Source organism: Rhinolophus sinicus, chromosome 1 (assembly GCF_057876585.1).
Source record: "Rhinolophus sinicus isolate RSI-liver-muscle chromosome 1, RSI-T2T, whole genome shotgun sequence".
NCBI classification, from domain to species: domain Eukaryota; kingdom Metazoa; phylum Chordata; class Mammalia; order Chiroptera; family Rhinolophidae; genus Rhinolophus; species Rhinolophus sinicus.
The window spans coordinates 82563720-82635808 of NC_142501.1; the positions used below are offsets into that span (position 1 = coordinate 82563720).

At 36.3% G+C, this 72089-nt stretch overlaps 1 long non-coding RNA gene across 1 annotated transcript; it reads right to left on the reverse strand.

The window, feature by feature from the left end:
* Positions 1–17400: 17400 nt before the first annotated feature.
* On the reverse strand, positions 17401–58447 carry LOC141568526 (uncharacterized). The gene is made up of 3 exons (XR_012491679.2): positions 58202–58447; positions 57967–58075; positions 17401–17646 (listed from the first exon to the last, which is right to left on the reverse strand). It is a non-coding gene; the product is annotated as an uncharacterized LOC141568526 (long non-coding RNA).
* Positions 58448–72089: the final 13642 nt, after the last annotated feature.

The following is a 72089-nucleotide window of genomic DNA, read 5'->3' on the forward strand; positions in this document are numbered from 1 at the left end:
TGGCTTTCATTAATTTACTGAATGTTACCCCAACAGAATATTTCCAATAAAAATATTGACTTTATAGTTTAAACTATTGATTGTCTACACTAAATCCGACAACTCTATACATGTGATAAGAGAACAGGTTAGAAAGATTTGGTTCAGTTTTCTTTTGCTCAGAAAGACTAGCATTTAATGTATGAAATTTTGAATAACACATTTGGCAAGAGCTTATTTTTCATTGTGAAAGTGACTCACTGCCACATGTGTTAACAAAGCTTATAAAAATCAGCAGACTAGTCCTAAAACTATCTTAATAAACAACAGAAGATCAAACAGTTTGGCATGTTTCCATTAGATTTTTCCATAAATATTTTCTTGATATAAATCATCGAGTAGTCATTACTATTTCAGACTATGAAGCTTATCAAAAACTTTGATCACATCTGTGGGCCCTCTCCTCCGGAAAAAGACATATGTCCATAAAACATTTTCATGTTTTTGGGCACCATCCACAGAAACTGCGGTTTTGGATGACAAATTAAGAATCTTTATTGCAGAGTAATATCTGAAGTATTATCATTTTGTGCTCATAAAGGAACTAAACTTCACCATTAATTCTCCCTTCCTATCCTTACCCACTCCTCTTCTCTCCCCTCCCCAGCAACAGATCTATTTGTTTATTGATTTTATTTATTTTTTAATTGAGGTATAATTCACATACAACATAATATTAGTTTCAAGTATATGGATGGATGTTAACTCGACTTATTGTAATGATCATTTTGTTTATTGAATTGTAAAACACTAAGTAAATGTGTTCAGACATCTGAGCGATTTTAACATTTATGAATCCTTAAATAATTGCATAGATCTTAGTTCTACCTTAAATGTCACTCAGTTGAACTTCCTTCTGAGTTTTCTCAGGGTCATCAGCAGCAGCTTCAATTCTTTAGAATGTAATCCATGGTTAACATCTGGTAACATGATCCTTGAGGTTAAAAATTTTAGATATGTATCCAAATTCCAGATACAAGATAAACTAGCACATTTCCTATTTATTGTAACATGAATTTTAGCTCTTGGAACATGAAAAGCCAAAAACTTAAAGAATTTGATTTAAAATACTTTTATTGAGATATAACTGACCAACAATAACTATATATTTAAGTGTACAATTTTAGGTTTTCTCATGTATATACACCCATTAAGCCATAACCACAATCAAGATAATAAATATATCCATTTCCTCCAAAGTGTTCTCACACCCCTTTGAAATACTCATATCTCCCTCTAGACGCTTCCCCTTCTCCCAACCCCACCCATAACTATCCTTAGGTCGTCACTGATTTGGTTTCTATCCTTATAGATTAGTTGGTAATTTCTAGAATTTTTAGTAAGTGAAATCAAAGGGCATGCATTTGTTTGTTTTTTGTCACTTAGTAAAATTATTTTAGGATTCACCCATGTTTTTATGTGTATTAGTGGTTTCTTTTTTATTGTTGTGTAGTGTTTCTCTGTATGGATACACCACAATGTATTTCTCCATTTACCATGACCCAATGGATACAGGCAGCCTCTAGAAGTTGGAAAAGAAAAGAAAACAGATTCTTCCCTGGAACCTCCAGAAGAAACATAGCCCTGACAACTTATTTTAAACTTCTGACCTCCGGAACTTTAAGATAATATATTTTTATTGTTTTGAGCCATTAAATTTGTGGCATTTGTTATAGTAGCAATAGGAAACAAACACAATGCCTTTTATCAAGTTCAGGAAGTTCCCTTGTATGTCTAGTTTTCTGACAGCTTTTATAAGAATTGATGTGAGATTTTGTCAAATGCTTTGTCTACACCTATTGAGATGATTATATGGCTGCAATTCTTTGTTAATATGGTGAAGTATGTTAATTAATTTCTAATGTTATAGCAACCGTGAAGTTATAGGATTAAACCCATTTTGGTCATGGTATGTTATCCTTTATTTATTGTCTGATTAGATTTGATAAAAGTTTGTTAAAATCCTGAGGATATTGGTTCTTTGTTTTCTTTTATGCTAATGTATTTTGTTGTAATATCAGATTTCCCTATATTCAATATTCTGGATGAGTTTGTGTAGAGTCAGTATTATTTATTCCTAAACAATTGGTAGAATTCACTAGTAAAACTATCTTGGTCCTAAAGTTTTCTATGTGGGAAGTTTGTAAAGTATAATTTCAATTCCTTTAGTAGATACATGGCTATTCAGATTACTAAACTTTTCAAGTGAGCTTTGATAGAATTCTCAAGGACAAATTCTCAAGGAATTCGTCCATTTTATTTAACTTATCAAATTAATTGACACAAAAGTTGCCTATATTCTTTTCTTACTATCTTTTTCACATCATGGAATTTCTAGTGATGTCATTTCCCTCATTCTTGATATTGGTAATCTGCTTTTCTGTTTTTCCTTTCTTTCCCCCCTAGTAAGTCTGGTTATAGTTTTATCAATTTTATTGATCTACTCAAAGAAGCAGTTTTGGGTTTCATTGATTTTTATATACTGTTTTTCTGTTTCTATTTCATTGAGTCATTGATATATATTTCCCTTTTTCTTCTCACATAGGGTTTTATTTGCTCTTTTTCTGCATCTATTGAGATGATTATATAGTTTTAATTAATTTTTTAATATCATGATGTCAGTTCTTTATAGATGTTTCATAAGGTAGAAGATGCAGCACTTCATTTAAGATCTGTTTTCACCTTCAATATAGGCATTTACTACTATCAATTTCTAAGTACTGTGTTAGCTGTATTCTACAAATTTTGACAGATTGTGTTTTCATTTGCATTCAGTTCAAAATACTTTCTCATTTCTCACTTGATTTCTTTAACTCATGGTTATTTAGAATGATATTGTTTTGTTTCCAAATATTTGGAAAATTTTCAGATATCTTTCTGTAATTGATTTAAAATTTAATTTCATTGTGGTCAGAGAACATACTTTATATGACATGAGTCATTTTAAATTTATTGAGAATTTTTTTATTGCTCAGAATATCTTCCATTTACAATTAAAAAGAACAATTATTGTGCTCTTAATGGCTGTAATGTTCCATAAATGTCAATTAGTTCAAGTTTGATAATATTATTTTCAAGTCTACATCTTTGCTAGTTTTCTCACTACTTGTTCAATACATTATTGAAAATGAAGTGTCAAAATTACAAAAATTTATTGTTTCACATTTCTAGAGGCCAGAAGTCTTAATTCAAGGTGTCAGCAGAGCCACATTCTCTCTTATGTTGCTGGAGAGGAAACTGTTCCTTGCCTTTCTCCTAGCTTCTGATAGCCTCAGGCATTCTTTGTGATTTCTAGTGATGTCTGGTTTATAGATGATTTCAATCCTCTGTCTTCACATGGTGTTCTCAGTGTGTCTCCACATTGTCTTCCCTCTGTGTGTGTCTGTCTCTCCAAGTTTTCCTAAAAGGGCATCAATCATTTTTTATTAGAGCCCATCTTAATGACTTCATTTTAACTTGATTACTTCTATAAAGATCCTTTTTCCAAAGATCCTTTCTCCTACCGCAGGTAACATTCTGAGGTACTCTAGGTTAGGACTTCAATATATCTTTTTTAAGGTAACATAATTCAACTCATAATGTGGATCTTGCCATTTTAAAAATCCATTCAGACAATCAGTGCTTTTTTTTTTTTTTTTAACTGAGATGATTTGACCACTTACAATGGAATTATTTGTATGGTTGAGTTTAAATCTATAATCTTACTATTTGTTTTCTGTTTATTCCATGTTATTTTCCCCCTTTTCACATTTTTCTGCCTTATTTTGAGTTAATTTAGTATTAATTGATTCTATTTTATCTTCTTTATTGCCTTCTTATCTATAACTTTGTGTTGTGTTATGTAATGACTGCTCTCTGGATTAGTGTGTACATCTTGAGCTTAGCATAGTCTTCTTTCAAGTGGTATAAGAATCTTATAGTATATTTCCATTTCTCTCTTCTGGGCCTTTGTATGACTATTGTCATATGTTTTAATATACATTTGTTAGAAACCCCACACCATATTTCTATTATTTTTGTTTTAAACAGTTGATTATATTTTAAAAGAAATTTAGGTACTAAGAAAAATATTTTACACTTGCCCATGTATTTACCATTTCTGGTACTCTTTATTCATTTTTGAGGATCCAGATTTTATTTATAATATAAGAAATTACTTAGATAAATAAGATATCTCTAATCGTCTTAGAGTAACCAAGAATAACAAAATACACTCTCTCTATCGAGCTAATGTGAAGAATTTTTCTATTTCAATATCTATTGACTTACAAAATATTTTTGGAATTGCTATATACTGACAGTACACTTACTTTAAAAAGTTATAATTATAGTATTTAACTAATAGCAGCGGGAGCATATAAAAACTCAAAAATGTAATTACTGAGGAAGAATTACTTTTATTAATTTTTAATATATTAGGCCAGTGCTTTACAATCATTTTCATATTATGGTAGACAGAGAATATGATCATACCAGTGTGCTTGACAGGCCCAGGGACTCTATCTCTGGCTCTTTAAAATACCCCAAGGGGTATAAGTATCAATATCAGTATAGTTCTGACTTATTGAGAAACTCTACATTAAGCCACAATAATTCTGTGTTTATTTCAATGACCATCAGCCTTATTCCAGCACCATTTAGCATACCCTTACCATTTCTTGTCATATTGGATGGTAAGCAACAGCAACACAATTTTTATCAAACTTTGGCAGGCTTGAGACTTCAATGATAAGTACCATGAAAAAATGGTAGACAGATGGGATTACTTATCACAGGCAGAAAACATATACTTTGTCAAAGGTTCAATACCTGACAATTTCTGGGACTCATGCATATCTTTATGTCCACGATTGCATCTGACAAAAAAAAAAAAAAAATAGATTTCCAAGTGATTTTCCATTAACTTGTAGAGAAAAATTCTGAACCTAAAGAGTAATATTGTCTTTTTTATTTTCTAAGTTCATTGAAAGTAGAAAATTTCTCTTTCTAGAAGAAGCAGAAGGAGAACCAAACAGTATAGCATCTGGAAAGAAGATTGGAAATTTTAACAGATAAATTTACCTATCTTTATATTCAGGTTGATCAAAGTTTACTGAGACTTTAAAGCTCTTACTAATACTAAGCAATGTTTCCAGTTGCTGGGTTAAAATTGTAGCTCATCACTTTCTTTCTGAACTTTTTATAAGGCTTTATGCAAAGAAGCAGTAGCTATTGTTGGGAAAGACTCATGCTCCTTACAAAGAAGTACTTGGTCAACAATATTGTCAACGACGATATTAGTCTTCCCTTTCTAAATTCAATACTATCACAGTCTCCTAAAAGTAATAAAAATAAAGTATAAAACTTGGATTTGTACAATGAAGCTGTTGTGTTTGAATACTGAGAGTAACCAGGATGCTATTGAAAGAAAGTAACATAATAAATCACTGGCCTATATCCCAAGTGTAATAGCCTTCCTAAATGAAAAAGAGAACTGTTTGAACTTGAGTCACATTCTTTTTTTGAAGACTAATATTTCTTGCATCAGCTTTGACTTCAGGGCATCAATCAGTTTTAGTGCCAACCATCTGCAGGTTTTCAATTAACTAAAGTAGTTATTATTATTCATTTCTTGAAATGATATTTGGCTTCTTTAATTTTTTGTACTGAATATCAAAAACAGAATTTAAATTTTATGTAATTAAATCCTAAAATGAGATTAGTCTTTGAGAAAAGACTGATGTATTTTAATGCTATGTGTTATAATTTAGAAGTGGGCCTGGAGTCATACAATTAGAGTCCATTTGCTCAATTTCATCTAGTACCGAAAATTCTAACCAATGACTTTTTATAGCTATTCTAACAAATTGCTTTAAAATTGAAAAAATATTTTTGTTTACACGGAAATCATGTCCACTTGTTTTGTTGTGGTGGGGGTTGTTGAAGCACATTTGTTAACTATTTTTTCCCCATAAATACTTATTCATTTGTTCATACTTATTCATTAAATGTGCACTTAATAAGTACCTACCATGTAGCTTATCTTTTGTTAGAAGATGAGGAAACTGATGGTTCTGTTTTTTAATCCTTTCTCTCTTTGCTTTTTAATTTTGGAGATTTTTATTGACGTATTCTCAAGCTCAGAGATTCTTTAGTGAGCTGTGTCCAGTCTACTAATCAGACCATCAAAGACATTCTTTACTTCTGTTACAGTGTTTTTGATCTCTAGCATTTCTTTTTGGTTCTTTCTTAGAATTTACATCTTTCTGCTTATCGCACATCTGTTGTTGCATGCTGTCTACTTTATCCTTAGGGCCCTTGACATCTTTCCCCCCCTCAACTTTATTGAGATATATTTGACATAAAATATTGTGTAAGTTCAATGTGTACAAAGTGATGATTAGATACATGTACATGTTGTGAAATGATTACCACATTAAGGTTAATTAATGCATCCATAACCTCACATAATTACCAATTTGTTGTTGTTGTTGTTCTTGTTGTGGTGGCGGTGAGGACATTTAAGCCCTACTCTTTTATCAACTTTTAAGGATACAATATAGTATTAACTATAACCACCATCCTATACATTAGATCCCCAGAAGTTATTTGTCTGTAACTGCAAGTTGGTACTCTCTGACCAACAACTCCTCCTTTCTTCCTCTCCCAGCCCTTGACATCCACCAATCTACTCTAATCACAGGAGTTTTAAATTTCAATTCCGTTAATTCCAACATGTCTGTCATATCTGAGTCTGCTTCTGATGTCTTCCTGGCCCTTCAAACTGTGTTTCTTGCCCTTTATCACGTTTTGTCATTTTTTTCTTGATAGCTAGAAATGATATATCGGGTAAAAGAAATAGCTATAAATTGGCCTTTGGTGATGTGGTAGTGAGGTACAGGGGAGGGGAACGCATTCTATCGTCCTCTGAGTCTTTTAGTGAGCTTGTACTCTGGGCTGTGAATCTCATACCGGCTTCTCACTTTCAAACCCCTCTCCCTTAACTGGGATAGGCAGTTAAAGTAGGTTCCCGTCCCCCAGGTCGATTAGGTTCTGATAAAAACTCAGCAAGTTAGGCTCCAGGTAAATAGTTTCACCTGTGGCCGGACCTTGTGAAGGACTGAGTGCTCTGGTGTATCTCAAAATGGTTCCCTTTCCCTCCCCCTGCCAGAAGCACAAGGCGAGTTTTCTCTGATACTGGCGGTGAGAACCTGGTTGACATCTTAGAGGTAAAACTCACAAAGTGTGGGGTCCCCCCTATGACTGTGTCTCCGTGTTTTGCTCTTTTAGATGTGTCCACAGGGAGCCTCCAGCAGTTGGTCAGTCCCAGTTTGCTCCCCCTTCCCTGGCACAGGTTCCTGCGGAGGCTGGTGCCCCTGGGTGTTTGCTCAGGTAAGTTGTGGTTCTCGCTATTCCCCTGGTGGTCTCTATGATTTTGTGGACAGCGGTTTGCCCTGTGATCTCAATTTTATGAAGCTAAGAAGAGTTGTTGTTTTTTCAGTTTGTTCAGTTTTTTACTTTGTGTTAGGATGACGCGGTGACTTGCAGCTTCTTACATGCCAGACTGGAAACCAAACCAATCTGTTTGTTTCTTAATCAATCGGTCTGTTGTATAAAGTCTCTTGTTGTCTGTCTGAATTTTGTTGGATTTTGCCGAGTCTGCCCTTATAGTCATTTCACATCTTTCTCGGTACTCTGCAAACTGGTAATTAGAGGCAGAACCTTCAACTGGTTCAGTTTTACATTTTTGGCAAGATTGCTCATAGGTAGTATATCTACTTCTCTAAGAAGATACGCAATGTTTGGATAGCTCTCTTTTGTGATACTAGCAGCCTTTGGTAATTACATGTATGAATTCATTAATTAACTTGGGGTTGTAAAATGATGATATTCTGTTGCCTTTTGGTTGGTTATTTTATTCACTTCTCTAAAAGGAAACCTCCCGTCATCAGCTATTTGGTTACCAGAAGATGCAGGTGATATAGAAAAGGCAGAACAAAACCTTGATTGTTTCCCTTTACTTACCAGTTTACAAGAAAATGCATTGGTTCTCAAGCATTCTTCAAAGATGCACAATTTTATCTATCATGATGAACTCGAGGATTAGGTGCATTCAGTGTGATTCAATCTATTGAAGTAATTATCCTCACTGAAGTTCAATTTCTCATATCTTTGGCCAGAAGGGTTTGGGCTTTTTTTAAAACATGATTTAATAGTCTTTGGTGGTATCCTTGCTACATCAAGTTATCTCATGTTCATCTTACTCATTTTCCAACACAAACCTGGAATTTGAAATCCCCCATTTTGCTAAGCCCCATTTATTTTCATGAGAAATGTATTTTAAGATCACAGTTGGGATACTAGGGATATTCGTCACAACTAAGCAAATTGTTTGGTAATTGTTTCTGGGCCTTTTTACTGTAAAAGCTAGACTATTTATCTTTCTATCTAGATATTGATAAAATCACAATTCCCTGTTTTGGGCCAGTTCTATTCCTATTACGTAAAGGCAATAACTATCCAGAAGTTGATCAATATCCAGTCCATGTTTTTCAGTTGGGTTTAAATCCTTGCTTTGACACCCAACTCCCTGGCCCAGGGCAAGTTACTTGACCTCTATTTGGATCAATTGCATCATTTATATTAAAAAGCATTATTGTACTAGTGCACCAATCTCAAAAGTTTCTTGTAATAATGATCTAGTTAGTATATATAATGTGCTTAGAAGAGGACCTGGCATATAAAAGTAATACGTGTTAGTCATTATAATCATCTAAAAGCAATATGTAAATTTAACATATTATAAATTTATATAAATGCTCACATATTTGCATACAATTTTGAAATTTTTGTTTTTCATTCAATATGTTTTCTAAATCTATCCATGTTGATATTTAAAGTGGTTAATTCATTATGAAATATGTTGTAATAAATATTTGTATGTAATAAATATATCTAGATACATATGAGTATGTGTATCTAGTTCTCCCATGAAATCTCATTCATTTTCATGATTTAAGTTGTAACGTAAGTACTGACAACCACAAAATATATTTTTAATTTTAGCTTTCTCCTAAACTCCAAATCCTATCGTAGATTGAAAATAATGGACATAATATTTTTCAGTTCCTCCTATCAAAAGGCAGAATCCATTTCCCCTATTCGTTGAATTTGGGCTGACCTTGAGGCTCATTAACCAATGAAATGTGGTGGAAATTATGTTATGCAACTGTGATACTAAGCCTTAAGACGTCTATCAGTTAACGTTTTTACTCTTGGAATATTGCTTTGTAAGAAACCCAGTCTAGCCTATTGGTGGATGAAAGGCTATGTAGGGGAATACCAGGTGCTACAAACAAGAGTCGGCACCATCATCCAGTCATATGAATGAGGCCATTTTATACTATCTACCCCAGTTCAACTGTTAAAATGACTAGAGTTACACAGGACAGCAAGTATAGCCCATGCTCTAAATTCAGCCTGTTGCTTGCTTTTTTATTTTCCTTTGTTGCTTTTGCTCTATAATAGCAGAGTTGAGTAGTGTGATAGAGACTGTATGACCCACAGAGTCTAAAAGAGTTACTCTCTGGTCATTTATAGAATAAGTTGTTTGTTTATTTTGGTTGGTTGTGTTTTGTTGTTGTTTGTTTTTACATGACAATGTATAGCCAATATACTCTACTGTTCGATGACCCGTCTATCGTTTTCTCCTGTATTTACTAGCTATAACATTATTATCCCTCTCAATGTACCTAAACTAAAACATTGGAAAGCAGGTAAGCATTTCTGCATTTTTTTTCTCTTCCATTCCTCCCTAACTAATTTATCACCAAATCTTGTTGAACATGTATTTTATATCTCTGTTGGCTATGTCTCTTTTACAGTGCTCTTATTTAGGGTCCCACAAAATCTTTCCTGGATAACTCTAGTTGTCTCGTTTATTATTTATTTATTTATTTATTTATTTATTTATTTATTTATGACATAAAATACCCCCCCCTTTTTTTTTTTTGGTTAGGTACTGGACATAAACAGATTAGTGATCAACAGTAAAGTAATGCAGTGAAAGTGACAAGTTGATGATTGCTGCTGGAGATAAACAGGTTTTCTTGTGGAAGCACAGAGGAGGGGCGTGTTATCTCAGTGCAGTTAAGTAATTCAGGGAGGAGCTTTCCAGTTAAGGTAATGTTTGAATTGATATGGAGTAGAAAGGGAATTCTATACAGAGAAGACACTATAATTAAAGGTACCGTGGTGAGAAACAATAGAATTTGTGAAAAAATCGGAAAGAAGCTTAGTATTCCTGGAGCAAGGTGTTGAGAGGTAGGCATGAACTAAATCACACAGGGATTTTATCCTGAAAATGCACAAACATTTTCTATGGGGGTACCCAAACACATTTTGTTTCAAATAAATTAATTTTGATATCTTTAATTTTCACGTTTACTAAAATGTGAAACCCTTCTCAGCCTGAGAAGGGTTTTTAGTCAAACCACTCATGTTGGTGCTTATTTCCTACCTCCCTTTATAATCACACTTACCCTACTGGGAAATAAAGAGAAGGAGAAAAAGATCATAGCATGGGTCTCTTGTCAGATTATTGCTTTTTAACTCCAAATTCAACTCTATTGCCCTGCTTGTGACACTGGAGTTCAACATTTCTCCTTTACCAGTAGAGGGCTGTGGAGTAAGATGCAGGAGGAGAAGGGGCTTCTCTCCTGGATTCAGTACCCCCATTCTCATCTGGCTACTGCAGTGTGTGGCTGCCAGCCTCAGCATGCAGGACTCACGGTGCTGCTCGCCGTCAAGTGTGTCAGTCCCAGCCTTCATTTGCCTTCTGCCAGCCTTGGCCTAGTGATCACTGACCAACTCTGACCCATAGTAACCCTGGTAACTTCACCACCACACCTTCTCCAAAGAGGCTGCAACCACGCCTTCTCCAAAGAGGTCTGAATCTCAGCTTTTGGAAAGGGGCCTCTTTTCGAGTTTATTCTTTCCTTTAGTACTCTCCCTCATTCCTATAATATTCTTGAACATTCTTTTTCATCTATAGTAGCTAATTCCCTGTAAATAGTTAATATTTCCTTTCTCATATCATACCTATTCAAATTACTGAGTGCTTGCTTTCTCCTGAATGGACCCTAAATGACACAGAATACTATTTAAACATCCAAAATATTTTTATGGAGCATCCTTATCAAGGATAAAAACTTCAGGATACAAAAAAATGAAAAAAATAATTCAAATATCGGGAAGTATAATGTCCATTACGTTAATAATATTAACTCATGGTGATGGCTCATGTTTTTCCCTTTCTTATATACATTTTTGCTAAGAATGGTGTGTGTGGTTCAAAGCAGAGTGTTTTGACTGAATTTGATATTTTCTGAATTAAGATATATTCAAATGGGGAAGAAATACTTCCATGTCTCATCATGATAGAATACCGGAAGTAGACACTCCTCTCTCTCTCACACACACACACCTTAAACAACAACAAAAAAAGACAAAATATATGAAACAATGATTTCCATATATTGGACAGCATGCAGTGCAGCACAGTGATCCCTAGAAGAGGAAACAAATGAGTGAAACCATAGGATTGCCAATCTTGTTGCCTGGATGGAGTTTCCAGGCCACAGGATAAGTAGGGGTACCTGAACAGAGAGCCTCCTAAGACAGGATATTGAATAGAATTGTCAGAAGAGTATTGCCTCAGTAATGGGGCCACCTTAGCCCTAGAATAAAGGCTGTTTGAAAGCAAATAACAAAGCTTAAAAGCATGTCCTGAAAGGATCAAACTGTTTCTAAGTAACTTAATTGTGTCCCAGAAAAAAAATAAAGCATGCCAAAACAAACTCTAACACTCAACATTATATTCATAATGTGTAGAATCCAATAAAAAAATGAATAGAAATGCAAAGAAACATGAAATTACAGCTTATAATGAGGAGAACAATCAGTCAATACAGAAACAAAATGGCACAGATAATGGAATTAGTAGACAGGTGAATGTTGTAAGACAGGTGAATGTTGTATTAAATAATTCATTGTATTGGAAAATAAAGTGAGATATTTTCTAGAATAAGTAGGTCTGAATTGATTGGTTGGCCTGACCACTAGGATTGGTTTTGCCAATTCATTTATATTGTGGTCGTTTTCCAATAATGAGCTAGCTTTGTAGTTATAATGTTTTGACAAAAATAGAGTTAAAAAATGTGATACAACAAAATTATGTAGGGTTGGCAAATCTGTTTTGATGTTAATAATACTTAGATTTCTCCTACTGTTTCTGAGTTTTCACATCATCTCTTCATCCATTCAACAAGTGTCTGGCTCTTTGCTCTTCTCCTACCAAACTTCCTTTGCATTTAATTCCACTGGACTGCACTTTCGTGCACTCTTTTATTGTGTCATGCCTTTGTTTATAGAGCTACCATTGACTAGAATGCTCCCTTCCCAATTTTGTTTCTTTTCAGTAAGCTGTTGATGTCTTTTTCTCTAAGAATGATATAGTTGGGACCTAAACATTGGTTTTCTTATGCTGAGTCAAGCGTAGCAGTTTACTAGAAAGAGGTTTCTGAGGAATGATTCTTGGTAGGGGAAGTATGAATAGAATATTACACTTAATTTAGGCTTAGGCTATCTTTTATGAACTTGATGCTTAGGTGGGTAATAATTTTGCCCAACAGTATGGAGAATGGGAAGGAATCAGAGTTTAGGTATATAGGAATTTGTGGAGTTATTTTTTTTGTTTCAGTCTGGTCTTTCTCTTTGGTTAACTATATATTGAAACTGGTATTTGATTGCTATATTGTTCCTTGTTCGCAGTAGCTTTTTATGTATTATTTAGTTTCACTGTTATTGAGAATTGCTTTAAGAAAAGTAAAAAGCATCCAGAAATACAGCTGTACATTCTTGAATTTTTTCTAAAAGCCACTGAAATTGCTTTCTAAGCTGTTTTTAAATTTGTATTCTTTTTTCTCCTATGGGTCAGTACCCTTTGGTAGAAAAGAGGGCTTCTAAGTACAGTAAATGTTTTCAATTTCTACTTCCTCAGTTTATATGAACTCTCTATATTAATTGGCATCAACTTTTACTACATTCATCTATTTTATTTACCAGCAACATGGTTTTGAAAAGCATGCTTTTATTAGGAAAAGACATAACAGTCTTTCTCAACTGGTATACTTTGAGAAGATTGAATACTACAGGAAAATTATTTGAGTGACATTTTCATTTCTTGCATATGTAGTATCATTCTAAGTGCATAGAAGATGAGTTAATTCATTGCATGCAACAGAAATCTTAATACATTACGGCTTAATTCTCAGAGAAACCCAGTCGTAGACAAAGAGTCTGGTCAAGGGATTACAAAAATTTTTTTGAGAAAGACATGTAGAAATAGAACCACAAGATTTTTATCTTGAATTTTAGTGATAACACCTAGATGGGAACTAAAGGATTTATTTTGTGATTTAAAATGCATGCAATTTCAACTTTTCTGATGAATTATATTATGGACAACAGTTTTTAATATTACTTTCAAAAGTGTTTAATACCAATAAAGAGAAATATTTTTACAAGACTGCAACTACTGCAAAATTAAAAATAACAGAACCTTGAGAATAAGGAGAAAAACGTATTTTGAAATATTTAGAAGAATTTGCAACCAAACAACTAAATATTATGAGAGTATTAGGCCATCACTATCTTTTTTTTTTTTTTAACTTCTAAGAGCAGATACATACTAATATCCTCGATTTTATATACATTTGAATTTTACATAATCATTACAGTTCAAATGCTGCATATCAAATACTAGCACAGTACCTGTTACGTGGAAGGCACTCAATAAATATTAGTTTTATTCTCCTCCTGCTCCTCTTTCTTTTTCTTCTTTTTTTTTCCTTCTTTCCTCTCATTCTCTTCTCAGGAAGAAAATTACGAGAGTGTACTCTTAGGTGTAAAAAAGGTTTTTTAGAGACATGGGAGATAAGAAACTGTCTTTTCTAGCCTCACTGAGAAAGCATATTACAGCATCAAGACATCTAAATCTATATGTTGTGGGGGTTTTTTTGCCCCTAGCAACTAGAACATAATAGTGCTTTTCAAGTTGATATTGGCATAATTGTGTTAGGCTTTACATCACATATTTTAGTTGTTTTGTTTAGTTTTGTTCTAATATTCCCAGTTGCTATTATACATCAATTAGTACTTGAAGATAGTTGGAAGAAAATTAAAGTAGATGTGAAAGTTTCCCTGAATTAGAGAGTACAGAGAAAATTTAAGAATACATAGATTCTTCTATTTAATGGGAACTTTGAAGATTGGAAAAGAAGAGACAAATATTTACCAAGTGCCTAATTGGTATAGACATTTTGCTTTATATTAATTGTCTTGTTGAATCCTCAAAATTATATTTCTTAAGAAAAATCTTTATTTTTTAAAAAGAATTTTAGGTTCACAGCCAATTGTAATGGATTATAATACTATTAGCATTGAAGGCAGGGGAAAATCTCCACCCCCTGTGCTGCCATGGCAGTTCTGACAAGGGCCAAATAAGGACAAAAATCTCTCCCCCCTGACGGAAAGGAGTGGTCAGCAAGGACCCACCCTGGGAATGCCTGTGACACCACTGCTTAATCTTGACTATTTCATACCCCCATTTTAAAGATGATAAAATCCTAACCTTCTTTGTTCTTTGGAGCAGTTGCTCTTCTTCTGGGCGCGTACTCTCGTACCATCTAGAGAGTGTACTATATTGTTTTCCTTTCTTCTAATGAATCCAGTGCTTTGTGTTGCTTATTTGGTACGTCCCTGAATTCCTTCCGGTGACATTTACCAAGAGCCCTGTTCTTCAGTAGCACATTCATTTAACATATTAGTTGCAAGCTGTTTTTTACGTAATGATGGGAAAATAGACATGATCATTCTCTTCATGGATCATACAGTTTAGTGAAGAAAAAATCATTAACCCCATAATCCAGTAGTAAATGTATAATTAAAACCTGTGTTCAGTTGGGAAGTTGGAAAGATGTGTGAGTTATGAGAGCCACACAGAAGGGAAACTGGCTCAGACTGAGCCTAGGGAGTATACAGGAAGGTCTCCCTAAGGGTTTGGACATTCGGCCTCACAGGTAAGGATGAGAAGGTCAAAGTGTGATGGGAAGAGAGGGCAGATCATTGCAGATGATCCTTTTCAGGGTCTTGGAGCAAGATGGTCCATGGCACCAAAAGAGAAGAAGCATTCCTCAAGATGAGAATGGAGAAAGAGAGAAATGCTAAATCACAAACCCTAAGGAGACAAATGGTTGAGAAGGAGAGAACATCAGCAGTGGTTCTTACAAAGTTGTGTTAACACATTAAAACTAGTGGGCAATTTTTGCTAGGGTGAGGATCTCTGTAAAGGTCATTTTTTTGTTGTTTGTTATATTGTTTCCTTTTGATCTTTTGGAACCACTTATGAATTTGGAAATATGCTGTGGAATGTGGTGGCTTTTATGCCAGATCTATTATTTTTCTTTGTAGTTTAATTGCAGAGTTCTTTTTGGCAAGGTTATTCTGATTTACTCATACCAAAATGCACAAGGCCACAAGGACACAGAGAGAATAGAATTTATATGTAATCTCTCACCTCCCACCCTGAGAGCCATATAGAAAGCCAACTGGAACCCCCCCCCCCAAAAAAAAAAAAAACCCAGGAAGTTCTTGACGGGAGAGGAAGAACCATTTTTGGATCTTCCCTTCCAATCAGAAGATTTTTTTCTATCTGAACTATTTTATACCCAAATCTGAGTAGATTGGGGGATTTGTTTTAATAAAGCAGATTATTTCTTTACTTGCTCATCGCTAAACATTGGCATTGATTCTGAGCATAATTGTGGTAATACATGCGAAAGCATAATTTGAGTTGTATAGTGCAGCAGAACAGTTATTATTTCTGTGGTCCTTAATCAGTGAGGACCACTGTTTCCCACTCAAATGCTTTCTGGATTATTTTATCCATATCCATATCTTTTTTTTTTTTCCCCTCCAATGGATGAGGAAAGAAAAGAAAAGAAAAAAAAAGCCCTCACATTGAAAGATACTAAAAGCCACTTCCTGTAGCTTTTAACTTTTTCCACTTAAACTACAAATTATTCTGGGAAAAGATCTATAAATAACTGTGAAGCAGAGGAATGCGTGGGAAATTAAAGTTAATGCAGAATGCATTGTTTGTTTTCCAATAAACCACTTTCTGTTTTGTTTATTGGACAACACATGGTTAACTGGTTTGGAACATTAAGTAACACTGGGGAGACTGACCTATTTTTTGAGATGCTATGCAGATCACATTCAAAATATACTTTAGCATATGTGATATTGTAATTTATAATAAAAAATATATATTTGGTGTTTGTCCTCCTTTCTGGCACAGAGCTCCTGAAACCATTGGAATGTAAGTGATGAGATGGCAGCAAAGGGGTGTTGTTATGTTAATGAGGTGATTTTTGTAGTACACCTTAGGATGGGGGCTGGTTGCCAAGAGAACCAACCATGTGATTAGAGTGTTAGAACTTTTAGTCCCAGCCCCTGACCTCGGGACTCATGATTTAATCAATCGTGCCATTGAAAACCCGAAAGGACAGTATTCAGAGAGCTTCCAGGTTGGGGAACACGTGGAGGTACTGAGATATTGGAGCGCCTGGCGAGGGCATGGAAGCTCCATGTCCTTTGTCCATGCCTTGCCCTGTGCACCTCTGCCATCTGGCTGGTCCTGAGTTATATCATTTTATAATAAACTGGTGCTCTAGTAAGTAACACGTGTGTCAGAGTTCTGTGAGCTGCTCTAGCAAATCAGTCAAACCCAAGGAAGAAGCTCTGAGAAACTCTGATTTACAGACAGTTGTCAAAAGTACAGGCCAACAACCTGGACTTGCAGCTGGCATCTGGAGTCCAAGAAGAGGGTCATCGGAACCTCCAATCTGTAACAGGTGGATTAGAAGCACAGGAAATAATCTGGGCTTTCGACTGATGTCAGCAGTGGGGGAGTGGGAATGGCACAGTCTTGTGGGACTGAGCCCTCAACCTGTGGAATCTGATGCTTGTCTCCAGGTAGATAATGTCAGAATTGAGTTGAATTCTCAGAAACCCTGCCGGTACAGGACAATTGTTTAATGGTGTGGGAATGCCTCCCCCCCGCCACCACCTGCCACACGTACTTGGTGAACTGGGTGAATTGCGTCCAGGAACCCAAAAGAGCACATTTGCAACAAAAATAAGTACCCACAGGAAACTTGTCGGCATGGTTTTTATTTGTTTGGGAAAACCAAAATATATTTACTTATAAGATCTTTCAGAAAAATCTTTGAAAATAACATAAAAAGAAAACTGTGAACCAAATTAAGACTTTGCAAGTAGAATAAAAGTTTTAACAAGATTAGATTTTAAAATAAGAATATATAACTGAGAAACTGTTTATTAGAAAAAAAAATGATGCTGATATTGGATTTGGAATTATTTCTCCAGTTTGTAGATGGGTAAATTTCCTTTTCCCTTCTCCTTTCATCTCTTATTACCGGATGCTGTCAGCTTTGTTGCTTGTGAATAGCTTGATATATATGCTTATATTGTTTCACTATTTTTCTGAAAGAAAGGCAGAGAAATTATCAAAATTTGTGAAAAGCTGGACAAATCACTCACTTAAAAAAACAAGTTAAAATCTGCGCCCGTGACCTCCCCATTCTTTTCATTGCAAAATACATGTAATTGCTTCTAAGAGTCACAAATTAGCTGTACTAAATCCTAACCTCTAGCCAGAATCTTTTATCCAAACCAATACAAGCATTTCATAGGCTTAGTAAAGGCCCAGGCTGCTCTAGATGAAAAATTTAACTTGAGTGGTAAACGAAACAATCTCGGTCATTTTCTATAACCATTTCCCCATTCACACTGGATATTTAACAACCTGAGTTGTCAAGCCCCCTAAGAAGTCTGTCCAAGTCTAAAAGTTCATAATTCCAGGATGTGTGATAGATTTTAAATAATCATGATGAAGGTGTTGGGAGACAGAAAAACTGAGTTTTCTTTCTGAGAGTGTCTCCTTCCTAATGGCTTGAGAAACCTGAGATAGTCCCACCAGCAACAGGCACCTGCCTCTCTCTGCCAAACTGTAAAAGTTTTGCACGTAAGACTGTTGGATGAGCACCATTAGGACTGCAAAATGTTGGTTTATTCAGAGTGCAATGATATGCAATCCATGGGCTAAAATGTAAATGAATGGGGATTTCACTGTTCTTCATTTCCTCTGCTCTTTGAAAGGGATCAGGAGAAAGGAACTCTCAGGTTAGCAAACCAATCACTGTGTACAATAGCTTGACCTGAATGCAGGTCCCTGACTCTTAAGAGAGAAGTCTTGACATTATGTCTGCAGTGGTTTTCTTTCTTGTAAGTCAGATTGATTCAATTTAATCAAATTTTCTTTGACCAGCTCTATATTCCAAGCACTATGCTCAAAGCTAAAGATACAAGTATTAGTCAGGGTTCTCCAGAAAGACAGAACCAATAAGAAATTCTCCCTCTCTCCCTCTCTCCCTCGCTCTCCCTCCCTCTGGAGATTAGAGGAGAGACTTTTAGGAACTGGTTCACATAATTATGGAGGCCATAATTATCAGCAGGATAGATCTGCTGGCTGGAGACCTGGGGAGGAGTGGCAGTTCCTGTACAAAGGCCATCTACTGAAGGAATTTCCTCTTCCTCCAGGAGGTCAGTCTTTTTCTATTAAGACCTCAGTCAACTAGATGAAGCCCATTCACATTGTGGAGGGTAATCTGGTTTACTTAAAGTCTATTGATATAAATGTTAATCTCATCTAAAAAAATACCTTGACAGAAACATCTAGAACAATGTTTGATCAAATACCGTGTTTCCCCGAAAATAAGACCTAGCTGGACCATCAGCTCTAATGTGTCTTTTGGAGCAAAAATTAATGTAAGATAGTGTGATAAGTATTATGAAAGGGAGAAGTGCAGGGTGCTTGGGGACCTAGTCTACTTTCAGGGGACAGCAAGGCTTCCTAGAGGGGGTGACATGGAAGGTGATCTGGACCTTTTTATACATAAACATTCCTGGGAAGGGAGAGTGTATGGGAAGATTGCTTGCGAGGCAGAAAATCAGCATGTCCAGAATCCTGAGATGAGAGAGAACTTGGCTTGTTCAGAGAATGCAAATGCTATTGCCTAAGATGGTGGGAGCCCAGAATGCAAGATGGGGCACAATGAGCTGGAGACATAAACGGGCCCAGTGATTAAAGATCTGGAATGCCATATTAAGGAATTTCCAGGTTATTCTTTGCCTGGTAAGGCCTCTTCGCTCTCCAAGGAGGGCTGATACCTTCTCAGGAAAACAGTGAAACTTCCTAGGCCCACTCCAATGGATGAGTTCTGCCAACTGTCACAATCTCAGCTCCAGTAAGACCAAAATACAAACCCCAGGTCACCTGTTATATAATTCACCCCATTAGCTGAAGGAACTCATCCAGCAGCAAACTAGCTAACAGAGCAACATACAATTCTTGATAATTCCATAATTCCAAAAAGTACACTTCCAAACATTTCAACAATCCAGCCACTAACAAATGAACTGCTATCAAAATGCTGTTTGTCTCTCACTATGTTATCCATTCCGGATGAGTATTTGATAATTCGCGACAGTAATTAGTAGAAAGAGGATGAAAAGAGGGTCCCATACATTCAACCACTATTCACGGACTCTGCTCTGTGCAAAGTTAGAGCCTATGCTAAATGTTGGAGGACAAAAAGGATAAATAAAGCTTAATGTCTGCCTGGAGGGAGAGTATGATCCTATATGACAACAACTCAGGCTAACTGCTGAGGGAAATGCCTGGGATTTGGAGGCTGGCTTCTGTTCCAAATATTTTTCCACTCATTACTAATCAAGTAACATTAGGCATAAAGTTAGTTTCCTTTGAATCATCTAATCATCATGACTCATAACCTTACGACTCAGCTTTCTTTTCCTATGAAATGAGGATTATAGTATCTTCCTTGCAAAGATTTTTGTCTCAATTAGGGAAAGTATTTAACACAGCGAGTAGAATGCCTACACAAAGTAGATTTTTAACAAACCATGTTGGTGTTGATGACGATATTGTACATGAAAGCATGGGGAAAATTATTTCTAACAGTGTGGAATATGGGGCATTTATTCTTTGTGAGGAACTTCAAAGGCTGAATAAGATGTCAACAAGGAACGGTTTAGGACATGACCATTCTTGGGTAGGCTATCTGATTAAACAAAAGCACATGATCAGAAAGTTCAAACATTTGACCATTTGACCAGAGTTAACTTCTAAAAACAAAAAAAACAAAACAAAAAAAACCCAAAGAAACCTCCTCCCCAAAAAAACTCAGGGAAAATGAAAAGCTCCTTAGCAGGAGCTTTTGCAACAGGCTAGATGAGGGCTAATGACAACCTGACCCGAAGTATGGAACATACGTCTTTTACACTTAGACTTCTGGGCAGGCTTTGGTTTAAGACTAGGTTTAAAATCCGAGATTGTGGTTTTCTAGCACATCCAGCAGTACGTCTGGGTATTGACATTTAATCTCATTTTTAAAATCAAAGTGGCATTTGTCAAAGGAAAATCTGTCTTTTTCCCTAATCATAGTGTATCTTCAAATGTACAGCCTAATGGTCCACAAACTGAGTTGTCATAATTTTGTCACTTTAAGCTTTTGTTGTCTTAAAAAAAAAAAAAAAAAAAAGCCAGTTCAACAAATAGATTTAACTGAAGTGATACACCTGCATTTATTACTGTAAAAAGAGCTTTGTTAACATGAATATATTCTGATTTATTCTCCTCAGTAGTTTGGGACTTTGACAGAGATGGAGCTTGAGACTATTCACAATACCTACAGGCCTGTGATACTTGTAGCCTTGTATTAGGTGGCAAATGGGCAGACAATGTATTATGTAAGAGAAGATCATGTTACATAGCAAATTTATCAATTAAAATAAAGCTGATTTTATATTTTCATGATTTAGAGTCCATTTTCTGAAACTCCAAGGTTTTGTGGTGGTTGTTTTGTATCTCATTCTCACTGCATGCTTTTCTTTAGATTTCCAAGAAAAAAAGGTAAATGCTTTAACCTTTTTAATATGTGATATTTAAGCCTATTTGCAATATGTTTGCTATGGTAAACATATGTTGTTCTCTAATTTATCGTGTTTCTTTGTCTTTTTTTCTGTGCATAATTGGGTTTTAATATGACAGATGTAGCTGGGGTGGGAGGGTGGGGGGAGGGTGTTTCTACTCTGAGTGATTCCTGGCTCCAGTGTTTGAGAGCATCTGAAGTTGTCTGCCTAGTATTTCCTCAAAAATAGATGTACAGCTCTGTCTGGAAGTATCCTTGAGAAACTTGGAAAGGTTTTTGTTGACACTAAACACTTGATGACGGTAATTAACATAAGGATGTTTATACCCAGAAATAATACTTTAATTTCCTAAATAAACTCTTCTGGCCAGAGGAATTCTGCAATATCTGATTTGCCTCTACTTTGAAAATAAAATGTCTTCTGTAACTTAATAAGCATCCAGAGCCAGAAAACATAGCCACTACTCTTAATGTGAAAAGGAAAATTTAATTTGACACCTTATTTAACAATGCACAAGAAAGTAATAATCAATTTGAATGGATTATCATGGTGAGTTATCATTCACTCCTCAATGACTCAGTTAATCAAGTTACTTCTTAAATGCACTGACTCCTACAAAATCTTTTGGAATTTTGTTAATGAAAATTGACATCCATGGAAAAGGAAATATTTGTGATTAAGTAAACCTTTTGGCCAAGGTCAATAGTAGATGATCCTCTTCTGTTTTATTCCTTTTTTTTTTCTTTTTTTGTTTAGTCTATCAGAATTATATTAAAATCAATTATAATAGATCCCCAAATTGCATTCTCTTTCCCTGGAAATTAAGATTGTTGATAGGTTTGTGGGTAATTTGCCGGCGTTGCACATATACTCCCTTTCTCCTCGCTTTGTACTCTCTAAGTGATCTCATCAACACTCATTGCTGTAGATACCACATTTATATCAAGACTCTCAGATTTAGACCTCTACCCCAAAATCGTATTTGAACTCTGGGCCAATATGTCTAAATGTCATCCTAATATTTGAACATTAAGTCTCATAAGGATCTCAAACTTAACATATCCCAAACCAGATCTTTCTCCCCACTCTTGAGCACTCCAATTCCTATCCTAATCCAACTTTCCCAGTGAATGGCACTATCTGTCATTGTCCAAGTTTAAAATAAAACGCCCACCATCTTCCAATCCAGTCACCCAACTCCAGTATTAATATCTTTACCAACTCTGATAAATTATATCTGCAAAGTATATGTTTATATCTTCATGACCACTCCCCTAATTCACGCTATTATCACCTCTTGATTAGACCACCACTTGTGTGTCTGCACTGCTGGCAGACCATTTCACTTGCCTTCTTAATCTTCCTCACTTCCATTCTTCTCACTGCAACCAGAATGATCATCTAAAAACATTCTCTAACCACATCACTTCTCTCTACTTAAAATCCCCCCAAAACATTCCACTGTGCTTAAAATAAAGAACAAATTAGTATAATCTGCAAAGCTCTGCCAAGGTTGAGCTCTACCCACTCTTCAACTACATCCCAACCACTGTGCCTGTTGTTCACTATTCTCTAGCCACACTGGCCTCAGTTAAATTCCTCAGTGTGCCTCGTGAGTGTTGCTTCTACTTGAACCTCTTTGCCATTCACACTTGACATCACTGGTGTATCACTCATGGATGCCATCTTCTGTTCTATAATACATCTTCCTTTTTATTCTCTTCCATGATCAATTTTTTTTCTTCAAAGAAACAATATATCTACAATTTAATTATTACTTCTTTTCCTCCTATAAATGTAAAGATCCATGAAAGCAGAGGGCATGGCTTGTTTGTTTACAACTATTTATCCAGCACCAAATAGCATGCATAATTAATACATTGTAAGGACTCAATACATATTTTTGAATGAATACCCAGACCGCTCCCCCCCATAAAAAAGTAAAATCTTACTCCATGAAATCAAGTGTGTAAGAACTACCATCACATTTTCAGGTTTTTTTTTTGTTTGTTTGTTTTTATTTTTGGTCTATTGAAATGTCTAGTTTACTTTCTTATGGATTAATCTGGGGGAGGTAATAACATGTAAAAAATTAAGTAGAAAGTCTTCATAAAAAATTAACGTTATACTGGAAAGAATCTTAAGAGATAGGGTCTAACAGTCTACAGCTTTGGAGGCAGAATGTCAAAAGTAGATTAAGGCCAGGGACCTCATCTTCCTTCCTTCCTTTTTTTGTTTTTGTTTTTTTGTTTTTTTAGGATAATTATGTAATGTGAGATACTAATTATCACTACAGTGGGAATCATGTTACAGTATATAAATGTAACACATTAATATGTTGTATACCTTCAATATCCACAACGTCATATGTAAAATATATTTCAGTTAAAACAAAACAAAACAAACGGCCCCTCAGGCAAAACAATCACATTTCCTTTTATTGATTAAAATCTGTTGCTTAGATCTCAACTCTTCCTGTGGAGTCGGGAAATTCAAACTCATATATTGTTCAAGGGAGGAGTCTCCCTTCTCTAGAGACACATGAGGATCTTGAAGGCCTGTGTGGTACGCATAAAATAGGGGAAAGGCCCTTGCTTTCAGCTTTTAACAGAGTTACAGATGTCTTTACTGTCATGCTTGCACTGCCCCTTGAAGAGAGGCTGTTTCACTCTCAGGCCAACCTTGAACAAAGGAGTCTCTGCTGATACTGGGAGCCTTGATATCTGGGGTCCAGCTTTTTCAGGGACTCACCCTAATGTCCTTTGGAAAACATGTTACATTCCAGGGGCCAGTCCTGAATAGTGCTCTCTTTCTCCTTATCATTATATTTTGAGCTCCAGACTTTGGCTATAATTATAAATGTGGGTCCAACTGAGTCATAGTACAATGTGTAGCCATATTTGCATGGTGTTTGTTAATTTATCATTTTATAAAAGACAAGTTTTTAGTTTAGTGACGGAACCAACTATGTGGAATTGGAATTTTTGACATTTTGCTATACTGTTAATAGAAACAAAAATGTGTATCACCTACAACAAACAATATACGGTGGAGATATGATATAATCTTCTAATCTCCACTAAGGGATTTTGTGAATTTTCTTATTTGTGTAAATGAATTCTCCCTCTCTTTTTCTCTTGCCATCCACATTCTACAGACCTGCTTCTTCGGGCCCCATGCCGTTTTGTATTTAGATTATTTCCTTATACCAAGATCCTTAAAATGCATTGAAATTTTTATGTATTTTTTATTTTATTTTATTTTTTGAATTTTTATAAGAGTTTATTTGAGCCAAAACCGATGACAGTAACTGCAAGCAAGATGTGAAATGCTCCAGCTGAAATTTATAAATAAGAAGACTCATCAATTGCTAATTTTTTCATTTCTTTCTGAAGTGTACATTTCTGTTTTAGGATACTTGAAAAAATACTGATACATATAAAGAAGAAATTAAATAATCCTATACTCCATAGTAACCACATGCCATCAAATCCTTATTATAACTGCTTAATATGCCCAGCTTTTCAAAATGCTTTCTGTCGGTCACCCATTAGTCAGGAGTGATCTTGTCATCTAAATATGTGGCATTTTACTGCTTTCTGACCCTTGTGAGCACACTCTGACTACTGCCTCTGTTTTGTATGGACCCTGAGGTAGTACAGTGCTTTCTATCTCAACTTCTTTTGGAGGAAAGATTAACCTCCAGTTTGATTCCCCCCAACAAAATGATTTTCTACTAAAGGACATCAAAGACGCCTTTGTACTTCACGGTTGATATTAAACACTGCTTCTGACTATACTAGCTGCATGACTATTTAAACATTTTATCTGCACTCACATGTAACAAGCTGTCAGTTAAAGTGTAGAATTAATATGCATAGTAAAATAGGAGCGATTCATAATAGAATGCATCGGCATGCACTGTAAGTAGCTAAAAGTAGTAGTTATATAACTGAATGAATCTGATGTTGCGTCTGCTTCTGCCCCCAAATGACCTGCAATGGGCATGCAGCATGAGTGAGAAACACATCTTTGTTATTTAACTCATGGAGACTTGGGCGAGTGTTCTAATTGATACAGCTACCCAGCCAAAGAAATCTTGAAGCACATGAGGGGAGAGGGCATGCTGAATCCCTGAAGGGAGCTGTCCCTAAGGTTGTCTTCCTCCATCTCATGAGAGCATCTGCAAGTTTCACATCTGTATGCTAACATTTAACTTGCTAACATTTGATTGACATGGTGACTGTCTACCCACTCCTAGCTCTTTAGACACAGTGTTAAAAAAAAAAAGTCTTCCTAAACCTGATCTATCATGGCAGCACCCTTCCTTATAAGGGATGGTGTGAAGAAACTGGGAGAAAAGCGGTAGAATAGAGTCGGCATTCCCCCTGGTATGCCTACAGCTATACCCAATCAAAAAAAAGAGAAAATATCTATTCAATGCCACAAATACAGTACAAATCATTAAAGAATGGAAATGTGTTAGCACTGTTACATCCAAGTTCAATTGTAGCACTTTATCTGGAAAAGAATAAATCAATTATAAATTAGAAGGCTATAAGAGGTGCTTTTTAAAAGGTACACAATCTCAAAACATCTAAGGATATCAAATACTTTGTAAAGTGCATTAGAGTGTGGCTAGGAAAAGGTCCAAAAATGTACATAATGTTCGAGAAACAAAAATAGATTTCAATTTTTCAAAATCTTAGGGCTACAGAAACTATTATTGTGATTTGTTGGATATTTAGGAGAGGTAAGTAGAGCCCAATGTGGAATTTAAAATGATACTATACATTTCCCCTAGATTAGATAATTGAAAAAATTCTCATGACTCATAAATCACTGAAGGCTTTTATTTTTTTCCTGTAAATATTGTGGTTGTCATGTAAAAACCTAAAAGATATCCAGAATTTTACCTATCATCTTTGAAGTATAAAATTGTATGCTGACAATCCATCTAAGATCACCTGAATATTTTTGGTAAAATATGAGAGTATACTTGTACCTTGGTACATCAAATACATTTTTAACGTTCAGATATCTTAGAGCCTAGTTGAAAGTACATATTATGGAACTATGCATTTGGAAGTTACTTTAAAACTGTGCATCAAAATGCATTTTCAATCTTATATAATAGTTTATGGTGTGATGTCCATAGCTGTTCTAAATATTGCCACTCTCTTAATTTGTTTTTATAGACAAATGAAATGTTGTTAACTTTTTATCAGCGTTTCAGATTGAGAAACTGTAATTCTGGTGTCTGTATGGCTTTTGCTCAGAGATAGTCTTTAAAACATTTTCACAAATGATAATCATTAAGTAAGTTTACTCATTAAGTTGCTGTGGCTATACTTTTGCAAAATTCTTTTTTGAATTTCCTAAGGACTTTAAAACTGTCTATATCGTTTGTCATTTCCTTTCAGTTGCCACAGCCTTTTAAAGTACTTCATGCAGCAAGATCTGCAAATTATCCTTCAAAAAATAAAACAAAATTAAAATAACACTGCTCCGGAGACACTGATCCAATCTTTTAGTTCTGTAACTTTAACCTTTTACGTCCTTGTGTACTTTGTGTAGCAAAATGTAATGCACCAGCGTTTCCACAAGTTCTAGTCATATTTTGCAGATGATAACGCATGTGTGTATTTGACTATCTTCTGGAGGCAGTTTTTCTAAGATATCTTTAAATAATAATGCCCTGTAGTGTATCTTCAGTGGACTAAGTGATTAAACTGCAACATTCCAGGCTGTAACTATCTGTAAGCAAATATATTACACATTAACATTTTACAACCCAACAATTTATAACAGCTAAGCAATAATAAAGCCACCTGCTTTTCCAGCACAGGATAAGTAACATGGCATATATTTAGAAATCTTCAAGGAGTTTGTAATTGGATGGTACGGTAATCCCAATAGAGACAATTAGCTTGAAGTTTCATTACAACTATTTATACAATTTCCTCTCAGTCTGAGACCTTTGAATATGCCTTTGTTTTGCCCTTGTTCTTAATGAGAAAATTACTTAAAGTATGTTTATAGATGTATATACAACAGTTACAAAAATAAAAAATTGATCAATTAGTAGATCGTGCCTAAGCTGACACTTTTTAACCTAATTTACAAACTATGAATAACTTGCACATTTTTAGGGATTTGTTAAACCTGCCAAAGTGATAAAATATATATTTTCATTTATTCTGGAGCATGGTGGTTTTTAATTTCACTTTTAATAAAGTCAGCTTAAGAAATAAACTGTCAAGAGGCTGAGTTTTTGTTTTTTGTTTCCGTCTCACACAGCAGCATACTTTAATCCAAAATTGTCTGGTTTCTGTTGTGTAGAACTACGAAACATTACTTATAAATTAAGCAAAACATTATTAGATCCCTGATGTGGACATCTTGCAAGAGTCAAAAAATTGGGATCTAGCCTTGATTCTGTTACAAACTAATTTTCTAAATTGGAGCATCTCAGTCTATCTGAGACTGTTTCAACGTCTACAAAAAGAGTAGGAGGAGGCTGAATCCGTGATTATGAGGTCTGTTCCAGCTTGGCATTCTTTAGTTTATAATACAGCTTTCTTTTTTAAGTGGCTCGTATGGTTCTTGCCATTCTTAAACATAACATTTGTTTTATTTGACGAAGCATTGATTACCTAAAAAGAGTTTTTGGGCAATTTTAATCCTATATCAATACTTCTAAATCTAGGCCTGGTAAAATATTATTTACCACAATTATTGAATGTGATTAGTCAATTTGATACTTTCTTTACTCATGTGCCAATCGCCTGTTTTCCTTTAGATTTGTTCCCCTTTTTCCTGCTCAGCTCTGCTTTTCAGGGGTTGCACAAAGCAATCCACATTTCCCAGGCTCTCTTGCCGCAGCAGCCATAAAGGATAAGATACCCATCCCTCCCTTCAAGACAGAGACTGCCACAGGGACACTGGGAAGCTGAGAGCATCCATCTGTGGTACCTTCAGGATCTGCCTCAGTTTTGGAGCTGAGATCCCTTGCTACTTAGGCAGCCCTCAGCCAAGGACTGAGCACTGTGGGGACACAAGAACCCCATATGGGAAATCTGTGCCAGAGCAAACTGTTGCACTGGTTGAGTTTTTCTTAAAACTACAATCTGAAGTCCTGATACCCAGTGCTCTGACCTGCACCCTCTCATTTCATAGGCTTCATTTTCCATTGGGTCTGAAGGCTTTCCCTCTACTCTCTTTCCTTCTCCCCTTTCTCTTTCATAGGTAAATTTACCTCCAGGAAATCTAAATCCATCTGGACATCTACTTCCCAGAGGATATGAACTTACACATTTATCAGTTACTTCTGACTCTATCCAGCCAATGGGATATACTAGAGGGAGATAGGAAGGAGAAAGAAAGAGAAAAACCAGGGTTCACCTCCACCTTTCTGTCTACTATAGGAGATACCCACTTTGTGGGTGTATCTCATTGCATCGGCCCTGGCCAGATGGCTACTTTTCCGAGGAGTCTCAGTTCCTGTCAGACTAACTGGCTTCCAGCCTCCAGTAATACCACCTCCCAACTAATTTAGGGGTCATAGTAGCTTCCTGTTATGGTTAACATCTTGGTTGCCTCGCCATCCTTTATTCTAAAGATATCCCTATGGCTAAAGGTAGTTACCAACCACGGTCTTTTGCAGAATAGTTCAGTACCTTCCTATTGCCTCCTGAGATATGGGTCACTGCGGGAATGGTACTTCTGAGCTTTCCAATAGTTTTCTTTCAGACTGCCTATTGGGGTTGGCTTTTTTGAGCCCTGCATCCTTGCTCTGCTGGTAACAGATTGCCTCCCTCTTTTCTTCTAGAAAGTGTTCTTTTTTACCCTAGCAGTATCCCAAATTGAGGCATGCCCAGCTATTGGGGTTCAGGCATGAAATCCAGCCTCAGCCAATTGGAATCCTTCCCCAGGAATTGGTAGGGATGCTAGGGAGAGAGGAATCTCCTTTCAAGCTGTGGCCACCAAGGATTATGCAACCCTGTGCCTGCTGAGGGTCATTTTATGGAAAAATCCTGTATGTAAGTGGGGCAGACATCAAAGGAGATCAACATAAAAGACGCAGACCTGATGACATACTTCAAGCTCTTGGATAAAAGTGGGAAGAGAGCACTGTTACTGCACAGTACAACACAACTCACAAAACTCTCCAATTGTAAAAGTCTTTCTTTTCCAGCTTGCCAAAAGGGAGGTTGGAGTGGCATTGTCAGTGGGAGAGGGAGGTTGTTGGAGATGAAGTTAATTTGGGGTCACAGGCACAGAAAAGGAGGACACATCTGATGTCCGGATGGTTGCTGAAGAGTGAGCGAGCTTTGAATACACAACACCCAGCTGAAGTTGACTTATTTCCACATTTTCATGTCTCAGTTTTGGGCCCTTTCTGGGATTCATTATGTCTGCAACATCCGTTCTTTTTATTACATTGTGACAAGTCTTCCTTAACTCTTTGATGTCAGAGCCCTTTATTTTTGCTACCACCTAATGCTGGCATCTGTGACTAAGCTCCCTGGCTTCTTTGTGATTTTTCTTGAACCAGATGCCATATCTAAGAGAAAAGAAACTTGCTGATGATTAAACTGTTTATTCAAAAAATAGTAACATTATTTGTAGTAGGAAGTAAAACATTTAAATACCTATGAGTGAATTGTTGAAAATAACATCTAAATAATGATCCATGTTTTCCTTAATTTTGAGTGAATTGCTTTCCTATATGTTGGATTGATGTCATCTAATATTATTCCATGCCATGAATCAATAGGTTTCTGACAGGACCTCAGCATCAGCTAGAACTTAAAATCAGTAATTTCCCCACCCCCCCCAGTTTACATAAATTTAGCCGTGCTACACACTACATCCCCATGGCTTATTTATTTTATACCTGGAAGTTTGTACCTTTTATTTCCCTTTACCTTTTGTACCCATCCTCCACCCCTTCCCCTCTGACAATCATCAGTTTGCACTCTGTTTCTGAGTCTTTCTGTTTAGTTTTGTTTGCTCATTTGTTTTGTTTTATAGATTCCACACAGAAGTGAAATCAGACAGTATTTGTCTTTGTCTGACTTATTGCACTTTGCAAAATACCCTCCAGGTACATCCAAGTTGTTGCAAATGGCAAGATTTCATTTCTATTATGGCTTAGTAACATTCTAGTGTACGTGTGTGTGAGACCTCTTCTTTATCAGTTCATCTACTGATGGACACCTAGGTTGCTTCCATATCTTGGCTATTATAAACAATGCTGCACAGTGAACATAAGGGTGCACATATCTTTTTGAATTAGTGTTTTGGTTTTCTTCAGATATATACCCAGAAGTAGAATTGCTGGGTCAAAAGTAGTTCTATTTTTAATTTTTTGAGGGACCCCTGTACTGTTTTCTGTAGTGACTGTACCAGTTTGCAATCCCACCAACAGTGTACAACAGTTTCCTTTTTTCCACATCCGCACCAACACTTTTTTTTTGTTGAATTTTGATAACAGTCATTCTGATAGGTCTGAGGTAATATCTCATTGTGGATTTAATTTGCATGACATTGAGCCTCTTTTCATATGTCTATGGGCCATCTGTATGTCTTTTTCAGAGAAATGTATATTCAGGTCCTCTGCCCAGTTTTTTTTATCATATTTTTTTTTTTGATGTTGACTTGTATGAGTTTTTCGTATAGTTTAGATATTAACCCCTTATCAAATATATCATTTGCAAAATATCTTCTCCCACTCAGTATGTTATGTTTTAATTTTGTTGGTGGTTTCCTTCGCTGTGCAGTAGTCCCATTTGTTTGTTTTTGCTTTTGTTGAGCTTACCCGAGGAAACGTACCCTAAAACATACTGCTAAGACCAACGTCACAGAATTTACTGACTATGTTTTCTTCTAGGATTTTATGGTTTCATGGTTTCAGGTGTTACATTAAAATTTTTCATCCATTTTGAGTTTATTTTTGTATTTGGTTTAAGAAAGTAATCTATTTTTTTTTAATGTATCTGTCTGATTTTCCCAACACCACTTGTTGAAGAGACCGTCATTTACCCATTATATATTCTTGCCTCCTTTGTCGTAGGGCTTTTGCCTGGGATCTCTATTCTGTTCCATTAATCTACTCGTATGTGTCTTTTGTGTGTGTGTGCCAGTACCATACTGTTTTGATTATTATAGTTTTGTAGTATACTTGTAGTTTGAAATCAGGATGTGTGATACCTTCAACTTGTATATATATATATACAAGTTGAAGGTATCACACATCCTGATTTCAAACTATATATATATATATATATATATATATATATATATATATATGTATATATATATATATATGTTTTATACCTACATTTTATAATAATTGTTTGAAAATAGTAATTTAAATATATGTGTATTATACAGACTGATCTTTCTTCTCTTTCAGCAAGTTTCTGTTATTGTAGGAGGAGAGGTGTGTAGAATGGGAAAATAGGCTCTTATTCCCCATTTGTCTTGTGGAGGGAGGGAAAGCCTGTGAACACTTACGTATGGAATATCTTTGTCTTGCAATTTAGCAATTTTTAAATGTCTGTCTCATTGGTGGACTGGGAGCTCCATGAGCACAGAGTTTGTCTCTGCACATTCCCAGTGCTAGGGACAATGCCTTGCTTAGCACAGGTGCCCAAACTTGTCTGGTAACATATAGCATTTGCCCATGAAAATATTATTGAATAAATGCATCTCTCAAGCTTTTTATTCAGACAAAATTTAAAACCTCAGATTAATTCTTGCTTTCTCTATGACTTTGGCAAAGTTATAACTCTCAGACTCATGTTTCTCATCGCAGTATCTCCTTTATAAGGTTGTGCTGAAGATCAAAGATAATGAGGTAAAATGCTAAGCATGGTACTTGCCATCTAGCAAATTCTCAGTGGTTGCCCTATCAGGGATCTTCTGTAGCACTGCAGAAATAGCGTAAAACTTGTCTTTAAAAAGCTAAAAAGCTAAACTGTTCCTGGTGGCGTTTTTCCCTATCAAATGAGATCTTCAGCCACTCTCCCATGCTTGTTATTCCAGTACAGAATTCAATTGTATAGGAAGGACTGAAGGCAAAATAGCTCCAAAGCCCAATTATTTCTAAAGGAAAATGGTAATACAATTCAGCAGCACATGAAGGACAGTAAGAGGAAAAGCAGTTAATGAATGTGTTGACTATATAGTGTTCAAGCCAAGAAAGTGTGATTTGTTGTGCCAATGTAAGAACACATGAAGGGGCAGCCAGGTCCCACCTTTTCCCATGTTTCACAGTAGGTCTCGATATGCTTTCCACATCCATAAGGTATTATAACAACATGTCAAGGCAGTTTTAGATTTAATATTAGAATGCACGTTCTACTACAAGGGAGATAAACTTTGAGCTGGGCAGAAATGAATGTCCTTTCCTGTTGAGAAGAAACAGGAGGTACCGAAATTTCAACTGTCATCAGCAAAGTAAAACAGTACCTGGGTGTTTGGGGATTCCTTTGGCACAGTCTATAACAAGGTGTAGGAAACTAATGCCAGATACACGCTGTTATGCTTTTGTCAGCCAGAGGAGAAATGTAGCATAATTTTAGGTGTGTTCTTTTGAAAAATTACCCCACCCTCTTGCAATATCAAGATTAATTTGCATCTCCTAGATCTGCTTCTTAACAGAAAAAAAATATTAAAAAAATATAAATAAAAAGTTTAACGCATTTGTCCAGCAACTAAGACTTCATGGTAAAGCTATGTAAATTTTACAAGGGTCTGAGATATTTTTAGATAGCGCATTTTTTTGCAAAAGTCATTCTGTGTTTGCCTATTGCTTCTTCATGTTGTAACCCTTATTTGTAAATAATCATTTCTCCAACCTCTAACTTAGAATCTAATCCTTTCCCTCCCTCTCCTCACTAGTTTCATCGATTCCTTCTTTTAAACAAACACGTGTTGAACATTTACAGTTAGGTAGGTACTCCACTAAAACCTTTTAATACATTATCTCATATTCTTCATGATAACCTTGGGAGGTAAGTAACATTTTCTCTATTAAACAAGCAGCAGCTACTAGAAATCAAGACTTAGAGAAGGTAAGAAGTATTATATATGTAAGGCCATACAAATAGGAGGTACAGAGCTAAGCTTCATCCTCATGGTAAATCCAAAGTCTATGTTCTTAAACACTGAGCAATGCTATCTCTTAGTTGTGTGCAAAAGGAATCCAAATAGCACAATAAATGTCTTTATGCATGAGTAAAAGGTGTGAGTAGTCTCATAACTATTAGAAGCCTGTATCACATTTTGCCAAACATGCCTTTTCCTAGCAAGTCTGAGGATGGTTGAGCATTTTAATATGAAAGGTTGGAACCTTACCTTTCCAAAATAGCTCACTGCAAAACAGTTTGATTTGATGTAACATGCCTTAGTTTTCTGCATTCAAATTGCAAAGTGTTACTCTCTGGTGGTTTTATAGGTCTCCAGGCAAGTACTGAAGTGATGAAGTATGCAGAGAACTTTCCTATGTATTAAGAATACCTTCAGGAGGGCTGAAAGGTACACTTTCTTGCTATATGTTTACCAGTTGAATTGCAAGAGTAGAGTTGGCATTGCTGAGCCAAGGACCCTTTTTGTTTGGTCTTTTTATGCCTGTGTTCTCAATATTGTTTGAAAGAGTTTGCCTTAGCACAGAAAAATATCATGCACTGAAATTTTTATTAAACCAATGTACCAATGAAACTCAGATGTTTAAACAGACTGTCCAGACATGAAATAAACATAAGTAATCTTTTATTTCTTATTTATCCATTAATATTCCAGGTTATGCAGGATGAATGTATATATGAAAACATATATGTTACTTTGGAAAAATTTTATCTACTTTTGGATGGGTGACAACAAAGTTATGCATATAGTAACTTGTGGTTACAATTTTAAGTGTCATTAAATACTGCCTTGTAGATTTTAATCTATCTAGCTCAGGAGAAGTGTAATCATCTTAACTCTTCCCTGGCAAGAAGGTGCAATAAGCACAACTTTGGTCTTTTATTGATAATACTGTCTGTTGCACATTTCAGAAGACTTTCTTGAGGCTTGGCCTTGTGTTAGAAGAAGGCTCCAGCAACTCCAGTTATGTAAATGATGCCCCAGTTATATGTTCTTTTATTTTTCAATAAAGCAGAATATCCTTGAACTACAAATGAATTCTCTAGAGTGTTTAAGATGGCACAGATTAAACATTGTTAAAAACTAGAACCTCAAAAAGGATTACAGGAAAGTAAATCATTCCAAGTAATGAAAGAAGTCTTTCCCTCTCCTTTTATAATTTTACATGGTAGGTGTTGCTTGCATGTGAATTGTGCATTATTAACATTATAGAAATATACTTTAATATGGACTCAATGCCACAGATGTGTGTGTGTATTCATATGTGTGTATGTGTATCAGTAGCTTGCTTCTTAATGAGGTACTGGTACATATATTTTGACACATCTCTCTCTGGCCCAATTCTTTATTCCATTGGCACAGGAAATTCTTGTTTTGTCCAAATGAGTCAGTAGATCTGGGAATTTGTTTAAGCAAAGGTATGTGCAAGTTGCTCTAGGGAAAAAAAAATCAGTTCCCTATATCAGGACAAATTACACTCTATATGAGTAGTATTGTGGAAAAAGCAGGGGCTCCCTTGTTAGACATACGTGGGTTCAACTCCCCTTTTTCCCAGCTGTTAGATGGAATACCTTGAGCCTCAGTTTCCCCATGTAAAATGGGGATGATAATCTTTATCACTTAAGAATGGTAGGAAGATGCATATGAAATGAAATTAAATGAAAAATTAAAGCAGGTCCATAGGTAGTATAGCTAACAATGATGGTAGCAGTGGTGATAAAGCGTGTTCTTATGAGCTATGTGCCAGGCACTATATCATGTACTTTACATACACTCTTTTAAATCTCTCAGCAACCCCATTTACAAAATTTACTGTTCCCCATTTACAAAAGCAAATGATCCCGGGGGAAATTAAAAAGAAAATTGCAAAGTATCACCATTAATAAGTGATAACATGGGATTTTAAACCCAGAACTTTGTGACCCCAAAACTTGTGCTCTTATTTAACATACTTATATGAAACCTCTGGTATAATAACTTGGAAAAAGTGTATGCTCAGTAAGAGTAGGCGCTTCTCCGTATGTACATGTGTAAATAATTTCCTAGAAGTAAAGATTTTTCTCTGTTGGTTATTTCCTGGGAACTAGATTTTAAGATTCAAATGTCTCCACGATACCAAAGTCATTGCTTGTTTTTATTATCCTAAATGTTCTTCAAATATTTATTTTGAGTATTTTGGATATGAAGAAATTGATCAAGCGATTAGAGTACATCAACTTTTTAATTAGTACTGAGCAAGAGAAGCAATAATGAGATTCTGGCCTTAGTGTCATTAAGAATCTTGGTGTTTCTGAGACATCATCAAAATGGCGGCGTGAGGTAAGCCACTGTAAAGCTCCCCTGGAATTTACAACTAATCGAACAACAATAACTCCACAAAGGACTTCCTGCACAGCAGACAGGCAAGACGAAGAGGACCACTACTAAATTCACCTAAAGGTGGGCGAAACATGTGAGCAGGGAAGGAGGGAAGGGAGAAGTGTGGAGACGGAGCCGCGTGGGTGCAGGACGCAGACCTAGCTCAGTGCTCCGAGCTCGCTGCTTCCCGGAACTACCGCAGCTGCGGGAGAGGAAAGAACTCGGACTGCTAGGGCTCCGCTTATGGCCCACAGGGCTGAGGGGGCAGCACATAACACGGCTGAACCCAACGCTCACGGCAGAGACCTCGGAGAAAAGACTGAGGGAAGAAGGCTAAAAACAGTGGCTTAAGCCCTCACTGCCAAGCAGAGAACGGAAGCCTTAGGCACTGAGAGTAGTCGCCCCCTCCCTACCCTCCCAGAGCTCACACCGCCCCCACCTGCCCGGTGCTAGAAGCCAAACAGTAGCAGTGTCAGAGCAAAAGAACAGAATATTTGCTGTTCTGAGAACTGTGGACCACAGACACAGATTTGCATCCCAACTAGTTCCGGCAAGGGGAAGGGAGCTGTGGAAGCAGGACTGGCTGTGATGGTGGTCGCCGCCATTGCTCTTGGCCACCTCTCACAACTCACCCCGCCCCTGTCCCCACCTATCTGGGTGGATCCCTGCAGGAGTAAACAGAACTGCTGAAACATACAGGCTCTGAATCTGGTGCAGGAAGAGCTTTGGAACTTCAAAAGCTCTCCCCATACCCACACGGACACTGCGCCCTGTGACGCAGGCGAACTATTAACAGAGGAGAAACCCGTCTCCCAGGAAATCCCCCCATTGTATGAGAAGCTGGCATACTGAAAAGAAAACATAGCACTACCGTGTGAGAGAGAGAGAAAAAAAAGGCTGCAGTCAGAGAGAAAATAAAATATTCTACCAACAAGTACTGGAAAACAAAAGAAAGACCTCTTCCTATCAACCTGTTGCAGAAGCCACTCCTGTAGATGTCTAGGAAGAGAAATAATAAATCAGTAATTGCCATGAATAACCAAGGCAACAAGACAGCTCAGAAAGAAAGTGAAAAGTCTACAGAAAAGGAACTTAAAGATATGAAAATATGTTACTTAAATGACAGAGAATTCAAAATTGAAGTTCTGAAAAAACTCAATGAGATGCAAGAAAACACAGAAAGGCAGTTTAATGAACTCAGAAACACAATCAAAGAACAACATGAGCATTTTATGAAAGAGATTGAAATTTTAAAAAAGAACCAAATAGAATTTCTGGAGATTAAGAACTCAGTAGAAGAAAATAAGAATGAAATGACCAGCTTAGGTAGTAGAGTTGACCAGATGGAGGAAAGAATCAGTGACATTGAAGATAGAAACCTGGAAATGACATAGATGGAAGAAGAAAGAGACTTGAGACTTAAAAGAAATGAAAGAACTCTACAAGAACTTTCTGACTCCATCAGAAAGAGCAATATAAGAATAATGGGCATACCAGAAGGAGAAGAAAGAGAGAAGGGAACAGAGAATATATTTAAACAAATTGTTGATGAGAACTTCCCAAACTTGTGGACAGAGCTGGAACCTCGAATCCAAGAAGCAAATAGAACACCTAATTACCTCAATCCCAACAGGCCTTCTCCAAGGCACGTTGTATTGAAGCTGTCTAAAATCAACGACAAAGAAAGAATCCTCAAGGCAGCCAGGGAACAGAAGACGGTAACCTACAAAGGAAAGCCCATTTGATTATCATCAGATTTTTCAGCAGAAACTCTACAAGCCAGAAGGGAGTGGAACCAAATATTCAAACTATTGGAAGAGAGAAATTATTAGCCAAGAATAATATATCCAGCAAAGATACCCTTTAGATATGAAGGAGAACTAAAGACCTTTCCAGACATACAGAAGCTGAGGGGATTTTCTAATATACAACCTGCACTACAAGAAATACTAAAGGAGCCTATTCGACTACGATCAACAGGGACAATTTGTGGCAACTGAAACATAAAAAGGGGGAAAGTAAAGGCCTGAACCGGAGTATGGGAATGGAGAAAGTAAGCGTGCTGAAAAAAATGGAATACTCTAAATATCAAACTTTCTTTTACATAAACTTAAGGGTAACAACTCAAAATAAATCCAGAACTGAAATATATACTGTAATAAAAGAAGAAACAGAGGGAAACATCATAGAATACCACCACACAGAAATAATAGACAACAACAAAAGGGCAAAGAAACAGTGGAGACACAGCCTTACTAGAAAACTAAAGATCGAATGGCAGGAAACCCTCACATATCAATAATCACCCTAAATGTAAATGGACTGAACTCACCAATAAAAAGGCACAGAGTAGCAGGTTGGATCAAAAAACTAAACCCAACCATATGCTGTCTCCAAGAGACACATCTCAGCTACAAGGACAAGCATAGACTCAAAGTGAAAAGGTGGAAATTGACACTCCAAGCAAATGGTACCCAGAGAAAATCAGGTGTAGCCATAATGATATCAGATGAAACAGACTTCAGGGTGAAAAAAATAACAAGAGACAAAGATGGACATTTCATAATGGTGAAGGGGACTGTACAACAAGAAGACATAACAGTCGTCAATATTTATGCCCCAATCAGGGAGTACCGAAATATACTAAGCAACTATTAACAGAACTAAAGGGAGAAATTGACCAAAACACAATTATACTAGGGGACTTAAATACATCATTGATAGCTATGGATAGATCATCCAAACAGAAAATAAATAATGAAATAGCAGCCCTAAATGACACATTAGATGAAATGGACATAATTGACATATATAGAGCACTTCATACTAGAACATCAGACTACACATTCTTTTCTAGTGTACGTGGAACATTCTCAAGGATAGACCATATATTGGGATATAAAATCAGCCTCAGCAAATTTAAGAAGATTGAAATCATACCAAGCATATTCTCTGATCACAAGGCTTTGAAACTGGAGATCAACTTCAAAAAGAAAGCAGGAAAAAACACAAATACATGGAGATTAAACAACATACTTTTAAAGAACGATTGGGTCAAAGAAGAAATGAGAGGAGAGACCAAAAAATACATAGAAACAAATGACAATGAAAATACATCGTACCAAAATTTTTTGGATGCAGTGAAAGCAGTTTTAAGAGGGAAATTTATATCATTACAGGCCTATCTCAAGAAACAAGAAAAATCCCAAATAAATAACCTCACATTACACCTTAAAAACTAGAAAAAGAAGAACAAGTGAAACCCAAGGTCAGCAGAAGAAAGGAAATAAAAAAAAATCAGAGCAGAACTAAATGAAATAGAGAACAAAAAGACAATAGAAAAATTTAATGTGACAAAGAGCTGGTTCTTTGAAAAGATTAACAAAATTGACAAACCCTTGGCTAGACTCACTAAGATAAAAAGAGAGAAGACACTAATTAACAAAATTAACAAAATCAGAAATGAAAAAGGGGAAGTTACTACGGACACCACAGAAATACAAAGGATCATCCAAGAATACTCTGAAGGACTATATGCCACCAAATTCAATAACCTAGAAGAAATGGACAAGTTCTTAGAAACATATAGCCTTCTCAGCCTGAACCATGAAGAACTGGAAAATCTAAACAGACGGATCACCGGTAACGAAATTGATTCAGTCATCCAAAACCTTCCCAAAAGCAAAAGTCCGGGACCAGATGGCTTCACTAGTGAATTCTACCAAACCTTCAAAGAGGACCTAATACCAATCCTGCTCAAACTCTTACAAAAAATTGAAGAAGAGACAGTACTCCGTAACTCATTTTATGAGGCCAACATTACCCTGATATCAAAACCTGGTAAGGACAACACAAAAAAAGAATACTACAGACCAATATCTCTGATGAATACAGATGCAAAAATCCTAAACAAAATTCTAGCAAATGGAATACAACAATGCATTAAAAAGATTATTCATCACGACCAAGTGGGGTTCATCCCCGGGGCACAAGGATGATTGAACATCTGCAAATCCATCAATGTGATACATCACATAAACAAAATAAAGGACAAAAATCATATGATTATATCAATTGATGCAGAAAAAGCATTTGACAAGATACAACATCCATTTATGATTAAAACACTTAATAAAATAGGTATGGAAGGAAAATACCTTAACATAATAAAGGACATGTATGACAAGCCCTCAGCTAATCTCATAATTAATGGTGAAAAACTAAAGCCCTTTGCTCTATGTTCAGGAACACGACAGGGCTGTCCCCTATCACCTCTGCTTTTCAACATAGTGTTGGAAGTCCTTGCCAGAGCAATCAGGCAAGAGAAAGAAATAAAAGGCATCCAAATTGGGAATGAAGAAGTTAAATTATCACTCTTTGCAGATGACATGATGCTATATATAGGAAACCCTAAAGACTCCACCAAAAAGCCATTAGAAACAATCAACGAATACAGTAAAGTTGCTGGCTACAAAATCAACATACAAAAGTCCATTGTATTCCTATATATTAACAATGAAATCTCAGAAAAAGAAATACAAAAACAATTCCTTTTGCAATTGCAGCAAAAAGAATAAAATACCTAGGAATAAACTTAACCAAGGATGTGAAGGACTTATATACTGAAAACTATAAGACATTTTTGAAAGAAATTAAAGAAGACAGAAAGAAATGGAAAGACATTCTGTGCTCATGGATTGGAAGAATCAACATAGTTAAAATGGCCATGTTACCCAAAGCAATATACAGACTTAATGCAATCCCCGTCAAAACCCCAATGGCATTTTTTAAGGAAATAAAACAAAAATTCATCAGATTATTTTGGAACCACAAAAGACCCTGAATAGCCAAAGCAATCGTAAGAAAAGAAAAAAAACAATACTGGAGGTATCACACTCCCTGACTTTAGCTTGTACTACAGGGCAACAATAATCAAAACAGCATGGTATTGGCAGAAAAACAGACACATAGAACAATGGAATAGAATTGAGAATCCAGAAATAAAACCACATAGATATGGAGAGATAATTTGTGACAAAGAAGCTCAAAATATACAATGGAGGAAAGACAGCCTCTTCAATAAATGGTGCTGGGAGAATTGGATAACCACGGCAAAAGAATGAAACTGGACTGCTATTCGTCACCATGTACCAAAGTTAATTAAAAATGGATCAAAGACTTAAACATAAGACCTGACAAAATAAACTGCATAGAAGAAAACATAGGTACTAAACTTATGGACCTTGGGTTCAAAGAGCATTTTATGAATTTTACTCCAAAGGCAATGGAAGTAAAAGCTAAAATAAACGAATGGGACTATATGAAACTTAAAAGCTTCTGCACAGCAGAAGAAACCATCGACAAAATAAAGAGGCAACCAACTGAATGGGAGAAGATTTTTGCAAACAGTGCCTCCGATAAGGGGCTAATATCCAAAATATACAAGGAACTCATGCAACTCAACAACAAAAAAACAAACAACCCAATTGAAAAATGGGCAGAGGACCTGAAGAGACATTTCTCTAAAGAGGACATGCAAATGGCAAATAGGCATATTAAAAAATACTCAACATCACTAATCATCAGAGAAATGCAAATCAAAACCACAATGAGATATCACCTCACCCCAGTCAGAATGGCTATCATCAACAAGACAAATAGTAACAAATGTTGGAGAGGCTGTGGAGAAAAAGGAACCCTCATACACTGTTGGTGGGAATGCAGACTGGTGCAGCCGCTATGGAAGGCAGTGTGGAGGTCCTCAAAAAATTATGAATAGAATTACCATATGACCTAGCAATCCCTCTCCTGGGTATCTACTGAAAAACTCTGAAAACATTTATCCATAAAGACACGTGTGCTCCAATGTTCATTGCAGCTTTGTTTACAGTGGCCAAGACATGGAAACAACCAAAATATCCTTCGATAGATGAATGGATAAAGAAGTTGTGGTATATATACACAATGGAATACTACTCGGCGGTAAGAAAAGATGATATAGGAACATTTGTGGCAACATGGATGGATCTTGAGAGTATAATGCTAAGTGAAATAAGTCCGACAGAAAAAGCAGAGAACCATATGATTTCACTGATATGTGGTATATAAACCAAAAACAACAAAAGAACAAGACAAACAAATGAGAAACAAAAACTCATAGACACAGACAATAGTTTAGTGGTTGCCAGAGGGTAAGGGGGGTGGGGGGTGGGAGATGAGGGTAAAGGGGATCAAATATATGGTGATGGAAGGAGAACTGACTCTGTGTGATGAACACACACTGGGATTTATAGATGATATAATACAGAATTGTACACCTGAAATCTATGTAATTTTACTAACAATTGTCATCCCAATAAATTAAAAAAAAAAGAATCTTGGTGTTTATGAGCTATCTTAGGTTTAATACTTATATTTACATCTCTTTAATTACTTTTATTAAAGGTGTTTGAAAAGCTACAAGAGAAAAAAAGGAAAACCAAATGTGGGAGAGTTTTGTCAATTTTTCACAATGTCTAAATATAGCTTGGTAAATAAATGCTTCTGCATCATAATCTTCTCAGTAAATAGTTTATTTTTCCTCCTATGAAAACTATAATAAACAAATATTTAAAGAACATTAATATAAAGGAGTGCCAACATACCTGTCTTTTTGGAGCACCCTTATGTCTCAGTATGCATACTAAAGTTCCCACCGGAATTGCCAACTAGGGAGTTTGCCCTGTCTGGATGCTCAGAGAATTCTAGGCTGGATATGTGACTCTGAAAGCCACTGATGTAGAGATGAAAACCCAAGCCATGTGAACTGGTGGAATTATAAGAGCAGAGTGTATACAGTAGGGAATGAATGGAGTCTAAAACTAAGCTTGATGTAGTGTCTCATGTTCAAGTAAATGAGCAGAAAATGGACTAGGAGACTAAGAAGGTGTGAGGAGGGGTTTCTCAGAAGATTGGGGAAGACCATATTTTAGAAACAAGGGAGTGGCCAGTTGAATGCTACTGAGAAGTTAAGTCAGATGAGGAAAATTTGTTATTAGATTTAGCAACAGGTGGATCATTAGATGAGGAGACCTTGTGTCCTAGTTTGTCCAGTGAAAGCGTTTCAATGATGTGGCCCTCCTAATCACTGGTACTTTTGCAGTGATCATTTCAGTACAGTGATACAAGCAGAAGTGAAACTTGAATAGACTAAGGAATGCATAGAAGGTAAGGAAATGGAGACATTAGGTAAGGGTAGATAATTTCTCTTTAAAAATGTGACTGTAAAAGGAAGGAAAGAGTAGGACCATGCATAGAATGAAATGTAAGATCAAAGGATGTTTTTTTAAACGTGGAAGACAGAATTAATATGTCTCATTGGGATGTCTGGCAGGGCAAAAGAGTGTGAAGAGATACAAGAGAGATGGGACACAAAGGGGCAAGTCATCTGAAAAGGTGGCAGAGGGTAAGATCCTGAATACAGGATGCAGTTCGGTCCTAAGGGGGAGGAAGACACATTAACTGCAACCGGAGGGGGAGAAGTGTAGGAGTGCAATTACTAGTAGAGATGGATGTTTGCCAATGGAAAGTTAAGGCAGTTTCAATGTGTTCACATATTTTCTATAAAGTAGGAGGTGAGAATACGTTCTGAGAATGAAGGGGTGCGGTGGAGGTGTTATGGATTGAAGTTAGTAAAGACTGTGTGAAAAGCTAATGTGTATGCTGTGTTTGAGAGTTCAACAAAATCCTGCAGTAGAATTGCTTGACAGGATTCAGGGCATAGTTGAAGCACGTGACCATCAGTTTATAATGATACCAATTTGTCCTCTGTGTGATTTGCGCCAGCAGCATTCAGTTGCCTGGTTTCAAGCACAGATAAGGCAGGGATATTTTGTCATATAGGAATAAAGATACATTTTTGCCAGATAGATGTAGTAAAAGAACAGAGGAACAAAGAAGATGTGAACATTTGCAGTCTAATGATTGAAATGATAAGCCATGACTTCTAAACTTGTGAGGGGGATAAGTGAATCCAGAAAGGGGTTTATAGATAGGGAGAAAATACAGAAGACAAATAGCTTTCTACTGTTGAGGTCATGGTAGAAAGAGTCGGACCAGCAAGCTGGAAAGATTGGAGGTGGTGGCCTGAATCTGTGATGTCTGAGTTAGTGATTTTGAAAGCAGAAGTGAAGCAGTAATCAACAACATACATCTACCAGCTCTCTTAGGATAAACATAAGCGGTCACTCCACTTTCTAATTTGTCCTAGACCATAAGAACTCAAGAAAGCAAGTCACTTAAAATATATACATGAATATTTTGCTTCCAACATTTATATATAATTCAGGAAATTTTAGGTGTTGGGTTTTCTTCAAAAATCTGTCTTCTCCCCCACCCCCAGCTTCATTGAGATATAACTGACATATAACTTTATGTAAGTTTAAGGTGTACAATGTGATGATTTCACACACATATATATTGTGAAATGATTACCACAATAAAGTTAGTTGACACATCTATCACCTCAGATATTACTTGTGTGTGTGTGTGTGTGTGTGTGTCTAGTGAGAACATTTAAGATCTATTCTCATAGCAACATTCAAGTATGCAATACAGTATTGTTATATAATCACCTTGCTGTACATTAGAGTCTCAGAACTTATTCATTTTATAACTGGAAGTCCATACCCTTTGACCACATATCTCTTCCCTAACCCTCAACCCCTGGTAATCACCAGTCTAGTCTGTTTCTATGAGTTTGACTTAAATTTCACATACCATGTTTCCCCGAAAATAAGACCTAACTGGAAAATAAGCCCTAGCATAATTTTTCAGGATGACATCCCCTGAACATACGCTGTAATGCGTCTTTTGGAGCAAAAATTAATATAAGACCCAGTCTTATTTTCGGGGAAACACAGTATAAGTGAAGTCATACAGCACTTGTTTTTTTCTGAGTTATTTCACTTAGCGTAATGCCCTTAAGAGTCATCCATGTTGTCACAAATGTCAGCATTTTCATCTTTCTTGTAGCTGAATAATATTCCATTGGATGCATATACAACCACATGATGCTTTGTCCATTCATGCATCAGTGGACACTTAGGTTGCTTCCATGTCTTGGCTATTGTAAATACTGCTGCAATAACCATGGAGTGCAGAAATCCCTTCAGGGCAGTGATTTCATTTACTTTTGGGTATAAACCAGAAGTAGGATTGCAGGATCATATACTAGTTCCATTTTTAGTGTTTTGGGGTTTTTTTGACAAAACTTCATAGTGTTTTTCATAGTGACTGTACCAATTTATATTCTCACCAACAGTGCACAAGCGTCCCTTTTCTCCACACCCTCATCAACCCTTATCTTTTGTCTTTCTGATGACAGCCATTCTGACAAGTATGAGGTGATATGTCATTGTGGTTTTGATTTGCATTTCCTTGGTGATTAGTGATGTTGAGCATCTTTCCATGTACCTGTTGGCCATTTTTATGTCTTTTTTGGAAAAAGGTTGATTCAGGTCCTTTGCCCATTTCTTAATTGGATTATTTGAGTTCTTTATATGTTTTGGATATTAACTCCTTATCAAATATATAGTTTACAAATATTTTCTTCCATTTCATAGGTTGCCTTTCCATTTTGTTGATTCTTTTGCTGTGCAGAAGGATTTTAGATTGATGTAGTCCAATTTGTTGATGTTTGCTTTTGTTACTTGTGTTTTTTGTGTCATATTCAAAAACCATTGTCAAGAACAGCATCAAGGAACTTCTTCCCCATGGTTTTCTTTTTTTTTCCTCTTTTTTATAGAGTTTTATGATTTCAGGTCTTATATATAAGGCTTTAATGTATTATGGGTTCATTTTCATGAGTAGTGTAATTAGGGGTCCAATTTCATTCTTTTGCATGTGCATATCCAGTTTTCTCAGCACCATTTATTAAAGAGACTATCCTTCCCCATTGAATAGTCTTGGTTCTCTTATCAAATATTAGTTGATCAGATATGCATGTGTTTTTTTTTCTGGGATCTCAATTCTGTTCCGTTCATCTGTGAATTTGTTTTTATGCCAGTAGCACACTGTTTTGATTACTATAGCTTTGAAATACAGTTTTAAATCAGGAAGTGTGATGCCTCCAGAATTGCTTTGACTCAGGGGTCTTTTGTATTTCTGTATGAATTTTAGGATTATTTTTTTCCTTTTTCTGTGAATTAGAATTTTAATAAGGATTGGATTGTATATCATTTTGAGTAACATGGACATTTCAATAATATTCTTTCAGTCCATGAACATGGAATACCTTTCAATTTATTTGTGTCTCCTTCAGTTTCTTTCATCAGTGTCTTATAGTTTTCAGTGTATGGATATTTTACCTCTGGTGAAATTTATTTATTGGTACTTTTATTTTTTGATGCAACTGCAAATGGGATTGTTTTCTTAATTTCTCTTTCTAATAGTTCATTGTTATTGTATAGAAACACAACTGATTTTTGTATATTGATTTTGTATCCTGTAACTTTACTGAATTAATGTATTAGTTCTAACAAATTTTTGGTGGAGTTTTTAGGGCTTTCTACATATAAAGTTATATCATTTGCAAACAGAGATAATTTTACTCTTCCTTTGTTATTTGGTTGCCTTCTATTACTTTTTCTTGCCTAATTTCTTTTACTAGAACTTCCAATACTAGGTTAAATAAAAATAGTGAGAGTGGATATCCTTGTCTTATTCCTGATTTTAAAGGATATGCTTTTACCTCTTTACCATTGGTATCATGTTAGCTGTGGGTTAGTCATTTATGGCCTTTATTATGTTGAAGTACATTACTTTTAAACCTAATTCATTGAGAGTTTTGATCATGAACAAACGTTCAGTTTTATCAAAAGTTTTTTCTGTTGAGATTATTATCTGATTTTCATCCTTCAGAATGATAATGTGATGTATCATATTTGGGTGTGTTGAACCAATTTTGCATCCCAGGGATAAATCCCACTTGATCGTTGTATATGATCCTTTTCATGTGCTGGTGAATTCTGTTTGTGTTGTTAAGGATTTTTGAATCTATATTCACCAGGCATATTAGCCTTTAATTTTTTTTTCTTTGTAGTGTTCTTGTCTGGTTTTGGTATCAGGGTAATGCTGGTGCCATAAAATGAGTGTAGAAGAATTCCCGTCTCTTCAAATTTTTTAAATAGTTGAAGAAGGATTGGCATTAATACTTCTTTAAATATTTGTTAGAAATCACCTCTAAACTCACCTGGTCCTGAGCTTTTCTTTGTTGGAATGTTTTTGATCACTGATTCAACCTCTTTACTTCTTATTGCTTTGTTCAGATTTTCTATTTCTTCATGATTCGGTTTTGGTAGGTTATATGTTTCTAAGAAAGAATCCATTACTTATAGGTAATCTAATTTGTATAATTGTTTATACTAATTTCACACTATTATAATCCTTTGTATAACTGTGGTATCAGTTGTAATGTCTCCTCTTTCATTTGTGATTTTATTTGAGTCTTCTCTATTTATTTTAGTTAGTCTAGCAGAAGGTTTGTCAATTTTGCTTTAATTTTCAAAAACCCATCTCAGTTTAGTAAATCTCTTCTATTATTATTTTGCTAATCTGTTTTATTTATTTATGTTCTAATCTTTATTATTTCCTTCCTTCTGTAACTTTGGTCTTGGGTAGTTCTTTTGCTAATTCCTTGAAGTGTAAAGTTACGTTGTTTATTTGTAAAATTTCCAATTTTCCTCCTATTATTGATTTCTTGTTTCGTGCCATTGTGGTCAGAAAAGATATATGATGATTTCAATATTTTAAGATTTGTTAAAACTTCTTTTGTGGCCTAACATCTGATCTATCCTGGTGAATGTTTCATATATACTTGTGAAGAATGTGTATTCTGCTGCTGTTGGGTAGAATGATTTGTATAAGTCTTTTAATACCATTTGGAATATAGTGTTGTTCAAGCCCACTGTTTCCTTATTTAGTTTCCGTCTGGATAATCTACCCACTGGTGAAAGTGGGTACTGAAGTCCACACTGTTATCTACTTGTTGTTTGTTTTTTCTTTCAATTCTGTGAATATTTGCTTTAGGCATTCAGATATGGAATATATGTATATGAACTTCTTTGTCTCTTGTGACAATTTTTGACTTAAAGTTTATTTTGTCCATTATACATGTAGCCACTTCTACTCTCTTGGTTTATATTTGCATGGAATATCTTTTTCCATCCTTTCACTTTCTGCCTATGTGTGGCTTAAAGTCAAAGGGAGTCTATTGTTGGCAGCATATAGTTGGATCTCGTTTTTTATACATTCAGTTACTCTATATCTTTTGATTGAATAATCTATTTATATTTAAAGTAATTAATGATAGGTGGGGACTTACTATGGCCATTTGGTTGTTTTCTAGTTCCTTTCTTCTTCTCTCCGTGATTTGATGAATGTTTTAGTAGTATGTTTTTATTTATTTATTTATCATTTATATATGAAATTTAAAAAATCATGTATTTATGTTATAGTTCTGATTACTCAGAATTGTCTGCCCAATGTCTATGCCTTGCACATGGGTGTTGGTGATGGGATTACTGAGACACCTGTTAAAAGCACATAGTTTGCAAATGTCCGTTTTCCTTTCCTATCAATGTTTGTTTATTACTTTTGTAATAAAAGGAAAGAGCTTATTTGGGGTTGAAACTAAAGATTAAAACCAAACCAAAACAAATGAACAAAGAAAGGTGTTCCTTTTCTTTGTGTCCCTTTAAGTGTAGCATTACTATCTTTACCTTTCCAGAACTAGTCACTTCCTTTAGTCTTTGCTGACCGGCTTTAACAGAGAAAGACTCTCTCAAGTTGGTCTAGTTAGAGAATCTGGGGGTCTCTGAGGCCTTTTGTGTGAATGTTCTCATTCTTGTTCCCTCTGAGGAGGGATGTCTTAGAAGTCGGTGCTGTCTCTCAAGCCTGCAAAACCGGGCAAGGTGCCAAGAACCTCTTGTTTATTTTCCCAGGGAAATTGCCCTGAAGTAGTCAAGGTTATATCTTTCCCAATCCTGCAAAATGGAGGTGGATGCTAAGTTCTGCACCTGTTACTGAGACCCACATGCTGTCTGTACATGCTCTCCGTGGGGGCGCATAGGGAACAGTGCTTTGGGGTACATGGACTGGCATGAGGGATGCTATGGGTACACGTTGGTTGGTTGGTTGGTTGGTTGGTTGGTTGGTTGGTGGGTGGGTGGGTGGGTGGGTTGATGGGTGGTTGGGTTGGGCATCTGCAGGTAAGTAGTCATCCTGTGGAGTTTGTGGGTGAGCCTCTTGGTGGAGTCCCTGAGTCGGTTTGCAGGATCTACATCCAGCTATTGAGATTTATGCACTGGTGGCTATGAGCACCCACCCTTCTCCCTGCTTTCAGCTGCCCCGAGATTCAGCCAAGCCCATCCCCTTAGCGTTTGGACTGAAGTGAACAGAAGTGGACCTCTTGGGCGCCATCCCACAGACTCTGAAGCCGAGTGCTCACTTTGCTCTCACTTTTCCCCACAGGAGAAATTGTGGGCCAGCTCCGCTCTTGGCCCTAAGCTTTGCCTTCCCAGCTGGACTCTGGGGCTCTCACACAGGTGTTCTCATCTGTGGGTGGTTCCAAACTGGTGTTTTTGTTGGGAAATGAGGGCTGGAATCTGTGATTCCACTGTTGTGTTTTTTTTGTGTGTGTTTTTTTGTGTTTTTTTTATGTCATCCCTGTAAAAGTCCTATTTAAAAGTGTTCCTGAATTGTTAAAATAACAATTTTGTTAACAACAGTTAACAAAATGCTTTTCATGAATGATCTTTGGTGAAATTCTTAAAACAACTCCCTGAAATATATATTATAATTTGCACTTCACATATTATTTAACCGTTGTCAAAGAATTGAAGTTAAGATTAATGCCTCACACAGCTAAACACAAAACCCAAATCTAAACCTTGGTCTTTTGTTATTTAAAACAATGCCCTTTAATTTTATCATGTTTTCATAGCAGATAACATATATTTTGGTAGTTATTTAAAATTAGAAGGTCGAGAAAATATTTTGTGTGATATTTTATAATAACATTAAAATCTGTTTATAAAACACTTGCTTTAATATTTATTTGGTTGATCCTTAAAGCCACCAAATGCCTACGAAAACTTAAATCCTTCTTAATATAGACTGATGTTTGCAACAAAAAGTATTTTCATTACTCTTAAAGTATTTTGGAATTTATTTCCAAAATTAGCTGTCATGTTATATTACTTTTGGTTTTAATCATGCAAAATTGGTTAGATTTAAACAAAAAATATTATGACATTGTTTTAGTCCCTCAAATCAAATGGTTTTAAGAACTCTAGTTGCATAAAAATAATGCAGAGAGTTTGTTAAAATGCATATTCCCGGATACTGCCCAGAAAATGATTATCAGCAAGTCTAAGATGGGAACCCCAAATCAACTTCTTTAATAAACACCCCAGTTGATTTGATGCAGGTGATCCTTGGACCGCACTTCAAGAAACACTGTTCTCGAATTTTGTGTTTCAATTTGCATTTATATGTTTAATTTTTGTTAATATAGTAACTTTCAACCATAGGTATAGTTGAGACTCTAGGTGCTGTAATATTATGCTGTCTATACGGTAACTAGAAGAGACACTTTATTTTTGGTTGCAAAAATACTAGCTCTATAGCAAACTATAATCTTATGTATAACCAAATTTAGATTTCACTCTATATATTTGAAGGTGGTTCTTTGAGCCCTAAACATCATTTATGATGCGATTACTTTAGAATCTCTAGCTTCTACTTTTTTAAGGGACAATCAAAAGATTGATGACTGAAGTGAGAGATTATCAACATATATTAAGTGACCAATATATATAAAAAATTATTCTTATTAACCGTCAGGGAAATGCAAATTAAAGCTACAGTAACATGCAGTTTTGTACCTCTCAGATTGGCAAAAAATAAAAAGCTCATTAATATCTATTGCTGGCAAGGGTGTGAGGAAACTGGCCCACAATTTTATCTCTCATGGGAATGTGCTGTATTATAATATCTTTGAAAAGATTTGGATAGTAATCTGTTGGCAGTTATTGAAATTACAAATGTATATACTGTTGAGAACATACATTTATATAGTCATATGTACAAAGGTAAGAGTTTGTGTAATTACGTATACATGATTTTTTTAAATTATAACACTTTGTGGTGGCAAAACAACAGCAGTAATAAAAAGAAACCTTTAATCCAGTACAAGAATGGCCGAATAAATTATAGATTTAAAAATTCATCTATTAAAAAAGAATAAGGTAGTTATCTGTGTAGCAGCCTAGATGAAAGTCTATGCCATATTTTAAGTGAATCAAACAATATTAGGTTGCAGAGCAATTTGTTTAATAGACTTCATTTTTTATAATATAGCAAGAAATATTTAACCATGTGTTTATGTGAGACTCTAGATGTTGTGCTGTATAATAAGTAGCTACAGGGCACATGTACATAATTTAAATTAATTAAAGTTAAGTAATTATTAACCACATTTTTGTGTTATTAACCACATTTTTAGTGCTCAAAGCCACATGTTGCTAGTGGCACCACAGTGGGCAGCACAGATCAAAGCATTTCTATCATCATGGAAATTTCTTTTTTTTCTCTTTAATTTTTATTGGGGAATATTGGGGAACAGCATGTTTCTCCAGGACCCATCAGCTCCAGGTCAAGTCATTGTCTTCAGTCTAGTCGTGGGGGGCGCAGCTCACTAGCCCATATGGGAATCAAATCGGCGACCTTGGTGTTAGGAGCACGGTGCTCTAACCACTGAGCCAACAGGCTGCCTCCATTATGGAACTTTCTGTTAGACAGCCCTGCTCTAGAATATTCTGGAAGTTTTTAAGTGACCACAAGCATTGAAAAAAATATCCATTCTTGTTAGAGGTCAGGAAAATGCAAAAAAAATATACAAGGACATGCAGTTTCCTGCACTAAACTGCATGGGTACACACTAAACTCATAAAGTTAGAACTGGAGATGAATAGGGGAGATTATTAGCATTTCATCACATGGTTTGTATAGTCAGTGCGTTGAAACATTTGTTATTCTACCATTTTTAAATCTAATTAAGTGAAATAAGGTATTTTGTTTATATCATTCATTTGTGATTTTTAAAAACCTCTGCAGTGCTCTTCTATTTTTGGCAATCAAATATTTAGCACTTCATTCAAAGCCTGCTGTACCGTTGAATTTTCTGTCTTTTTTAGATGATAGGACATGCACAGGACAGAACATTGACACGTGAAACACTTGGGGAACAAAAACACATATAATTAAATTCTAACCTTTCCTTTCAGGCTCGATTTTCTTCTTTCTCTCTCATACAGCTAACGACATGGCTTTGCATATTACGCGCACTGAATATTGTTTTCTTCTGAGTTCTAATACTGTCATTAAATTGATAAGGGATAACTGTGTCCATCTGTCTTTTTTTTTTCTTTCAAAAAATAAAAACTGAAAGCATAACTTGAGGGCATCCTCACCATTCTGATCTTCCTTTTTACTCTTATTGTCTCCCTCTCCAAACCGTTAAATAATATCTATGAACAAGTGCTCTGTGGGAGTGTAGATGAATGAATAAAAACGATAAAATGATGCATACAGAAAATGAGCCTGCTTCCGGTGCTCTGCAGTTGCCTCCCGACCGTGGGATTCCCAGGAAAGAGACGCTGCCTTTGCGTGACATGGGTCAGTGCATTTTGTCTACGAAACTTTCCCCCCTCCAAAGCACAGTGCAGTCGATAGAGGAGTGGGAGGCTAGGTGTGATGCCACATTTAATCACTTCTTTATTAAGTTTATTCAGGACAAATAGGAAATGTGCTCCACTAGGACGGAAAGAACATGTGTCATTGAAGTATAGACACATACTACAGTACCATACAGTTGCTGTACAATATAGGCTTCATTGAAGGAGAAGAGAAAATCCAAAGGACGATGATTCTATTGGATTTGGCAGGGAAAGAGCCAACTAACTGCCAGCTGATATCCAAGCAAGATACAAGAGGAAAGCAAACAAACTTCATTTCATGTTGCAATCGGCGTAAAGTGGTTTTCAATGAGAAAACAAACTAATGAAAATTCATAGTGCCTTTTAATACACTTTACTGCTTTAGTTACTTATAAACACTCACGAACTTAAAGAGGTAGTTATTTGGGGTTTGCTTGTCTACGTACTGAGCTAGTAGGCATTTGTTGAGCATTCGTCCATTTCAAGTCAACTGTACAGAGCAAAGAGTAAGGCGTGAACATTGATGTGGACCAGGACCTGTGAATTAGCTGAAATGTATGCCAGGAATTTCTGCTCGTGGTTTTGTTCCTTTTGAATGAACTCCTGCGTCCTGTTTTAGAGTAGATTAAAACGAGGGTATTTTCCAAATAAAGGCTATAACTGAACATTTGCTCATCCTTGTTCAATCTCCTGCTAACTTAACTCATTAGTGATTTTTTTCAGGTTCATGAAAAGTGGATTTTCTTCACCAAAGTGAAAATTCCAGAAGAAGGGAATATTGAAGCCATGTCTTTCATTCTGTGACTAATACCCAAATCTCCTCCAAATCCTCTATCAAGGGCTGTTTATCCCATACCTGGAGGCTCACTTCTATCCTTAAATCTAAACCTAATCTTCTTCTCAGCAGGGGAAACTTCTTTATTTCTCAATAACAAAACAAAACACCTTTACTGTTTTCGAGGGGTTTTCTTTGTGATACTATCTCAGCTCTTTTGACCAACGCACTCTTTTGTACCCCAGTCTAATAACTGAGTATCTGTCCAATGCCTGATTCTCTGTCTTCTGCCACAATTCCTATCATGGTATTCTGTTCCCAGTAGCCTCCTCTATTCATGTTTTTCAATCAAGGCTGTGAGTCAGAATGAACTGTGAAGGCTTCTGAAACAGATTCCTAAGCCATACCTTAGTCAGATTTATATTTAGAAGGTCAGGGCTGGAATCTAGGCTTTCACTTTTAAAAAATGTCCACAGACCACTACCTACTGCTATGACTTTCCCCAGGGTTTGCTTCATCTCATCTCTAGCTTACATTCCACCTTTGTCTGATCTGTTATCATAACTGAGCCGTAGCTCTTAGGATACAAAAATCAAGATTGCACAATTAGAGCCTGGGCAACAACATCAGAAATAATCAGCATCCTTTATTACTTATGAGCTTATAAAGTTACTGTTATAAAAAATAAATTTGTGTTTATATTTTGGTCTTCATTTTTGGTGTTATTAAAAAATGACTGGGAAAAAGAATATATCAAGGAAATAATTTTAAAATAGTATATGAAACTTGTTGAAATTCTTAAATTTAGGGATAGATATATGTGTGTGTGTGTCTGTGTGTGTGTGTGTGTATATATATATATATATATATATATATATATATATATATATATATATATATAATTATACACACTTTGGCTTCCATCTAACTCAGCAGGTCTGCAGGGAGGCCCAGGAATCTCCATGCTTAATGAGCACAGATGGTCTTTGGACTGCATCTTGAAAAATAGTGGCCTAAACTACTAACATTTTGCATCTTGGTTTTCATCCTGATTTTTAAAACCGTTCTTATTTTTAAACTTTCTGTCTGACAAATACAATTTTGTCCCTATAGGTGAGATATATGATCATTGAAAAACCAAAGGTAGTTGATTCCTTCCAGCAGATCTTACTCTGAACATAAGTGATTACTTTATTTTTATATTGCATCCTATCAAGAAGCTATGTCTCTTGATTTCTTTTTTAAAGAAAGAATAGTGTACTTATTTTTTCTATTGTGCCTGATGCTTAAATATTAATGGTAACTTGGTTGGCGGAGGCTGGGGAATCATCTCCACATGGTAGCAGTGAATAAAAATTGCAGGTTTAGTTTTTGACATGCTTGTGAAGTGCCAGCTCCAAAGATTCTGCTATAAGCAATTCCATTGACATAAATGGAATTTGCAGACGTCTACAAGTTCATTTTCTAGTTAGTATAGGGTCTTTTCTATATGGTGGTTCAATCTTATCTCAGCACTATGTGTAAGCACTGGCATTCTATTCTTTGTTCCAAAATAGTAAACGTATAGTTTAAAGGTTTTTACAGAACAAAAAAAAACAAGGTTGAAAAATGAAAAGACTAATGTTGACAGAATTTTCTTCTTTTCCAAGTGGGGACATTATTATTACTATTTTAATCTCAAGGAATTCTTGTACCTTGTTATACCTTGGTAGCATCAGCAATACCGTTATTGGTCTCTTTTTAAAATGAACTACAGAAATATTATATTCTGGGGATGATAATATATATCAGGTCTTCAGGATTTAGCAGGGTGTACTGTGAAATGTATACACATGGCCAGCAGACTTCTGGGTGTTTTCTAAAGTCTTATTCTTATACTGCTAGTCTCCTTATCCCATTTATGTTAACAACCAGAGGAAGAAGGTAGTATTAAGTTTACAATGTCTTGTGAAAGTCATTTCCCCCAAGATAATGGTACTCTTGCCTTTTGTTTTGGTTTAATATAAAGGTTTATGTACATTTTATTGAAAGATACTTGAGTGATTATCAGGACGAAAAAGAATTACAATATAAACATGTAATATGAAATGAAAGGGTATGGTTTTTGCAAAGGCTTTATATTTGATGGAATACATGTAAATAATTTTATGATTTCAAAGGTTAAGGCCAAAACTGCACATCATCTCATGCTTATAATTTCATTAACATATAACAACTCGTATTTACTTATGGGAGAAACTTAACAATAGAATAGTCCCTGAGACACATAACATAGTATTAACTTACAGTTGAACTACTGAGAGATATTGTGATGAGTAAGAGAACTGCAGCACCTCAATAAGGGGTTGCCTAGAAAGCAGTAAAATACTATAAAATATCAAGGATAGAAGAGTTAAACACAGATTTTGATGATTCTTCATTTATATTAAAAGCCAGCTTCTGATTGGGGCTCCTGGTCATGTCCTTGGTTAAAAGTTGTGCTTCTCACCCCCTCTTATCCATATTGCAGAATTTTAAAAAGCTCTAGTTGGGAGTGTCTATGCTTGTGATTAATCCCCCATCCCTGTGTGTAATAACAACTTTAAAGTGCTCAGTAATTCATTGTACTGTTCACGTTTATTCACCATAGGAAAGAACTGAATACTTCCTAATGCCCACCCAAGATACCTGACAAAAATATTACAAGGACAAAGAGAATATCTAAGTTCTTTTAGTTCTTTGAAACAAAATATGGTTGTCTATTAATAAAAGCAGCAGTCTACCTGGAGATGTGTGGGAAAATTTTTCAATTTTTGGTAAAGAGAAATTAGTCATTCCCATTTGTCAGAGAGAAATCCAAGTGAAACAAGATACATCAACTGCTACCTTCAGAGTACAGGAAACAAACAACAAAGGAATGTTCCTGCCTAATCACATTTAATCTAAAATAATACTATAAATTCTGTTTCTGTTGAGTCATAGAAAGACTATTTTGTTCTGTTTAAATGCATTCCCTAAGGGGTACCTATGGGAAAAGCGAACAGACCTTCTCCCACCATTGTATTTTGAAAACACATGGCGAAAGAGTAAACAAATAAGGATCTTCCTCTCTTTCTATACTCTTTTTAGCTGTTGACTCTGAACTTTGTGGTTGCTAAGTTAATAAACACATTGCAAAGGTTTTAAGAGGAATCTTTCTTACTTTAAAATACGTATGATCAAGGCTTTAAACCTGTGTCTCTCATCACTCAGCTGGGGTGCATTATGGTACCCGGCCCTCAGCTGTCCAAGATAATGAGAGTAAAAGGACAGCCCTCAGCATGTCATATCCTGCAGGTTTGGATGGGCAATACTGGCATTCCTAGGCTGCAGTCTAATACTAAACTGATCAGTGCATGCCCAGCGCAGTACATAGTACATCATCTTAGGCAAAACTTACGTTTATTTTCAGGCAATAAAAATCTGGACATGTAAATATGCGCGGGTGCGCGCACACGCACGCACACACACTGTTTTAAAGTGATGAGGAAAAGACATGCAATAACTCTGAGGAAAAAAGAGAAAAAATAATAATAAAATATCTTGAAGTTTTTACTTTTTTGTGTATGTTTAGATACAGTATCTAATATACCAACAGTGATGACCACTGGTGTTTTTCTTAAAGGGCCATTGCATGCCCAAAGTTGCTCACCATGGGTTTTCAGGCCACATCATTAATGGACGAGCCAATTAACACATTTTCACTGTACTGAACATGCATAGGGCATGCATCAATGAGCTAATCTTGTAGTGTCCAAATTAAGATAAAACCAATATAAATAAGCACAGGTAAATATTAGTCATGAATGTGCTGGTGTAAGAATGAGTTAAGAACTGTTAACAGAACAATAACGAACAACCCCAAACTGTATTAATCAAATCTTGTGTGCAATGTATTTTAAGAGGTGCTAGCTAGAATGAAAAGAAAAAAGCAGTTTCTAAACCATGGTGTTTGTAATATATTTGGAGGAACCAGTCAAATATGCAGAAAACATTTTGAAAATAATCACCAAATACCGTGGAGTTTTTTCTTCCTACCAATAAATTCAGGTATCCCAACCCTAAAAGTCTTAACTATATCTACTCTAGACCTTATAAATGCCCCAAGTTACTATAATAAAGAACACATTAAAAGAGAATTTAGCCTGGTTAAAAAAAAATTATCTAAGATACTCCTGTTTTTCCCATGTTGGTCTTCATAAATTTGATTGTTGCAGTCAAGCAATGTCCATCCAATACAGGTATCACAAAGGCTGACGGATTCATTTTAAAAGGGTTAAATACCTATATTCACACGCACACATACACATACCCCCCCTGCGCCGTACATACATGCTTATATTGATATATTTTCCTGTATTGATTCATATATAAATAACTATGATGACATTATAGTTGGTCCTGTGACTAACCTCGTTTCTCTTTGTTAAAGAATTACTGAAGCATTATGGTCAAGGTAATAGTTTCTCTCCTGAGTCTGGACAGGGCACCGTCCTTTCTTCTCACTCTCCTATAACACATTTACCCACACTGCCTCCGCTGGGAAGTCCATATCTTATATTTTTGTTTTACTTATAAGTGTGTCTGTGTACTTCTAAGTACAGCTTCTAATACCTATGTCATCTTCAGTTCATTTTAATAAGGGCCCTGCTTTCCTCCTATGGCCTTTGCAAAATACTGGCTGCTCTGTTTTCTAAATACAGTCACTGGCTCTAGCATACATACCTCAGGGCTGTCCCCCAGGCCTAGATGGTCCATGACTCTCTGCTCTTCGTTAGCTCTGTTCTTCTTCCCAGATCACTCTTCTCCTCCGTCCTTCTCTGCCACTGTGCAACTGAGACGGAGGTTACTTAAAGTATGTCATATCCTTTTTTAAGCAAAAAAATCACTTACTACATGGAATAGATTGAGCAAAAGAAAATGAACAGCACGAGCATCATATTAGCTCATTGATACATACCAAAGATATAAATCCATCTGGGCAAAACACTGAGATAGCCTTGCACTTTCATTGGAATTTCAAGACAAGAAACGGTGTGGAACCGCAGCTCTTCTTTCATGTCTGGGCCATTGTCTAACCACAGCATGAGCCTACAGAGGTCAGCCTGGCAAGAAAAGGCAGGTGTCTTTGTTGTTTTTTGTTGCTATTGTTATTGTTATAATAGGCAGCTTAGTTATATTTCAGAAATAGGAATCTAGGCTGGGAGTCAGGAAGAAAGCTCTGTATGAAATAGGGGAGATGAGCTACTAGCACACTGCAACACTCACAGAAGGTACACTGGTCTGGAAGCGTCTGCCAACACCTGCTGTCTTGTGTTTCTAACTGAAGTGAGAAGGGAGCTAACATGGGTAAGTGCTTACGAAGCCAAGCACCAGAAGAAGCAGACTTTCTACCCACCTGCCATCGCCCTCCCAGTTTCTTTCTGGCTGCAGAGCCCTCTTCATATAAGGAAGAAAAATGTCGAATACTCACTTTCCCAGCTCTGCTTGCAGCCCCAACACAGGCCTGTAATCCAGTGCAGACTAATGGGATCAGAAGGGGTGTCATGGTGTTCTGAGAAGAATTTTGCCTGATGAGAGACATGCAAACATAAACGCCCACCTTTCTGCTTTGTCATAGACAAGGTATTAACACATTTTCACTGTACTGAACATGCATAGGGCATGCATCAATGAGCTAATCTTGTAGTGTCCAAATTCAGATAAAAACAATATAAATAAGCACAGGTAAATATTAGTCATGAATGTGCTGGTGTACGAATGAGCTAGGAGCTAGTGCAGCCAAGAGAATCACAGAGAAACTGACCTAGATCTCTGATGCCACTGAGCCTGAGCACCAACCCAGGGAATCCCTGTTCTTTGAGAAAAATACACCCTCCCCCCTTCCCCCCACATTAAAGTCACTTTCAGTTGAACACTATGTTTCTGGCAGCCCCAGGCATCCTAACCGAGCAACACTGTGCCAGACACTTGTAATACGATCTCTTTTGATGCTTATAATCATACTGCCAGCTAAGCATTATCCCCCCCATTTTAGAGCTGAGGAGATTGAGGCTCAGAAAGATGAAGGGCTTGTCCAGAAGTCAAGGTTTAACTCTCCGTGCCTGTGCCTGGAGTTGAGTCTCATTCACTTTCTGCTGTTCTGTCCCATCACACAGCCTCTGTGTAACAGCAAATATTTACTTACTGAGTGTTTGAGCCTAACAGGGAGGGTGGAAGCCGGTGTGTCTTTGTTCTGAGACTATGGCAAGCATGGTTAAGAAGTAAGGATTGAGCACAAAAGGCAATTTTTGTTACATTACATTAAAAAAAAGAGAGAATAATTTCAGATGTTTCTTTTTCAGGGTCAGAGGACTGGGGCATATATACCTTCAGTTATAATTACATATTGGGCCATGACTAGAAACTTAGCTTTGCAAATATTTTTGGAACGACATGACAGCAAGACTTTGTACCGAGCTCTACATCTATCCTCGAGCTCTGTGTCCTAGTCCACAACCCTCTAGTTACTCACAAGTCCAGTAGCTCAGCTAGAAGGACTTGGAATTCCGCCTCCAGCAAATGATAAGTGTTTTCAAGTCTTCCCATTTAAAAACCCATAGAATACCTGTAAAATGGGAGAGAGACTAAGAACAAAGGGCAGTGTATATTCTATTTGTCTTCTTAAATACTGCTTGACTTATAAAAGGTGTTTATTTAAAATTCTGTGAAGCCCTGGGCAGGTGGCACCTCATTCTGTGTGGGTTTAATAGTGGGCCTTTCTCTAGATAACATTTTGAAAACCTTTACGTTTTCTCACTGGTGTTACCTTCTCTTTATTGTCCCAGATGAGGGGCTGCTGTCCTCATTGGTCTGAATCCTGGGCCTCTTTTACTTCCTCCAGGCATATCCTGACTGCATAGGATTCCTCCTTTTGGGATTTTTCTTTTTAAACCTTATCGCTAATGCTTTCTTGGTAAACTAATCTGAACCAATGTGTTAATGGCAATTCAAAGGTAAATTATTCTATCATGCACAAGTGGAAAGTAATACATTGGCAAGGCCTTAGCCTAAACTAGTAGCAACCTCCTCGGCATTGGATAGTTCAGCCAGAGTCAGAGGATTCCTCTCAGGGAGCCAGAATAATGCCATGTGCGTGGGCAGCTGCCTCTGGCACCAACCAGCCATAAAAGATGGCAATGTGTTTGGGAAACAAAAACTGGACAGCGAACGGGAAAATATGTACTACAGTGCGTTCTTCGATAGGAAATAGAGCTTTTGGAAAACACTGACTTAAGAAAGACTTTACAATAATGTGAAAAAGGCTAGGCAAGCCACTGGTGTTTTCCTCAGCTCATATTAATACTAAAAGTCACCGGAGTGGAAAAAAGAAACAAATTCATCCCTCACTGTTTGTAGCCCAAGCCATCATCATCTGTTCACTGGAATTATTGAGACGATTAATTGGTCTCCGGCTTCCACTCTCACCAGTACTCACCTCCCTTTCTCAGTCTGTTCACACATTAGCAGCCTGAGTTATCCCTTTCAATGCTAAATTAAATCAAGACATGAAATCCTCCAATGGCTGTCATGCTTACTCAGGATAAAAGCCGCAGTTTTGATGACAGCTTCACGGCCTCACTTCGCTTTCACCAGATTCCCTCTTTGCCGTCATTTACTGTCTCTCATGCCACTCCAGCCACACTGGCTTCCTCCTCTTCATAGCAAACCACCAGGGACCCTCCTGCCTCAGGCCCTTAGTTATTCCCTGTCCTCAAAAGCTGTCTTCTCAGTGAGGGTCCCATCATCACCCTATTTAACATTACACAATCTCCACTGTCTGAACACCCCTCCAATCTGTTCCCTTCCCTGCTCATTGTTCTCCATAGACTCCATAGTGAATGTAATAGATATTTTACTTGTGTGTTTGGATTGTTGATTTGTCATCTTCCCCTTGCGCTCCCCCACCCCCCTCATGAGAATACAACCTGTGAGGGTAAGAATTTTTGTCTTTTTTTAAATGCTGTTTCTACAGTACATGACACACTGTTTGACATGCAATAAAGTATTGTAAAATAAGTAATCGTCCCACCTTCTACTGAGTCAGGGCTTATAGTTGCAAAACAACAGTATTACCTGGTTCTAAGTAACTTAGGCAGATAAATAATTTATTGAAATGAGATTAGAAGACTGAAATACCAAACTCAGGAAATCATTAGGAATAGAAGAAGCTGTGCAGAACACCCAGACCCTGAGAACTAGACAATGTCACCGTAGGGTTTCTTTACTCTTTCTCCACCCCTTGAGCAGTCTCTTATGTCCCCATATCTTTGCACACTTCCTCTAGTTCTGGGGTGCCAGTCAGCAAATTGGGACCCCTGGGTCATGTGCCCACAGTCTAGCTGTCAAGGGCCAGGGGAGACAATATGGAACCACTGTGAGCTGCCAAGTGGGGGCCTGGGTTCTGCCTCCAACCAAAATTTATACAATAAGGGATTCCCTGGCGTAGGAACAGTCTAGATCTTTAGCAGCCATGGAAGAAAACACTGAAAAAAGAAGAAGAGAAAAGCCCTCTTTTAACCCACAATTATAAATTTAAAAAATGATGTCTATTTGTTTAATTTTGTTTTTTTTCCTAACTATTGTTTTCTAAATTTTTTCCAGTGAAATGAGTAGATATGTTGCTTATTTAATGACTTTGGTTATAGAAAATTGACACTAAATCATACTAATAAAAATTTGAGCCAGGAGCTTTTGAGAGCTTGCTCCCTGGTGTATGTCATCAATTTGGCTTAAATAAACCCTTATAAAAGTTAAAACATAATTTTTAGGCAGGCCTTAATTTTCCTCTTGAGGCAGCTTGTGATTTGTGGTCTATCAACATTTATATAATAGAATGAGAAATGAATGAATTGAAAGGTCTTTAGTGAGCTATCAGCTTTCTTCAGAGTAAACACATCTCCAAAGGCTAATATAGCATCTTTTGTGTTTCACTAAATCCACATAAAAAAATGAAGAGCATCAATAGAAAACAGATACTCAGCTGATTGAATTATTAATCATTCTATTCCCATAGAAAATAGTCACACATTGTGTTGTCCTAGAATTCAAATGCATTACATTGGCTTTTTGTTTGGTGTGGGATTGTTCCAAAGAGAGATGTAGCAATCCCTCCCATTCTACAGGCTGTTTTGCAATGTGACTTTCTACTCCTCTCATCAGACTCCCTTTGAATCTGAGCTGGCCTTGTCACTTGTCTTAACTAATAAAATGTTGTATGAGGGACATGATTGACTTCTGAGCCTAGTCCTTAATATGTAGTGTAGCACTTGATTTTGACCTATTGGAAGCCAGCTATTGTGTAATGAAGTCTGGGTGATCCTGTTGGAGAAGCAACATGAAGGGAAAGGCCCTGGAGTGTGAGAGGCCACATGGGAAAAATGCAAGGCATCCCAGTAAACAGCCAGCACAACTGCCACACATTGTGAGTAAGACCATTTTGGATGTGCTCATCGCAGATGAGCTACCCAAGAAATTCTCTCACGTGACTGAGTAACATGAGGAGCAAAAGAATCACCCAACTGAGCCCAGCCAACATGCAGAATCACGAAAAGTAATTCATGTTGTTGTCTTAAGCCAATAAGTTTTGGGGTGACTGCTGAAGCATTTAGAACATACAATTTTAGAAAACTTGATTGGGTAATGGCATTGTTAAATTTTGCTTGAAAAAGAGTTAGGAAATGTTCTCCCACTCCCTTTGAATTTAATGAGAATTGCAGTATGTCATTCTTTGCTAGACCACACCCTGTAATGAAAATCCAAGGACTGGAAAACAACTGTATTTTAAAAACTGGTCAAATCGTGTGTGTGTGTGTGTGTGTGTGTGTCCTTCATAATTTGTGAAGTGTGTATAGCCCATGTCTCCTCAGCTTTCAGTCTTGTCTGTGGTTTGCCCCACTACCAATCACAGAAACTTGAATGCTCACTTGATAGTCAACTTGAACTATCTCTGGGCATTTCCCAAGTACCTATACTTGTACTCACTAGTACTGTTCTCTAGCTATCGTATGATTTTTTCCTTCTTTCCTGCTATTGCTTCCAATAGCACTGTCTGTTGCTGAGGCAGCCTCTACCCTACTGAGGACATTCCAAAGTTTCCAAGGACTCTGCACCACTTCTGTGAAGCTGTTTGTTCCATTACTAACATTGCCAATCCCATCTGGATTTGAGGACTCTAGAGTGTAACTTCTTTTCTGCCTCATCCTGCTGCTTCAGCCAATGTCCTTCCCAAGGTCCATCATTCTATGAATGCAAATATTTATTCCTTCTACTTTTTCTCCCACTGAGGCCACCTCTAAAAGATAGGCTACTGACCAATACTGCCTTGAATTCCCATTGTCCTCCAGAGATTTTGGTGAAACTTTAAATGTATTTGTTCTCTCCCTACAGCATAGACATCATTTAGGCTCGGTCAGTTAATGATCGAATAAGGGACATTCAGCTGATCACCTTTCCCTATTAAGGATGTTTGTCTTGCTCTGTCTTCCTTATAAATGAGTTATTTCCCTAGAGACTCTCTGGTCCCACATGTCTTCGTAGATGCCAGCTATAGGGAAATTGAAGGCTCAATACCAATCAAATTCACACTGTAAATGTACAGAAAGACCAATATTCTCTACCCTTCCCACAGTGATTAACAGGTATTCATGTTAAACTGATATTAGAAGACCAGAGACCTCTGGATACACCAATCTGACACTTAGTTGCCCAAATAAATATTAGAGCCTTGGTGCTGGTGTTTTCTCTAGTTGTGTGTTGCAATCATACCCATGGTTAGAGGTTCCTAGAAGCATCAGCTGGTTTGGTGATGGTGATTCCTAATATCAAATAGTATGATCATCACTTCCCTCCACTGCTTCTACCAACTGATCTGAACCACATGGTGATAAAGGTGGATCCCTGTCGGAGCTGCTTTTGGAGGAAGTTGCTGAGAATTGACTGTGTGTCTGTAGGGTCTACTGTGTTTCCCCCAAAATAAGACCTAGCCGGACAATCAGCTCTAATATGTCTTTTGGAGCAAAAATTAATATAAGACCCGGTCTTATCTTATATAAGACCCAGTATATTATATTATGCTATGCTATGCTATGCTATGTTATGCTATGCTATGTTATGTTATGTTATATTATAGTACATTCCCGATATTATATTATAGTAAAATAAGACCGGGTCTTATATTAATTTTTGCTCCAAAAGATGCATTAGAGCTGATTGTCCGGCTAGGTCTTATTTTTGGAGAAACATAGTATGTAAGTTTGTCTCTTCTACCTGTTGTCTGGTTGTAGGTTGCTCAGCATCTGGACAGAAGCTCAGAGCCACTTTCTCTCTCTGGTAAAAGACAGTTTTGAGCTGGCCCCTCACTCTCCTGTTGGAAACTGCACTGTTTCACATCTTTTTCAATGAACTTACAAAATTTCTCTCCAGATACAGTAGAAAAACAAACATACATATGACACCATGTAATGTGTTGCCACACAGCTGAGACTCAGTTCTCTTTAGCTGTTGTCAGTCCCAGAGCACAAATCCATTTGTGGTACAGGGGCAAGTACTGTGCAGTGTGACCTCTGAGGATTGCAACTAAATAGATGAAAAGTTTCTGTATTTATACCTGCTCCTTCCATGTAGAACAGAAGCATCTATTCAGATACAATACCTAATATAGGTATTCCTAGTACTTCAGACACCTATGCAAATTAAGTTTTAATAAGTGAGCTGAATTTCACAAGTTTTGATCAGCAAATATTTATCAAGTATCTGCCATGTGCCTTTTGTTTTTTTTCTACAGTAGTGAAGTTTAGAATAATGTAATAGGTAAAAATTATCTGGCTTCAATTGAACCACAGTCATCAACACACCCCATCTCCTCTCTTGGCTCCAACCTCCCCAGCAGGAATATCATAAACTTCTCCCAAGGGCCACAGTAACTTATCTGATTAGTAGATCCTTCTCTAAAGTCTGAAGGTGTCTTCTCTGATAAATTAGCTTCCTGATAAATTAAAGCTCTAATGGAAAAGGGTAAAAGGAGTGCTCTCTGATAATTTATGTTTTGACTGATCTTTAGAAATACCAATTCCCTTCCTCTTGAATTCCATGCCTTTCTTCCTGTCCACTCCTCAATTCTACAACAAAATCTTTTAGTTACGTCAGAGTGAGGATTTCAGTCTAGTTAGATGGGGTATGTGTGGCAACAGTAAGATGGTGGGGAAAAGATTTGGGAACAAATGATTATATCATATTGGAAGGTTTTTTGTTTTGTTTTGTTTTGTTTTTAACATTTTCTTTGTGCCAAACTTAAAAAGTCCCAAATTTTCACAAATATTCTAGGCAGTTATTTCAATGTAGTCTAGATATCAAACACTTAATTTAGATTGACAATATTATAATAAAATAATTATTATTGCTATTGACTTTAATTTTTTCTTTCAAGTTACTTAAAATATTTAGTCTGTGATGCTTTACTCTGTTTCTTAAAGCAGTTCAATATTCAGTGTTCCTAGGAATTTCCTGGTGTGTAGCTACATTTTTCAAGGATCTTTGGTAAGGTCTCCCAATAGTTGTCTTAAAGAAGCAGACTTCAATGACACCATATAATAGCTACATTTCTGTGAGGTACCTTTTTAGAAATCAAACTTTGGACAAATGTCTTTGAAGTGAGTTTTTGCTCATATACCTAGATAGTGTTTATATCAATTAACAAATTGTTAGTGCACCTCTACTATGTACCAGTTCTAGGACAGGCAATTTGAAAAATTCTTTAGAAATGTTAAATACAGTTTCCTCCCCTAAAAGCATGAACAGTCTATTGGAGGGATAAAAGACCAAACAAGATGTTATGATGGTTAAGAATAAGAAAGTGCCTTCGCTCAAACTAACCCCACCACTTTAGACAAGTGCTACTCAGTGCCTCAATTTTCCCTTCTGTAAAATGGAGTAATAATAGTACCTATGTTATTGATAATCTATGTAAAGTATTTAGGGTTATGCCTGATATATAGTAAACATTCATACATGTAAACCTTATTGCTGTTAGATACTCTTATGTCACCAAGAGGTGAATGTCACCTAGGTTGTGTCATTTTGGCTCATTAGTCTAGATATCAGTGTCCATAATATCTAGAAAAAAAAGAAAGAACTATGCGCTAAACTCTATAGTATTATTTAGAATCTTTATTATTTTTGTAGTTGAAAATGTAAAACTATTTAAATACACAAATGTACTTTGTTCTCCAAAATGATAGTTTTATGTTGTTTTATGTTTGTAGAGTAAATAGTATTCGTTAAACAAATATCTTAAATAAACATCTTAAAATCTGACGTATCAGAACAGTTATCTTTGCCGAATAGATTATTGGTGGAGTTTTGTTAGTGACAAGCTCATCTTAAATAAAAGGTTATAAGTTTGCTCAGTTCATGAATACACTCTTGTGACTTCAATCCTTGGTGATTTTTGTTGTTGTTGTTGTTGATGTTAATCCTGGTTCTTTTCAATGAATAAGCATTTCCTCTCACTGCCTGTTTTAATACAAATATCTTGTGCTGAACAAAAGGTCATTGTTAATAACCATTTGATAAAAGCATTTTCATTTATCTTTTACTGCCATTGTTTGCTGCTAGAAGATGAATAATCCACCTTCCTTGATAACTGAGCATGCTGGAGAAACAGGGAGGGGAAAGGGTAGGTAATGTTTACTCTATCTTATGTTTCAAATTTAACATAAGTAGTTCTCCATTGTAATTTATCACAGAAATTTTCAGAAAACAGTCTGATCTAATCACAGGATGAATAAACAATACGTTCTGTGAGTCTACAGTGGCAGAGTTTTCAAGTCAGGCTTTCTAAGTTAAAAAAAAAGTCTTTGAAGTGTTTTTTACTGGCAAGTTACTGAATCATATTTTATCACATGATTTATATGTCTGTATCTGAAAATTGGTATGTTTTATCAACATGTTTTGAAAGAAATACCAGAAATTATATGCAGAGGGTGCCAAAAAATTGTATACACATTTTAAGAAAGGAAAAGCCTGTATTAAAATTGTAATACTCAATATATACCAATTACAAAAGATGAATACAAGTCATGTGTATACATTTTTTGGCACCCCCAGTATATTTAAAATGTACAAACCTAGGCAAATTTACAAAAAAAAGTTTATCTACCTTTCCAAGAAAAATCAAGTAAACTCAAAACAAGTCTTTGGGGAAATGTGAAAAATGAAGTTTTAATTATTTCTAGAATTGTAAAAGCATTCTTTGTCCAAGGAGCTCTAGGATTAGGGCATTACGCTTTCAAATTTTAAGCTGTCGGTAATAAAAATTTTGTTTTAAATAGAGTGGGATTCTAATAGATTTTTGGATGAAGTCATCCAAATATATCTGTAATTACTAAAATCTAGACATGTTTTAAATACTGGAACAGTACCTTTAAAAATTCTTGTGAAATTTATTATCAGAATGAACTAAGTTTCATGAAGGCATGATGCATGATAAGAAGACATGAGAAGTCAAAGTGTCAGAGTTCCTAAGGCTCTGTTCTCTAATTTCAGTGTTTGAAGGTTATCAACACACTATCCATGCTGTGATCTGCAAACAAACAAAAATAAACTAATGTAACCACATTCTATCTATTTAGTTTAGATATGAACACGCTCCAGACAGAATACTACTCAAAAGTAAATTTTTCAAAAAATATATTGATTAAAACAGAGGGAAAGTAATCTATAATAATTTTTTAAAATCTATCTAAAATGCTTGAGATTTAATAGAAATAAATCTTAAGGCATTTTCAAGTTCCATGAAAGAGTAAAAAAAAAGAAGAAGAAGAAGAAGAACATTCAGATCTATACATGTTAATTATATGAGAAAATTATGATATCCATTCTTGCTGATGAATTAAATTTTCTAATACAAATTTTTAAGGTTATTTTAAATTGCAGGGTTGTTTCAATGGGTTTTCTTGCCCAACCTTCCTGAAATACTTTTCCTACTTTACTGGGGTAAAGTTCAGCCCGTGTCTGTCTGAACTTTACTTTGTCATAAAAAAAAATAAAAAATTCTAATTTGTTAATCCTGAGCGAAGCTCTTCTGAAACACAACCTCTCTGTTATGATGAGATTCATGGCTACAACACAAAAATAAAACAACTCCAGGCTAAGGCAGTGGAAACTTGTGTGGAAATATCAGTGCAGCAGTAGGCAATGTTATGCTATGGTTGATGAAAGTATTTCTAGAAAGACCAGTGTTTATGCACAGAAGCCAGTTAGGTGGACATGATTTACAAAGTATTTCTAACCGTGTGGCTTTGTGCTAGTCAAATCTCGAGAAAGATTCCGACTTTCAATTCAATTTCACAAATATTTGTTGAGCAAGAGCATTCAGCATTTGTTGTCAAAGAAAACGCAGCACTCTGACAAATACCCTGCTTTGAAAAAATAGAACAGCTATATTTAACCTTGGACAAAACTTTTAACCAACCGGGGCCTCAGTTTTTCCATCTATAAAATGAAAAGATTGTACTAAACTATATCTCAAGTTTTATAAATCTATTTTTATGGGATTGGCTTGGACATTCTGATGACAGATTGTCCTTTGCTTTTAACCCACACCTTTACCTCACTAATAAGGCAGAAATAGAAAAGTCACAGGTTGCCTTTGATGGAAGGTGGGTATTTCAGCCATTAGAAGGAATGTGCTCAGGGAGACTTGAGATGGCAGTGGTGGAGAGTATGGGCTCTGTAGTGAGACTGCCCGGCTTGGTGCTCTGCCACTAACCAGGCATGTGTCTTTGGAAAAGTAATCTGCCTCTTTGGGCTTCAGTTTCAATGTTTTAAAAATGGAAATAATAATTACATTTACATTATAGGGCTGTTGTAAAGATTAAATGAGTTGATATACATAAAGCACTTAGAACAGTGCCTAACAGAGTAAGTATTCAATAGGATTAGGTATCATTATTCTGGTTACAGGCTCAGGGACAGATGTCAGTGGCCTAAGTTCAAACCCAGTCATTGACATTTGTTAGGCAATTACTTAGTTACTTTAACTAATAGTAGCCACCTCAAAGGATTACTCATGGATTTCTATATTTATGAATAAATTTATATCTGTATCCGTATCCCTATCTCACCTGCAATCTTATCAGTACCTAACATATAGTAGCACCAGGAACTCGAATATTGAGGGACGGACAAATAAAATGTATGCCTATGCAGAAGTCTTCAGGTATTGGGCTTCATACATAACACGTGAATGAATTTACTTGTAATGAGTTTTTGCAAAATAATTATGCATACCTAGCATATAATAAATGATCAGTAAATGTTGATGGACATTGTTATTGTCATTAGGTGCATTAAATCGTCTTCTACATGTTTGGAGCAATATTTCCAGGCTTTTATTAAAAAGTTAACTTCAGTATGTAGCAAAATCATTTTAATAATGGAATACATTTTTAAATGATAAAGTTAAGGAAATTTCTTTTTCATAATACAGTTAAAATTATGTCACAAATATGGCAGAGGAGTTTAAAGGCTTAAAGGAAAATTAATAATTATAGCTTAATAAAATAGAATTCATTGGAATAGAAAGCCATTCTACTTCACTTAAATCCATTTAATCAATTAAATCCCCAGTAGTATATAAAAGAATAACTGACAAGCTCTTTGTCTGCTAAGATTCTCTGTACTCTTTGCAGAAACTGTAATCTCTTTAGAAAGGAGTTGGTTTTCACTGGGCTAAAACTTGAAGTTACAAGTGCATCAAAATCATTGTCTACAGATATTGTTGTCTGTGTATTGACACTCAGTGTAATGAGAGGAGATGTGTGTCAAACTCCATTAGTAGGTTTTCAGAGAATGTATATCCTATTGAGTTAGGTTCATAGTTTATACATTCAATAATAATGAGTTTATATAAAAGTATTTCACAGAAAGCTGTCATGCAATTGCTATGTGAAAGAATTTGTATAACTAAATATGATATGTCAGTTAGGTCAAGAAACTCAGGATAAATATTGTACCTTATTGTTTGAAGAAGGCCTTGATGTATGACCCTCAGAGACATAAAACCAAATAACTACTGGCTCAAGCAGTTTTCCAACTTTATTTCTTGCCTCTCTATATGTGCCATGTGCAATATACGGCTTTATGCAATATACGGCTACGTGCTTTCTCAAAATCAAGAATAATTCATCTACTTGTAAATTCTTCCCTTCCCCATGCTAAGCATATTGGACTAAAGAGGGTTAAAAATGGCCTGATTGGGAAGGAGTTTTGCTTTCAGTTAAGATAGAGTAAGAGGTACTAGATTTACTCTCTCACTTCAAACTACTAAAGAAACTAGACAAAAAAATATGAAACAACAGTTTTCAGACATTGGACACCAGGGAGTTCGGGTGATTGCTGAGAGAGCAGTGACAAAACCAGGGGAGCCCACCGATTGCCACAATTTATACCTTAGGAAGAATTCCAAGCTGCAGTGAAGGGATAGGAAACCCAGGTGGAGCTCGGAGCTCTCCCGGAGCTGGGAACCTGGGGAAAGCACGTTGGTTAGTGTTTTCACACAGAGTCCCAGAGAGGAGAACACTGCAGGGAGTAAGAAAGCTGTGGAGATGGATCACCAGAGGGTACCTCTCCAGTGTTCAGCTCAGTATTAATCACCACATGTGAAAAGGAAACTACTCAAATTTACAGATAACGTCACCCAAAAGGAGCAGAGGGAATGATCTCTGGAGCTGACATAGGACCAGGAAGTTTGCGATCCCACCAGCCAGTGTGGAAAACCTTATCATTCACATGGTAGCCTTGATAGTAGGACAAAATCCGCTTTGGACTAAAAGCTGGCCTGACTTGGCCTAACAAAGCTTAAAAGCAAACCTCAAAAGGTTCAAACTATTTATAAGTAACTTAACTGCATCCTCGACTAAAGTTCAGGAAATATATGTATGGGAATGCAAAAATATTCAGTACCCCATTAGGTAAAATGCACTGTGTCTGTTATCCAATAAAAAAAATTACTAGTTATGTAAGTATGTGGATGTAAAGGAAAAATGTTCATGTGTACCTCCTTTAGTTTCAATATTTTACTCACAGAATAGTTTACTTCTGATGCTTCTGGAGTTTTTCCCTATGCCAAATCATTCTGTGACAGCAGCTGGGTGTCCTACAATTTAACTCAATTATAATGCCATCTACCTGAGATAGTGTCAGATCCCCGAGAGTTAAGGGTTCAGTCCCATTGGACCGCACCTCCACTCAACTTCAGATGCTAATTGTAAATCCACGTTGTTACCTGTGCTTCTGACCAACTTGCTATAAATCAGAAGTTCTCACAAAACCCTTTCTTGGGTCCAATTTCCTAGAGCAGCTCACAGAACTCAGGAAGACATTTTACTCATTACGTTACTGGTTTATTATAAAAGGATGTAACTTAGAAACAGCCAGATGGAAGAGATGCATAGGGCAAGGTATATGTGAAGGGGCTTGGAGCTTCCAACACATCTCCTGGCACACCACTCACCCAGCACCTTCACAGATTCACTAACTTGGGAGCTCTCTGAACACTGTCCTTTGGCTTTTCATGAAGGTTTTATTACATAGGCATGATTGATTAAATTATCGGCCATTGGTAATTGAACTAAATCTCCAGTCCCTGGAGGTCCGTGGTGGGGGTGGGTGGAGGCAAAGCTGAACGTTCTAATCCTCTGATCGCAAAGTTGGATCCATGGTAAACAATCCCCATCTTTAGGGGTTTTCCAAAAATCACCTCATTTACTTACACTTAGATGTGGTTCAGAGTCTAGTTATAAATGACA